Source organism: Salvelinus sp. IW2-2015, linkage group LG14 (assembly GCF_002910315.2).
Source record: "Salvelinus sp. IW2-2015 linkage group LG14, ASM291031v2, whole genome shotgun sequence".
NCBI lineage: Eukaryota > Metazoa > Chordata > Actinopteri > Salmoniformes > Salmonidae > Salvelinus > Salvelinus sp. IW2-2015.
Window position 1 is genome coordinate 32,512,244 of NC_036854.1, and position 53,587 is coordinate 32,565,830.

General features: G+C 43.2%; 2 protein-coding genes across 4 annotated transcripts; one reads left to right on the top strand and one right to left on the bottom strand.

Moving 5' to 3' along the window:
* Positions 1 to 13,092: 13,092 nt before the first annotated feature.
* armc3 (armadillo repeat containing 3) lies at positions 13,093 to 15,296 on the bottom strand. Its single transcript, XM_070446805.1, is given in 10 exon segments — positions 13,093 to 13,287; positions 13,478 to 13,578; positions 13,581 to 13,628; positions 13,631 to 13,670; positions 13,777 to 13,895; positions 13,898 to 13,939; positions 14,101 to 14,199; positions 14,358 to 14,483; positions 14,970 to 15,084; positions 15,249 to 15,296. Coding segments are annotated over 10 exon segments (933 nt in total).
* Positions 15,297 to 17,608: 2,312 nt separating this feature from the next.
* pip4k2aa (phosphatidylinositol-5-phosphate 4-kinase, type II, alpha a) lies at positions 17,609 to 52,478 on the top strand. 3 transcript variants are annotated; one of them, XM_024000604.2, is made up of 11 exons: positions 17,609 to 18,564; positions 39,745 to 39,842; positions 39,940 to 40,036; positions 40,658 to 40,810; positions 40,891 to 41,037; positions 41,122 to 41,160; positions 44,018 to 44,131; positions 46,366 to 46,479; positions 46,638 to 46,875; positions 47,300 to 47,403; positions 47,515 to 52,478. In XM_024000604.2, exons 1-11 carry the CDS (start codon positions 18,424 to 18,426, stop codon positions 47,593 to 47,595), a joined length of 1,326 nt encoding a protein of 441 aa, XP_023856372.1. In that variant the 5' UTR covers positions 17,609 to 18,423; the 3' UTR covers positions 47,596 to 52,478. The 3 variants fall into 3 exon arrangements, with proteins under 3 accessions (XP_023856372.1, XP_023856373.1, XP_023856374.1); XM_024000605.2 differs by having other exon boundaries at positions 44,018 to 44,122; XM_024000606.2 differs by lacking the exon at positions 44,018 to 44,131.
* Positions 52,479 to 53,587: the final 1,109 nt, after the last annotated feature.

Consider the following 53,587-nt stretch of genomic DNA (forward strand, 5'->3'; position numbering starts at 1 on the left):
CCAGAAGAGAGATAGAGACAGGTAAAGCAAGCACTCACTCACACTGCGTCGCCGCGCGCTTGTCCTAGTAACCTTCTGTTCGTTCCTGTCTCTACTCGTCTGGCTGTTCTTCAGTGGGCTCACTCTGCCAAGTTAGCTGGCCACCCCGGCGTTCGGGGTACGCTTGCTTCTATTCGCCAGCGGTTTTGGTGGCCTACTCAGGAGCGGGACACGCGCCGTTTCGTGGTGCTTGTTCGGACTGCGCGCAGACTAAGTCAGGTAACTCTCCTCCTGCCGGTCGTCTCAGACCGCTTCCCATTCCTTCTCGACCATGGTCTCACATCGCCTTAGACCTTTATTACCGGTCTGCCTTCGTCTGCGGGGAAGACTGTGATTCTTACGGTTATCGATAGGTTCTCTAAGGCGGCACATTTCATTCCCTCGCTAAGCTTCCTTCCGCTAAGGAGACGGCACAAATCATCATTGAGAATGTGTTCAGAATTCATGGCCTCCCGTTAGACGCCGTTTCAGACAGAGGTCCGCAATTCACGTCACAGTTTTGGAGGAGTTCTGTCGTTTGATTGGTGCTTCCGTCAGTCTCTCTTCCGGGTTTCATCCCCAGTCTAACGGTCAAGCAGAAAGGGCCAATCAGTCGATTGGTCGCATATTACGCAGCCTTTCGTTTCGAAACCCTGCGTCTTGGGCAGAACAGCTCCCTGGGCTGAGTACGCTCACAACTCGCTTCCTTCGTCTGCTACCGGGCTATCCCGTTTCAGAGTAGTCTTGGCTACCAGCCTCCTCTGTTTTCGTCCCAGCTCGCCGAGTCCAGCGTTCCCTCCGTTCAGGCTTTTGTCCAACGTTGTGAGCGCACCTGGAGGAGGGTCAGGTCTGCACTTTGCCGTTACAGGGCGCAGACTGTGAGAGCCGCCAATAAACGTAGGATTAAGAGTCCTAGTTATTGTCGCGGTCAGAGAGTGTGGCTTTCCACTCGTAACCTTCCCTTACGACAGCTTCTCGCAAGTTGACTCCGCGGTTCATTGGTCCGTTCCGTGTCTCTCAGGTCGTCAATCCTGTCGCTGTGCGACTGCTTCTTCCGCGACATCTTCGTCGCGTCCACCCTGTCTTCCATGTCTCTTGTGTCAAGCCTTTTCTTCGCGCCCCGTTCGTCTTCCCTCCCCCCCCCCCGTCCTTGTCGAGGGCGCTCCTATTTACAAGGTACGGAGGATCATGGACATGCGTTCTCGGGGACGTGGTCACCAGTACTTAGTGGATTGGGAGGGTTACGGTCCTGAGGAGAGGAGTTGTGGTCCATCTCGGGACGTGCTGGACCGTTCGTTGATTGATGATTTCCTTCGTTGCCGCCAGGGTTCCTCCTCGAGTGCGCCAGGAGGCGCTCGGTGAGTGGGGGGTACTGTCATGTTTTGTCATTGATTATCATGTCTTGTCCCTGTGCTTCCCTCTGCTGGTCTTATTAGGTTCTTTCTCTTTCTCTCTCTCTCTCCTCCTCCCTCTCTCCCTCTCCGCTCTCTCTCTCTCTATCGTTCCGTTCCTGCTCCCAGCTGTTTCTCATTCTCCTAACGACCTCATTTACCTCTTCACACCTGTCCCCTATTTTGCCCTCTGATTAGAGTCCCTATTTCTCCCTCTGTTTTCCGCTTCTGTCCTTGTCGGATTCTTGTTTGATGTTTGCTGTTCCTGTGTCCTTGTTCCGCCCTGTCGTGTTCTTTGCCTTCTTCAGATGCTGCGTGTGAGCAGGTGTCTATGTCAGCTAAGGCGACGGCCAGTGCCTTCCCGAAGCGACCTGCAGTCTGTGGTCGCGTCTCCAGTCGTTCCTCTCTATTGACGAGAGGTTTTCAGTTTCCTGTTTTGGATTTACCATTGATTATATCCAGGAGAATCATTATTTGTTTAATACTGGAATAAAGACTCTGTTACTATTACGTCGCTTTTGGGTCCTCATTCACCAGCATAACACATTTGCTGTATTGGACTTGTTAATGTGTGAAAGTTAAATATTTAAAAAATATATATTTTGAATTTCGCGCCCTGCACTTGAGCTGGCTGTTGTCATAAGTGTACCGACATCGGGCTTGCAGCCATAAGAAGTTTTAAGACTACATGAAGTTAGAAGCTAATTAATATTTTTTTAAACACTTTTGAACTCAGTTGGGGATGAAATAACAGATAAGCAGACAGCCCCAGCCTGCATAGAGGGACTGACTGGTTGATCTGGAACAGTCGCAGTCCCAACCTTACACTATGGAACCATGCCAAAGGTGAATACACAACATACACAATAATCACAGTGTCTGTCTTGGGAACAGATATTTCAACAGCGTCTGTGGTTTGTTGACAAGACATTACCCAACTTTACTAAGGTCAATCGAGTCCATGTGAAGTTGAATAATAAATGAATGACAACAGTGTCTTCTGGGTAAAACAACTTAGCACAAAGATAGAATGGGATAGCTGCACAGTCTAGTTTAGACAGTTGATAACAGCTTAGTTCAGACTGGTAAGGTATAGTCTGATATTGTATAACCTGGGGTCGTGTGGTGCGTTGGTCCTGAGCAGCCTCCCAGGGTAGTGTATGAGGTCTATGGTCTATAACAAGGACGGCAACTTTGGTGGGGGTGGGGGACACAAAAAAACGGAAGTCAGCATGAGGGGCCGGAGTGGCTCGTGGTAAATAGCTAATTAAATGCTAAATAGCTAATTAAATGGTTACCCTGTCCATCTGCACTGACCCTATGAACACTCACAAGACTATACAGTATATAACACACGCTCACTCACAACACACACACGCATACCAACACATCGAGGGGCCTCCCGAGTGGCGCAGTGGTCTTATGCACTGCAGCGCAGTGCTAGCTGTGCCACTAGAGATTCTGGGTTCGAGTCCAGGCTTTGTTGCAGCCGGCCGCGTTCCAGGAGATCCATGGGACAGTGCACAATTGGCCCAGCATCGTCCAGGTTAGGGGAGGGCTTGGCCGGCAGGGATGTCCTTGTCCAATCGCTCACTAGCGACTCCTGTGGCGTGCCGGGCGCAGTGCACACTGACATGGTGGCCAGGTGTACGGTGTTTCCTCCGACACATTAGTGCGGCTGGCTAAAGGGTTAAGTGGGCATTGTGTCAAGAAGCAGTATGGCTTGTTTGGGTTTTGTTTCGGAGGAGGCCCCTCTATACCTTCGATATAGCTTCATTCTTGTGTATTTTATTCCCTGTGTTACTATTTTTTATTTATGTTACTTTGTAAACTCTAAGCAAACGATAAAGTCTACACCTGGCATATTCGGCACATGTGACAAATACAATTTGATTTGATTTGGTTGTCTTTCTGAGGCTCCATAGCTCCTGTCCCTGACTGGGCCTCTCTCTCAGCCAGAGCAGGCCTGTTTAACATGCAGCAGCATCAGTCTTACATCCACCCCTCTCCCCTCTCCCCCAATACACTAACAAATAACAGAAGCACAGCGCTTACTGACCACTCTCTCACTACAGACAACCAGAACTCTACACACACCACATGAAAACAATAAGGTCTAGGTTACAGTAAAGCTAGAAATATTTGAATATTAAATATGAGACAAATGAATATGGATCCACACAACCTTTGGGTGAGAGGGTACTGATTAGGGTTTAATATTTTACCGGTATTTTACAAATGTTTCATCCAAAGAATAAATCATTTTTCTCCTGGGTAACCTGGTATTTCCTGCCAAAACAGGAAGTGTCATTCAAAAGCATTATAATTTTTTTGATTAAAGCTTTGATCAGCATGATGAGCCATATATTAAATACATTTTATGAGCCCTACATTAACGACATTTAATGAYCCCAAGCCCAAAAAAGGCCAAATGATTGTGCCATTATCCAATACGTACACTATATGGCCAAAAATATGTGGACACCTGCCCGTCAAATATCTAATTCCAAAATAATGGGCATTAATATGGAGTTGGTGCCCCCTTTGCTGCTATAACAGCCCCCACTCTTCCATTAGATGTTGGAACATTGCTAAGGGGACTTGCTTCCATTCGGCCACAAGAGCATAAGTGAAGTCGGCACTTATGTTGGGCGATTAGGCCTGGCTTGCAGTCGGCGTTCCAATTCACCCCAAAGGGGTTCAAAGGGGTGGAGGTCAGGGCTTTGTGCAGGCCAGTCAAGTTCTTCCATACCAATCTCGACAAACCATTTCTGTATGGACCTCGCTTCACTGGTACTAAGGGGTCTAGCCCGAACCATGAAAAACAGCCCCAGACCATTATTCCTCCTCCACCAAACTTTACAGTTGGTACTATGCATTGGGGCAGGTAGCGTTCTCCTGGCAACCGCCAATCCCAGATTTGTCCCTCGGACTGCCAGATGGTGAAGTGTGATTCATCACTCCAGAGAATGCGTTTCTAGTGCTCCAGAGTCCAATGGCGGTGAGCTTTACACCACTCCAGCCAACACTTGGCATTGCACATGTCGACCTTAGACTTGTGTGCGGATGCTCGGCCATGGAAACCCATTTCATGAAGCTCCTGACGAACAGTTCTTGTGCTGAAGTTGCTTCCAGAGGCAGTTTAGAACTTGAGTGTTGCAACCGAGGACAGACGATTTTTACACGCTACACGCTTCAGCACTCAGCAGTCTTGTTCTGTGAGCTTGTGTGGCCTACCACTTCGCGGCTGAGCCATTGTTGCTCCTAGACGTCTCCACTTCACAATAACAGCACTTACAGTTGACCGGGGCAGCTCTAGAAGGGCAGAAATTTGACAAACTGACTTGTTGGAAAGGTGGCATCCTATGAAGATGCCACGTTGAAAGTCACCGAGCTCTTCAGTAAGGCCATTCTACTACCAATTTTTGTCTATGGATATTGCATGGCTGTGTGCTCAATTTTATACTCCGGTCAGTAACTGGTGAGGCTGAAATAGCCAAAATCCATCATTTGAAGGGGTGTGAATTTACTGAATATGATATAGGCTACTGCACATTACCCACAACAGAAAAATATAAAAGGCCATAGATGTAGCTAGCTATACGCTCTCTTGGGTAAATAAATTAAACTAGCTCCAGTAGGCTAATCATTTTGAGTGTGAACTGTATTACTGTACTGTATTATACTGTATTATATGGACCGGAATTAAAAACATCGTTCAAACGATGATAAAGCAGAAGAGAACATGCAATTCTGGTGCACCACATGCTGCCTACAAAGTTACAAGTATAGACTAGCGAATTGGATTTACATTTTGAAATATAATAGGGCCTATTTGTGTAATTAGTAGGGTATAATATATCTTTCATAATATTCCCCTGTTATTAGCCTACCTCCTTTTTCTCTATTGTTGCTTCATTTTTTCCTTGCTTTCAACAGTTAAATTAAATACATTTTGTCCTTCTAATGACATCCTTGAAAAATATAGGACTGGAATTAGATGCAGAAGGCTTTCACTTCTCTTCACGAAGATTGAATGGTTATGGGTCTGAATAAATAACTGCTATAGCCTACCACCATCATGTGTTCACTCGTCTTTCAAACTACCCGTAGGTTCTATTGGCTTCTGTATTTAACGTTCAGCAAAAAAGAGCTTGCGTCCCTCTTCAAATAGTCTATTGGTATATAAAATGCAAAAAAAATTATGTCCAACAAGCTATTCTAGTCTAACTTTTCCTGCATGGGACTCCAAGCATGGGAGCGTTTTTTAAGGAGGCCAATGGAGCACAGGTTCTTGCGTATTGCGCAACAGACAGAGGCTATGTTAGAACCTTATTATGCATAAATGATCATGAATTAGTTAAATATAAGGCTAATACTGCATTGAATGTATTACCTGGTACCTAGTACATCTACATATAGGGCTATATATCAATCATAACAGGATCAGTGGCGAACGTCCAGAGCCCCACCTGTTTTCAGTCCCGCATTTTTTACAAGAAATGTATAAAAAAAAAAATACACTACCGTTCAAAAGTTTGGGGTCASTTAGAAATGTCCTTGTTTTTGAAAGAAAAGCACATTTTTGGTCCATTAAAATAACATCAAATTGATCAGAAATAGAGTGTAGACATTGTTAATGTTGTAAATGACTATTGTAGCTGGAAACGGCAGATATTTTATGGAATATCTACATAGGCGTACAGAGGCTTAATATCAGCAACTATCACTCCTGTGTTCCAATGGCACGTTGTGTTAGCAAATTCAAGTTTATCATTTTAAAAGGCTATATGATCATTCGAAAACACTTTTGCAAGTATGTTAACACAGCTGAAAACTGTTGTCCTGATTAAAGATGCAATAAAACTGGCCTTCTTTAGACTAGTTGAGTATCTGGAGCATCAGCATTTGTGGGTTCGATTACAGGCTCAAAATGGCCAGAAACAAAGAACTTTCTTCTGAAACTTGTCAGTCTATTCTTGTTCTGAGAAATGAAGGCGATTCCATGCGAGAAATTGCCAAGAAACTGTTGATCCCGTACAACGCTGTGTACTACTCCCTTCACAGAACAGCGCAAACTGGCTCTAACCAGAATAGAAAGAGAAATGGGAGGCCCCAGTGCACAACTGAGCAAGAGGACAAGTGTATTAGAGTGTCTAGTTTGAGAAACAGACGCTTCACAAGTCCTCAACTGGCAGCTTCATTAAATAGTACCCGCAAAACATCAGTCTCAACGTCAACAGTGAAAAGTCGACTCCGGGAAGCTGGCCTTCTAGGCAGAGTTACAAAGAAAAAGCCATATCTCAGACTGGCCAATAGAATAAAATATTAAGATGGGCAAAAGAACAGACACTGGACAGAGGAACTCTGCCTAGAAGGCCAGCATCCCGGAGTCGCCTCTTCACTGTTGACGTTGAGACTGGTGTTTTGCGGCTACTATTTAATGAAGCTGCCAGTTTAGGACTTGTGAGACATTTCTAAGTGACCCCAAACTTTTTGGGGGGGCTTACCTGTTTTGCATGTTATTTTGGAATTAATATGTTACATATCAGTTTATAAACAATGTAAAAATATATATATATCATTGAGTTAATAAAGCCGCATACAAACATGGTCTCTGTTTTATTTTTTTGAGTAAGGCAGCTCCAAAATGCAAGTGTTTCAGCCTAGCTCAGTGCTTTCTGTGGTGGTGGTGGGGCAAGCCAGCAGATAATACGGAGCGTTGCGCCGTGATTGGCTCAGTATTCTACCACTCATGGGGACACTACGTCACCGCCAAGTATAAGGGTAGAGATAGATAATTCTAGCCCCTTGGGTGCTGCCATAGAGTTACATTAGAAGTGCCCATCCAAGAAGGCTGAAGGTCATTGACCACAGATAAAAGGACATCAAATCACGTTATATGTAGAGTAGCTTTGATTGGCCTGATCATGTCAACATAATACTTTCAAAATCTTAGCTAGCAGTCATCATCATGAATCAAGTCGACAATCTACTGGCAAATCCTTTTTCATCCTTGGCATATGAAGATAAATAATTAATAGAAATTATAAATAAAACGTATCGGTTGGAAATCGCAAATTCAACAATGAGGTATGGAAGAAATCAGCGACAGTGGCTAACTGCAAGCATTGCAAAGCAATCACTAGCAACGTCATGACACTGCTATTCAGTGGAGTGGCTGTGTGGTCCCGAATCTGGGATTAAGGGGCTATTTTCCAAGGTAAAAATTATAAACATTCAACATTGGCCATGCTGTCAATGAAGCATGATTTGTGCCGCACACAAAACTCGGAACTGCGAAAACTTGACTTCAGTGAGTTCAAGACAACTGGGAAGTCGGGAATAAACGAGCTCCGACTGGGAAAATACGTTTTTAACGGGCATCCAACTCGGAATTGTAAATCCGACCTCTTTCTAGAGCTACAACCTGAAGATCAATGACGTCATCATGATTCAACCTTGTTTTTTCCCAGTTGTTTTGAAAGCACCATAAATCCAGAGAATGCCACTTTGATGACAAAATTTGCCCACAGCACAACAAGGTGAGTCCAAAAATGTATTGTATGCTACTGCATAAATTATGTAATATGCCAGGGAGATATGTATACTGTAGCTAAGAAAGTAATACTAAGTGTATGTTGTGTAGTAAACTGTTAGTAGCCCATTTGCCTCAAGTCTAATAATTTGGTCTATTTACCCCTCTTAATTTCGCCTACTGTTCTGACTTGGTGGTGCACATGTAGCTTATAACCTGTTTTAGAGAAATGTAATCATTGAATATTGTAAGAGCTTTCATTGTCTGCATACAGTATATGCTAGATTTATTTGTACTACGGTTCTGACTTGGTGTACAAGGAGAACACTGTAAGAACGGCCCATGTTCTGAATTATGTCGCTGTACATTTCAAAAGTGCTGAACAAATAGTTATATTGACTACGTCCGTCATAGCTCGCTCATTAATGTCTTAATTTAAATTACGGATTGCCTCTTATCCGCTTGTCGTCCTATGAACATAGTTTGTACAAATCTCAATTGTCATTAGAAACCACATTTGTTTAAGCAAGTCAGCCATATCAGCTATGTTTTTTTTAAAGGCAGTAAATGAGGCTGAATGAACTGTTTCACTGCCAGACAAGGCTCCACTGATAGCCAGGTGTAGCAGTGGTAAGGTGTTGGGACTGCTTTATGTAGGCCCTAACAGTTTGTGGGCACCGTTTGTCAAGGTTATACTGCAATTAATGTAGTATTTAGTGTGGTGTTGTGTAGTGGCTTTGCTGGCATGCATCCCACTTTTTTGTTTTTGTTTTGCCCGACCAAGATTTACATGCTAAAATCACCACTGAACAGGATTATATATTTTGGATGCAATTTGAAAGGAGTTGATGGAGAAAGAGAGAAAGACTGCAAGGGGGCTTGCGCGTGCACTGATTTAAAGCGACGATGTTCGAGTGATAGGCTGTTAGGCTGTTTTAAAACTCTGCAGCTGCAATTTAAAAAACTATTATCTTTACAGGAGAGCGACAGGAGAGGAGAAGGGCACAGTGGAAGAAAGATCAGATGGCTTTCAGAGTCAGGGCTCATAGACCAGACACACTGAGAGGAGTGCAAACAATGCTAAGGCAAATGAGAGGAGGTCCAGAGTTTGAAGAGTTTTGGAACACAGCCCTGGGCAGTGAGAGATCCAGAAAAAATAAAAGAGGGACTCTAGAAGCTACGCAGATATATCAGCCCTTAACTAAGGACTCAAACACCCGGTTAAGTCAAATACTGTACATGTCATTGGGTTGGTGTGAGCGATGATATACTCACACATCGGAGGGTTTGGCGTTAATAGCAATGACAGGCCATCGCTGGTTGACAGACAGACAGACAGACAGACAGACAGACAGACAGACAGACAGACAGACAGACAGACAGACAGACAGACAGACAGACAGACAGACAGACAGAGATATAGTAGAGCTTCAGAGAGAGAGATAGAGTCAGAGAGAGAGATATAGAGCTTCAAGAGAGAGAGATAGAGTCAGAGAGAGACTGCTATACAAATTGATGGAAAGTGGTGTTGGGGGTAAAACATACGACATCATAAAATCCATGTACACAAACAACAAGTGTGCGGTTAAAATTGGCAAAACACACACCATTTCTTCACACAGGGTCGTGGGGTGAGACAGGGATGCAGCTTAAGCCCCACCTCTTCAACATATATATAAACGAATTGGCGGCGGCACTAGAACAGTCTGCAGCACCCGGTCTCACCCTACTAGAATCCGAAGTCAAATTTCTACTGTTTGCTGATGATCTGGTGCTTCTGTCACCAACCAAGGAGGGCCTACAGCAGCACCTAGATCTTCTGCACAGATTATGTCAGACCTGGGCCCTGACAGTAATCTCAGTAAGACCAAAATAATGGTGTTCCAAAAAGGTCCGTCGCCAGGACCACAAATTCCATCTAGACACCGTTGCCTAAGAGCACCAAAAAACTTATACATACCTCGGCCTAAACATCAGCACCACAGGTAGCTTCCACAGAGCTGTGAACGATCTGAGAGACAAGGCAAGAAGGGCATTCTATGCCATCAAAAGGAACATAAATTTCAACATACCAATTAGGATCTGGCTAAAAATACTTGAATCAGTCATAGAGCCCATTGCCCTTTATGGTTGTGAGGTCTGGGGTCGGCTCACCAACCAAGATTTCACAAATGGGACAAACACCAAATTGAGACTCTGCATGCAGAATTCTGCAAAAATATCCTCCGTGTACAACGTAGAACACCAAATAATGCATGCAGAGCAGAATTAGGCGATACCACTAATTATCAAAATCCAGAAAAGAGCCGTTAAATTCTACAACACCTAAAAGGAAGCGATTCCCAAACCTTCCATAACAAAGCCATCACCTACAGAGAGATGAACCTGGAGAGAGTCCTAAGCAAGCTGGTCCTAGGGCTCTGTTCACAAACACAAACACACCCCACAGAGCCCCAGGACAACAGCACAATTAGACCCAACCAAATCATGAGAAAACAAAAAGATAATTACTTGACACATTGGAAAGAATTAACAAAAAAACAGAGCAAACTAGAATGCTATTTGGCCCTAAACAGAGAGTATACAGTGGCAGAATACCTGACCACTGTGACTGACCCAAACTTAAGGAAAGCTTTTGACTATGTACAGACTCAGTGAGAATAGCCTTGCTATTGAGAAAGGCGCCGTAGGCAGACATGGCTCTCAAGAGAAGACAGGCTATGTGCTCACTGCCCACAAAATGAGGTGGAAACTGAGCTGCACTTCCTAACCTCCTGCCAATGTATGACCATATTAGAGAGACATATTTCCTCAGATTACACAGATCCACAAAGAATTCGAAAACAAATCCAATTTTGATAAATCCCCTATCTACTGGGTGAAATTCCACAGTGTGCCATCACAGCAGCAAGATTTGACCTGTTGCACAAGAAAAGGGCAACCAGTGAAGAACAAACACCATTGTAAATACAACCCATATTTATGTTATTTTTTTTAACTTGTGTGCTTTAACCATTTGTACATTGTTACAACACTGTATATATATAATATGACATTTGTCATGTCTTTATTGTTTTGAAACTTCTGTATGTGTAATGTTTACTGTTAATTTTTATTGTTTATTTCACTTTTGTATATTATCTACCTCACTTGCTTTGGCAATGTTAACACATGTTTCCCATGCCAATAAAGCCCCTTGAATTGAAATTGAATTGAATTGACAGAGAGAGACAGAGAGAGAGAGAGAGACAGAGAGAGAGAGAGAGACAGGAGAGAGAGAGAGACAGAGACAGAGAGAGACAGACAGACAGATCCACAAAGAATTTGAAAACAAATCCAATTTTGATAAACTCCCATATCTACTGGAGAAATTCCACAGTGTGCCATCACAGCAGCAAGATTTGTGACCTGTTGCACACAAGAAAAGGGCAACCAGTGAAGAACAAACACCATTGTAAATACAACCCATATTTATGCTTATTTATTTTAACTTGTGTGCTTTAACCATTTGTACATTGTTACAACACTGTATATATATCAATATTAAATTTGTAATGTCTTTATTGTTTTGAAACTTCTGTATGTGTAATGTTTACTGTTAATTTGTATTGTTTATTTCACTTTTGTATAATATCTACCTCACTTGCTTTGGCAATGTTAACACATGTTTCCCATGCCAATAAAGCCCCTTGAATTGAATTGAATTGAATTGAATTGAGAGAGATATAGAGCTTCAGAGAGAGAGATAGAGTCAGAGAGAGAGATATAGAGCTTCAGAGAGAGAGATAGAGTCAGAGAGAGCGAGAGAATGGATGAGGTAGTGCTGAGATGTTACACACACACACAGTCCTCCCTTACTGTCCGGGGTCGTAGAAGCCGTCCATAGTGATGTCCTTGGAGGCCACACAAACAAAATAAACATTTGTGTCCTACACAACACAATACACACAGATAAACACACAACTTCAGAGCAGACACTAAATGCAACTACTACAGAGCTAAAAGAAAACAACTATTACAGAGCTATACTGCCATCTGCTGGTCCCTTAGTAAATCTCTCCTGTGGATCACCACTAAAACCCTCCTACCTCTCTGGTGATTATAATCACAAAAGCATTTCATTATGCAATCTGTCTTGAAATGTCAGAAGGGTTGGGTTAAATGCAGAAGACACATTTCAGTTGCAATCATTCCGTTGTACAACTGACTAGGTATCCATCTGTGGTATTGTATGGAAGCCAAAGCCATTTAATCATGGAAAACACTTAACCCACACACGCACAGACACACACTCTCTTGTATAACTAACCTTGTGGGGACACACAATTCAGTCCCATTCAAAATCCTATTTTCCCTAACCCCTAAGCCTTACCCTGACCCTAACCCCAAAACCTAACCTTTAACCTAATGCTAAAACCAACCCTAGATCCTAACCCTAATTCTAACCCTAACCTTAACCCTAAACCCCCTAGAAAAAGCATTTGACCTTGTGGGGACTAACAAAATGCCCCCAGTTGGTTCACTTTGTGTTAGTTTACTATTCTTGTGGGTACTTCTGGTCCCCACAAGAATAGTTAAACCTGTCCACACTCACCCCAGCTTGCATATTTCCATGGCATTGTTGGTGCACACGCTGATAGCCCAGCCCGGTGTATCTCCTGTGATTGGACCGTAGCAGTTTGACCAATAGGACAAGGCCTTCCGCATTCCTCAGCTAATCAGGAAGAGATGGAATGAGAGGAGGGAGTTTGTACTTTTGGGAATATTCCATTGGTTCCATCATACCGGGAAAACTCAAGAATTTGATGTATTTGACCCAGATTTGAAACCCGCACTACGGACAAAGACACACTCATGTCTGCTTGTTCCTCAGCATCGCAGGGGAGCGGCGAGGGCCTGCATGGCTCTGACAAGGGTGTGTGTGTCCACAGACTGCAGCAGCTCCAGGAGAGTGGCCAGGACCCCGTGGGACAGGATGCTGCCACGCAGGAATTCCTGTTCGGCCATGTTGGTGAGAATGACCGCAGCGTGAGCCACCGCACTGGGAATTATGTGATGGAGCTGCTGAACTAAGCCAATGACACTCATTTAATGAAATAAAATGAAGATTTTGAAATAAAATAATACACACACACACACACTTACTTAGCCCTTGCAGCTCTGAGCCACCCTGGAGATGGCCTTGACAACGTGTGTCTGAATGTCCAGCAGGTTGGCAGTGGTGATGAACTGCAGTAACCTCTGGAGACCTCCAGTCTCATGGATCAGCTGGAGACGGTCTCTGTCCTCCAAACAGATAGAGACCACCTGGAGAGCTGCTACATGCAGATCACTGAACAACTACAAGACACAAACACAAGGAATGAGTCCAATTCTTTAAAATACTTGAGCTTTGCTTGATTTTGTTTACCCGGTAGAATGAATTCAATAGAAAGATCAAACTACAAGTTCGATCAAGAGCACCTTAAATACTTCACAAGTACAGTACTTTCAAGTATGTGATAAATATAAATATATGACCCACACAGGCCTTGTTGCAGAGGAACTCCAGCAGCCTGTCAAAGCCCTGCTTCTCCCTGAAGGTGACCTGTGTGTTGTTATCTGTGGTTACGCTTGCCATGGTCCTCAGGCAAGCTGCTGAATGACCGGGAAATCAGATCTCAACAGCTACAGGAGAGGAGAACGCCATTTATCTCATGCACAGACATACGGCTGGGGAGGTCCTACACACATGTAAAATGGGGCTTTAGCTCAGCAGGCTAATATAGTCTCGTGACGAGCAGGAGACTTGAGTTCAAGCCCCATCGGTCACACACACAAAACACACACCAGCACCAGGTTGTAGATAGACTCAGAGTTCTTCTTGACTTCAGGGTCAGGGCTGGATAGCAGCTGTATGAGCGGCTGTAGTCCTTCCTGGTCCGAGATCTGGACCTTACAGTTGAAGCCACCAACAGGGAGGCCAGGCACAACTCACGGACCACCACATCCTCTGGCACAGGAACACACACATATAAACACACACACACACAGAGAGAAAGATACAATGAAATGTGAAATGTCACAATGATTTAATGACTGGTGGAAACATATGATTGATACTCAAGAAGATATGAGAGCCACGCCGCCACCAAACGCTCAGCCAGAGCATACTTTCAGGTGACAGCTTTCCYATGACAGAAGGAATGACATCCAGTTTCTTCAGTATTGTTTTTTACATCACATTTCAAACAGAGCAGAATCCGAAATGACCTAATGTTTCTGGCAACAATCTTGTTTTCAGCCACAATTCACCACTGTGTACAGTGCGACCGACCCTAAATAACTGATTTCGTTACTGCATTGTGTTACTAATCCTATATCAGTAGTTGTTACTATCCTACAGCAGTAGCTAGAGAAGGGTTCCTTACTGTTGGCAGCCATGACCCCCAGGACCATGAAGGAGTTGCGGTGGACCAGCTTGTCTTCGTGGGATATGAGGTGAGACAGAGGCTCCACTGTCCCCAGCCCCAGCAGAGAGCTCCTGTTTTCATCACCTACCACCATGTGGAGACAGAGAGATAGATGGTGGAGAGGGAGAGATTGAGAAAGAGCGAGAGTGAGAGGGAGATAGGTAGGTAGGTAGGTAGGTAGGTAGGTAGGTAGGTAGGTAGGTAGGTAGGTAGGTAGGTAGGTAGGTAGGTAGGTAGGTAGGTAGGTAGGTAGNAGGTAGGTAGGTAGGTAGGTAGGTAGGTAGGTAGGTAGGTAGGTAGGTAGGTAGGTAGGTAGGTAGGTAGGTAGGTAGGTCGGTCGGTCGGTCGGTCGGTCGGTCGGTCGGTCGGTCGGTCGGTCGGTCGATAGGGGCTTTATGCTGAATAGGTAAGCTGCTCCCAAGCTTTGGTCCAGGCTCAAATTAATATATCTCTTTCATTGCACAGCTTTCCACAGTCCAGTTTTTTCAGATAATGTGATTATTTCAATGAAGAAAGGATACCATATTGCTATGATGTTAGTTCTCTCAGCAACATCAAGGGTAAAAACACCTTTCCCTGCAAATTTGTGGATGGCTTAGCAAGCTTTAGCCAAAACCTCTTCAGGGGAATTGAGCATGACAACCACAGGGGCTGCCTTCTTACTCTTGATCGGCAAGGTGTCAAACTAGACAGGGGAAGAATAGAGAGACTATTCCATTTGCTTTGGCAATGTGAACATCTGTTTCCCATGCCAATAAAGCCCTTTGAATGAATTGATAGAGGCAGAGATGAAGTTGTTTGACTGCTCATTAAATTGACCCCCACCACCACATATCTTGATCTTCTTACCAGATCCTTAGATGGAGGCTCACTCTCTTTCTACAATTTCTTCCCCATCCTGAAACTACAAACAACATATTTTTCAGAAAACGTATTTACCCATTTATAACATGCTGTCAATGTTTACATGGGTGTCAACTTTGGCATGCACTGGCTGAACTTGGCTTGTTAACTAACGTGTTAACTAGGCAGCTAGCTAAGGTTGTAAGAGAGCTTTCTAACACAATTACCCTGGACATCCAAATGAGGTTGCTTTTAGGAAATTTATGATGACCTTCCTGATTACCATTTGAATAATTAACTGTTTCTTACTTGTGGTTCAAGTCCGCGGACGATCAGTACCTAGCTATCTTGCATACAGGTTTTCAGCTAGTCTGTTAGCTAGCTAGCAAATAATGTTTTGGAAAGCAAGTTTGACATTTCGTTCCAAGGCGACGAATGCCACATAGTTTTAGTCATAGAGATCCTATCTAATTCTTAATTCTATGTTTTTTTTGTGCGTGGTCCAAACTGGAAGCCAGAAGTTGGAAGATTTTCATGAAATGAAGGAAAGCCTTTGGTTTAGAATGTGCCACACTCTTTTATGTGAATAATAAAGATTTGTATTTTAATTCCTAATTATATGGATTGGAACACTAGCCAAAACATAAACAATAAAATGCATCCCATGACATTTTCACATGCAAGATGCACTTGAAGTGGTGCGCAGTGAATGACTGCCTCATGCAACAAAAACGATAGAGTAGGTAGGTCCTTTATTTGGTTGATGATGACCGTCATACAAAATCAAGATAGACTATATTTCATCAGTTAATTACTGCAAATCACATACTGTGGCTTTTTATCAACTGGTTGTTCTGGTCATTTGCCAACATCCTCAGCAAGATGTTAGCTTTGCATGCCTTGGCAACACAAAGAACAATTTACATTTCACACAGTAGATGATAATATTTGCCCTGTGGGCTTATTTTGCATGCACTGCTTGTACAGTTAACACTGCTAACACAAAATAACAATTTGCAAAGCTTACTGGCATTTTTAGTGGCTTGGAGACTAATTTTGCATTAAAATAACAACCTGAACATTTTATGAACTGTTTGGTTAGGGATTATTGGTTTACCTTTATATAGGGCAATATACATGTGTGTCATTGTGCTGTTGTGTATTTATTTTACTGTCTGCCTGTCTGAATGTCACCCACACCCACTATTCAATTCTATTCTATTCAGTAGTAATGGTGTGGCTGTGCCTTTAAGAGTTGGCCTGCCTGTCTCTCACAGCAGCACAAGAGGCTCCTGGCATGAGGAGGGTGAGTCATAAACCAAATGAGCTCCACATCATCACCAGCAGACAGAGTGGGGCTTCCTCCACCACAACGACGCCCTGACACAGCACCGCGGCTGGAAACAGCACACTCTGCACTGCTCTGCACCAAAACACCCAAACGACCTCTAAAAGCATTACAGCACCTCTGGCCCTGCGGGACACTGTCACTACATTGTCAGCGGCATGCCTGCCCTGAGTGATACAGATTAATCTCAAATAAAGGTTCAAGATTAGGGGTTGGGGGTGTGCAGATATTTTATAGCTTTTCACTAATGTATTATTAAGGTTTGCAAAGGGACATGCATACAGTAGCCTACACAGACACACACACATGCACATGGCTGATAATATTACTTTCAAATAAAAAGGACCAGCCCTTTTTCTAAAATGTGTCACATTTTGTATGAATACAGTATTTTATTTGAGAGAAGGGAATCACACTAAAGAGAGGGCGAGAGAGAGAGACCATACTTGGGAAGGTTGGACTGCAGTGTGTTGGTGCGTTCAAGAACACTGGGAACTATGGAGAAAAAAAGGGCTCATGCCGCGTTCACGTCATGTAAGTTATTTGCGTGGAGCTTCCTGTTGGTTGATTCTGATACATCCCAAGTGGGAAACTCGGGTATCATTGTGCTTTCAAGACAACTGGGAACTTGGAAAAAAAGAGGACAAATCATGACTTCAGTGATATTCAGGTCAGAATGTCGGAGCTGTAGGAAGATGCCAGTTTTTCTGAAGTCGGAGGATTCCTAGTTCCGTGTTCTGAGTTGTCTTGAACTCAACATTAGCAGAGGGACAGACGGAATAGAATGGGAACGTTCCAGGCCGCCTACATGACGCATATTATCATATCGTTAAATCATATTGCTGGGGTTTTTGCAATGATAAACATTACTTCCGTATTTTGAGATATCTGATACATATCTGTAATCTCTAAAATCTACATAAATGCAGAACTGGATTCAACAATTTTGTCAATTGCGCAAGGCGTCTGCCAATTTAGGCTACCTGGAACGCTACTATTGTCCAATCTGTCTGCACGAGGGAATGTCGCTCTGGCTGTCATCCTTCCCTCGAGCTGTCAGTTGACAGTACAACACCGAACCGAAAGTATCGTAGGAAGGAACACAGTTTTGATAAAACGTAGATTTTAGATTTCTCCTCTTTGGCACTGGAACGGTTGGGCCACTGTCACATTTCGAGGCTGACCAACAAACGCGTAGGAGGGAGAAAAACCAAAAGGACTGAATAGCTAGCTAGTTGCTAGTTAGCAAGCTAACGACCGTTAGCTTTGGCCAGTGCTGCCACTGCTCTGCTAAAGCGTTAGGTAGGAGTGTGCAGTACCAGTAGGCAGGCGAGCTGCGTTGGCATTTTAGTGTAGTTGGCTGGGGAAATTATTGCTAAGGCTGCATTAACATTTTTTATTTTATTTGATCATTGTGGTGTTAGCTTCCTAAATGTTTTGCCTGAATGCGTCCAGTCAGTTGCTTGGTTAGCCAGACAGCAATGCTAAGTGACGACGTCGACTCAGTGAGGCTGTCGTGTCGGGGGTGAGGAGTTTGAGGAAGGAAGAGGTGACTTACGATGTTGGGTTAATGAGTTAGTGGTGCGTTAGCTGACAGTGAAGGAAATAACGTTAATATTTTACAATACATTATCAACGACCGTCATTTCGTTAACCAGCTAACTAAAAGCTAATGCAAATTAGAGAGGCTAGGTAATACAGAAAATACTGTTGTTTTCGGCTTGCTCGCAAGCTAAATGCAGAGGGAGGGTGATCATTGAGTGGCTACTCTCCCAGCTCCATAAATAACTGTCACTGACTGAGTGATATCCAGCCTATTTCACATAACTAAAGATGGCTACAGCGAGCAGCATTGCCGCATCTATTGCGAGCAAGACGAAGACGAAGAAGAAACACTTCGTGGCTCAGAAAGTGAAGCTTTTCCGAGCCAGTGACCCTCTGCTCAGCGTCCTTATGTGGGGAGTCAACCATTCGGTAAGTCGGTCCATTGTCCATTGGGGTTGGTTGGTGGTGGGCAAATCGATGTTTCATGGCCCTGTAACGCTACTACTAAGTTAAACCTAAAGCTCAGCTAGCTAACAATAGTGTCATCTATGTGTCAGAATGTGGTTGACTTGCCATACTAGAGACTGGCAGGCGCAAATCAGGGATGACGGCTAGCAGTGGTTATCGTCCTGTTAATGCAAATCAGCATCTGGTCACATTAGGCTTGATTTTGAATTGAAGTTTAACGTTAGTTGGTTTTCAATAGAGCTTTGGCAGAAATGTAATACTAACTAGTTAGCTAAGTGGGCATTCTCATGGTGTTGGGCTAGATTGTCAGCCATATCATGTGTAATTTCTCCAACTCCACGTATTAAGACATACCACACTGCCTGGGGTAAATGTGAATTGCTGATAGACTAATATTATGATAACTGTTCTATTTTGCATTCTCAATGTGACACTAAGTAGCTTACCCTCTGTGTGTGTGTGTGTGTGTGTGTGTGTGTGTGTGTGTGTGTGTGTGTGTGTGTGTGTGTGTGTGTGTGTGTGTGTGTGTGTGTGTGTGATAAGCTCTCCGAGCTCCCAGGGTCCAGTGTCATGAGAGAGCAGATATTTCCATGTCAGAGAGCTTATCATCACTCTCTGTCCCTTCCTCTATGTCATTCACTGTACACAGAAGGAAGTCTGTCAGAGCCATGTAGCTTAACATTGGCTCACTGTCCCCATGTTTCATTACATAAAATACTAATTAGGATTTTTACTATAATGTTATTGTTTTGGATACAACATTGAAGTTCTGAACCTCAAATGGAGTTTGCTGAATTCTTTAGCATACCTCTGTGGAAGAGTGGCTATGCAAAGAGTGAATGATCACCATATTCTCGGTATGTCAGCATTACAGTAGATTCTCTCTGCAATGCTACACTGGCTGTTTAAAAAATTGACATTTTTACTCACCGTATGCCATGTAAACATAAACTAAGGAGTTTTAAATAGTGAGTAGAGGTTATTTAGTAGATGGACATGAAATGATTACTCCAGCCTAGCCAACAGAGTAAACCAGAGATTACATTAAACAGAAAAGAAGCCCAATAATTACCCTTGGCTGTGTTACTGTAAAGGCGTACGCATGCTTCTCAGCCGGAACAGTTTGGTAGAGTTTGTGCATATATTATGACATTTTGTGACATTTTTGTTTGTTTTGGACTTCAGTGTTTTTTTTCGACTGTTCGTACTCAAATTGTTCAGGACGCAAGCCGAGGTTTGGCGCCGAAGTCTACGCCCCTTCGTCGGTGACTGGTCAACAGTAGGGATTCTTCAATAAAGTCTTTGTTGCCATTCAACGAGAAACGATTCATCATCATGCACGTTTTTTAATTGAAAGATACTGCACCAAACATCTTAGTTAGATGTAAAATTGGGCAACTAAGATCTCTTCAGCAAAAATGTCAAAATGAATGACTGATTTATTGAGTTATATAATATTAATTCTGACTATTTTGAGGAAGTTTATACTGGCTACAGTGTCGCAAAATGGACAAACAGTACTATTGCCACTTTTTTCTCGTTTTTCAAACGGTCATTTTCTTTCATAAAAAAATGCTTTTGTTATTTCAAAAAAAAGTTTTGCCTCGTTTTCTCCCTAATTTTGTGATATCCAATTGGTAGTTAGTCTTGTCCCATCGCTGCAACTCCCATACGGACTTGGGAGAGCCGAAGGTCGAGAGCCATTCGTCCTCCAAAACACGACCTTGCCAAGCCGCACTGCTTCTTGACACACTGCTCGCTTAACCCGCAAGCCAGGCGCACTAATGTGTCAGAGGAAACACTGACAGCTGACGACCGACGTTAGCGTGCATGCACCCGGCCGCCACAAGGAATCGCTAGAGCGCGATGGGATAAGGACATCCCAGCTGCAACACAGCCCGGGATGTAACCTGGATCTGTAGTGAAGACTCTAGCACTACGATGCAGTGCCTAACACCGCTGCGCCATTCGGGAGGCCCCAAACAAAGGCCTTTTTAAGGGAAAATGCAAGCACACTCCTTCAGTTCAGCTAGCTGAGTTCGGCTAGGCGCCAGCCAAACGGAAGCATGCTGACGCCTTAACAGTGAAGTGTTGGCCAGACACAGTGGTGGTCTCGCTATCTCTCTAGTGGTCTATGTGGTGGTCCTCTACTGTTCCAGACAGATGTTGAGCCCCCCCACCCCCCTCAGTTGTTCTCCCTCATTCACGCTGCATCAGAGGCTGGTCAGCCCAGCTCAAACTTCTATAATAAAACAGTCTCTTTTGGTGCAGGGTTACTAATGTGAATGAGAAGAGGGGACACACATACTCTCTCTCATGGAAAAGAGCCTTGATTGTGCTATGCTCTCCACTGCACAGGGCCTAAGGGCAATTACATGGTAATGGAATTATGCTGAGACTCAGATTTTTCCCTTTAAAATGTATACCAAACAAAAGGTTGCTAGATCGAATCCCTGAGCTGACAAGGTAAAAATCGCATTTTACCCCTGAACAAGGCAGTTAACCCACTAGGCCGTCATTGTAAATAAGAATTTGTTCTTAACTGACTTGCCTAGTTAAATAAAATAAAAATAATATTACAAAAATACATTTGGGAACAGAATAAAACTGAGATAAAACTGAGATTTTACTGTAATTCTGTTACCTAACTTTGCATCTGTATAGTTTTTCCAGTAAATGTTTTTATTTTATTTACTGTGTAAATTGTTCAAAGTAGTCTGTGCATAGAGTTGTATGGTACGTGAAATATTTTTTGTGAAAAATCTGCGTTTCAGCATAATTCTGTTACCATGGAATTGCCCCTAACTAATGTCGGTGTTAAGCCAGGGAGGGGAACCAAGGGAGGTTACACAATAAATGTGTCACGACCACAACAGCCTAGCCTAGATGGTATTCTATCCCAGTGGTAGTTTACTGCATCAGGCTTGTGTGACGTCATGACCACACCTGTGACAGGAATACTTCTATTAGCTCCCAGAGAGTTAATGCCCTAGGCTTTAGCTCAGTGGGCTAATGTGGTCCACTTTAGTCACACAGACAGTATCTGTGTTTGATTCCCGGCCAGTGTGGCGTAGCCTGCATGTTCAAACTTCTCTTTTTGCATTGCCTGACAGGGTGACGGATAACCATGTTTTATGCTGAAGCTGCTTGCTTTACAGTTTAACTCCTCATGGTCGCAATGACTTTCTCTTTCTTGCAGACTTGCAACAAGCTCTAAATTGGTCAGTTAGTGAGGGCGATAGTTAGAAATAGAAAGCCTGCTGATTGTGTTTGAGCTGATGTCTATGCCCCAGGTTTGAGTAGGGTTCAGATGTAATGTCTGCTAGCGACGGAACACTGGAATGGAATGGGGAGAGGGGGAGGCCTGACAATGTGGTCCATCAGTAGAACTGTGCAGAGGCAAGACACACACACACACACACACACACACACACACACACACACACACACACACACACACTAAGGCAGGCAACTAAACAGAACCCTTATCTCCTCAGGGACACATGAATCAAACCCATCCACTCACTAGCACTTCCTGGAAACTCACCAGCTCACTGCATTCCTGCAGCTCTAGTATCATGGGAAACCAGTGACAGGACTAGACAATTCAACTGTTAGTCACTAGACGGCCATGGTAGAGAGGACAGAGAGAAGTCACTAGATTACCTGGCTAGAGAGCCTTTCTTGATTTGCGGCAGCACCTCTACTGTAGTTGTTTGAGCACAAATTGCATTTGTGATTTTTAAAGCGCTAGCCTTCGCTGTGCCTCGGTCCTTCCAGCTGTGTGATTGGTGGTAGTGCATGAGTGACAGCAGCTAGACATCTCTGTCTATAATCCTTAATCTCCTCGTGTGGCGAGAGAACTAACTCAGTCTGACAGCCAAAGCCTCACAGACATCCCTACTGTCTTAAGGCCTTGAGGATATAGGACTTAGCTTAGAGAGAGACACTGACTGTTGACACGCAGCTCAGCCGTACAACAGGGACCTGTAGTGCTCCATCCATGGACAGGAGCTCTCTAGAATGTCTGTACAAATCTCTGGCGAATCATCATACATACAGCGGTTGGATATAATGGGCACATTGTAGACATGTACTATTTCAGTGATAATTTGATGTGTAGTAGCATTATACATTATAAATCAGTGAAAGACTCTAGAGGAATGTAGTCAGTCAGTCAGTAACCAAGCAGACGAAGTGAGAAAATGGATGTGGAGTGCTGTAACGCTTTGAACGTTAAAAATCAAATAACATACACATATTTAGCAGATGTTATTGCGGGTGTAGCGAAACATGATCAAAGTATTCCCCCCTCTCTCTGAGCCAGTGACTGTCTGTGTGTTGCGTAAGAGGCTGTTTCTATTAATAGCCACAGGAGTGACCTGCAACGAATATGTGGTGAATATGGGTGAAGAACAGAATAGATGGGATCTCACAAAGTACCTGGAGTCCCTTGGGGACCAGACAAGCACATCCACTGTGTGTGTGTGTGTGTGTGTGTGTGTGCATGCGGTCTCTCAGACACGCTTTCGCAGCATATGACTGTAGCTTGCCATACAACAGAAGTAAATTTTATGCGTCATGTCTGAGGAGACGATGATATTGCATGACATTGATGTAAACTGAATATAGCTTAAACTGGTGATCAGCAGTTGTAACAATAACAACGCGTTCTCCCATGTTTTGGTAAGAAGCTGAGGGATGGGGCTGGAGAAATGTAACCTTTTGAACTAAGCTCATGAGGCATTTATAAGTCTTCATACATATAATTCATTTAAGTCTAAAAATGGACGTAGCAACTGCTGATTGCCACATTAAGCCACCAACAGTAGATATTGAAATGTGCCCTCGTTGCCTTGCATGGCTATCAATATGTGTACAGTAGGCCCCACGAGAAGAGAAGCGAATAGAGTGCATGTGTACGTTCCCTATCATAGCTCGGCCCTAGTGGTGTGTGCTCATTAGCCCTCTGCTGTGAAGGGGAAACGAGGGAGTAATGAGAGAGATGGAGAGAATGAGGTGAGAGGAGCCTGCTAAATTAGCAATGTTTTAATAAGAACAGCTACTGCAGGGCTGCTGACCCTGAAACCGAAAGGGTTCCTTCCTTATAGCCTCATGGGATTAGCCTAGCTAGCAGTTAGCTTAGTTTAGCTGGCAGGACCCTCATACTCCCCTAGCCAATACAGACCTTTCTCCTCACTCACATCATATCAGCCAGGAACTAATAAAACAGATGTACTCTATTGTAATATGATTTATACCTCTACTGAGTAATCTAGTTAATCATGGAGTGATAAGAGCAGGGCAGGTTCCTTGTATTCAAGTTGTTCACATTGTGATGGGGCTCCCGAGTGGCGCAGCGGTCTAAGGCACTGCATCTCAGTGCTAGAGGCGTCACTACAGAGCCTGGTTTGATTCCAGGCTGTATCACAACCGGCCGTGAATGGGAGTCCCATAGGGCGCCGCACGTCCGGGTTAGGGTTTGGCCGGAGTAGGGCGTCATTGTAAATAAGAATTTGTTCAACTTGCCTAGTTAAATAAAGGTAATAAACAGGTCATGTTGACTGGTGATTGTCTGTAGGTCCTATGCTGTCTACAGCCTGTGATGATGAATAGGCTAATGTACAGTAGAGGCTGATGAGGTAGTGGTCCCATTGTTTAAAGGCCAACCAGGTCCCCTGGTTTCTATACAGTTGTAATCTGCGACCTTTTAGAGCCTCATTATCTTGGCTACTCCCTAAACATGTCTGGTGAATTAACCATTCAAGTTTCTCTGCATGTGACATTTTAGCCACGTGTTTTTTCCCCCCCACATACTCAAAGAAATCATACCACCAACAAAGCTTTAAAGTTAGACTCAGCCATATGACATTATCATAGACTGCGAGGCCCAGGTTTTATTTAGGTGGTGGGCGTGGCAGGGAGAGTGGTTGGCACAGCTACATTTTAGAGAGAATTTGAGGCCCCCCATCTTGGTGGTGTAGACATGTTTGCATTTCAAACACTTAGGCGGCCCACCCAAGATTTCTATGCAGGGGAAAAGAGAAAAAAAAATCTAATCATTGGTGCATACCTTATTAACCTGAACCATGACAGTAGTGTCACAAAGTACAAAGTAAAAGTACAGTAGGCATGGATATATGAATAGGGAACAGACCATGAAATGGTGTTAGTGGGGTGTGTATATCTTATGTAACTGAGGGTGTAATTAGTATGATAGTGTGAAATTGGTCCTGATTTTGATTTATTGCAGTCAGTCAGAGAATTAGGCTACACCCCCATGAAAGGCTACTACTAATACAGTACAACCACACACAGGGTTAATAATTTCATATATTACATTTGTAAAATGCTTTTCATTATACAGAATAATCTCAAAGTGCATAAAATAAAATAAACTATACACGGAAACTGAACACCACTGACGCTACAAGAGACAAGGACACCAAGGAGCACAGCTATCAACAGAAAGCCTTCCTAAAGAACAAGGTCTTCAGGCCCCTTTTTTAAGGAGTCCCGAGTCTGTGGTACCTTCAGGTAGGGCTGGGCGATATGGCCTAAAAATCATATCTACATTATTTATTTATTTTCAGATTTATGGGGCGATTCAAGATATCTCGATTTTCAAACAGTCAGCAATAATCCTAATGAATTCAGGGCTTGTGAAGTTATACCTAAGTTAAACGTAAGCCTTCCACAACCATAAGACCCAGAGGGGTTGGGTTAAAATGCAGAAGACACATTTCAGTTGAATGCATTGTTGTACGACTGACTAGGTATCCCCCTTTCCTTTCCCTGTTCACTAGACAATTATTTAATCAAAATAGTTGAATCTGCTTTTTTGCAATCACTGATCTGGGTTTCAAGTCTGTTCATGAAAATGCCCTTATTTGTTACAAATGTAACCATTTAGTGGTTAATAGCGTTGGTTCAATAAACAAAAAGTTGCTGGTTCGAATCCCTGAGCCATCTAGGTAAAAAAAAAAGCTGTTGATGTGCCTTGAGCAAGGCACTTAACCCTAATTGCTCCTGTAAGTCGCTCTGGATATGAGCATCTGCTAAATAACAAATACAAAATAAAAACATTATGCACATTCAGTAATAATGACTAATTTCTTGTGACAGGCATTTGGCTATAGAAAATGAACACAGGTCTAATATAAACATTCTCAAGTATAAGCCCACGTGCTAGTGAGTAGCCAGCTAATCTGTATATGTCAAGTTTAGCCAACTTGGATCTTTTTGCTAGCTAACAAGGCAGAACAGTTGAATTGTTATGAACGCACCATGCTGTCTGTCTCCAACGGTTTGAACAGCATGTTACACCTGTCCACTTTGTTCAGATGTTGAAATAAAGTGTCCTTCCTTATTTATCAGAATGAGAACGAGTTGCCAATTCCTTATTTTGTGTTTTTATGCTTATTGCGCGTTTATAAAACACAGACTAGACATCTAGTATAACAGTCTTTGGCTAAAATGCTGCTAGCGGTACTTGGTACCACACACAACAAACTGAGCTTTCATTTTCCAGACTCAGTGTTCATTGATACTTTCGTTTTAGTAGTGTCAGTAGAAAGTTCAACTTCTCCTCTATTACAGTAAAATAATGTCTCCATGTGTTTCTTTGTCCATATGACCCATTCTGTTGGACCAAACCTCAAATGCAAATAGCGAGTTGAAACCGCATGTCAGAGATGAAGACGTAATCTCTCATCTTTGTTGTTGTTAGTGGCATGGCGAAGGGCTTGGTGTGTGTGTAAACCAGAGAAAGAGGCGACACGTGAGGTTTCACTCTGGCAAAAATCTGTCAAATAAGCCCAATGGGGTTTATTTTGGACCTAAGCTTGTCTCCTGACTTCCTGCCTTTGGGAGAAAGACTCCCATTGTTCAGGCCGGAGACATGTGCATCTCATCATTATATACAGATCTCTGGTGTAAATGGACAGGTGCACAGAAGGAGCGAAGGAGAAGAAGACAAGTGAACATAAACGCCTAAAAATATCTTGATTCTTGCGATGCAGGCATTTGGAATATTGCGCAAAAACATTAATTTGAATTAATTCTATATATCGCCCAGCCCTATCTTCAAGTGGTCCGGGAGGGCATTCTAGACGCTGGGGGTGGTTGAGCTGTAAGCCCATTTTTGCCAAGCAGCCCAGCTTGTTTCAGGGGGCGTGGAGAAGCAGGCTGTCGCTTGACTTGAGGCTGCAGGTGGGCTTATGGGGTTTAGGGAGACCAATAATTGAATTCTACACTAAACGCAGTGATGCGTGTTTCTCTTCACATGATGGTGACTGAAATGAGACTAACAGGCTGAATTGTTAACCACCACAAGGCCTGAGTTGTCTGTCTTCTTTGAGATGTTACGGTTGGGGGGTGCAGAAGACAGATTGAACAGGATTTACCCTATTGGATTCATCACATCAAACTATTTAGTTCCGAGACACACAGTGGTGGAAATACTGCTAACTAGCCTAACTGTGCATTCTGCATCCTTTCATGTGATATGCCTGATTTGTACACAATTGACCCGTGAAATGTGCTGGATCTCTATGTGCTTAATATGTCCACTAGCCTTGACAGGTGTCATCCAGGTTTAGAGCAGTATATCTCTGTTAGTGCTACTAGGAGAGATTACATATCAGGTACACTTACTAAATCTGTCCCTTTTTTATAGTCAAACAAACATCAAATCAGTCACTAAGCAGTAAGCACCAACTGCTATTGTAGGCCTATGCACTGTGACTGTACCATAGAAATGTCTAGCCTACATGCTCTGTTTGAGTATAGACTGGTTGTACTTGTTAAAATCTACCATACATGTAACAACATGTTATCTTGACTTAAGTACCAGTGATCTGTCAGCAGGTACACCAGCCAGCTGTCTGTCAGTCAGGGCGGTGTGTCTGTCAGTCAGGGCGGCGTGTCTGTCAGTCAGGGCGGCGTGTCTGTCAGTCAGGGCGGCGTGTCTGTCAGTCAGGGCGGCGTGTCTGTCAGTCAGGGCGGCGTGTCTGTCAGTCAGGGCGGCGTGTCTGTCAGTCAGGGCGGCGTGTCTGTCAGTCAGGGCGGCGTGTCTGTCTGAGAACGGCGTGTCTGTCTGAGAACGGCGTGTCTGTCTGAGAACGGRGTGTCTGTCTGAGAACGGTGTGTCTGTCTGTCTGAGAATTGTCTGTCTGTGAACGGTGTGTCTGTCTGTCTGAGAACGGTGTTATGAGAAATTAGGCTCCCTGTGCTGAGTTCCTCTCCCGCTTCCTGTCCACTGGGGCCACGGAGCACGCTCACTCTGCTCCGAGGCGGAAACCCCAGACTCCGTCACCAAGGCAACGAAGAACAGGAAGTGGAACTGTGAAAGTTGGCCAGGCTGAGAGAGAGGGACAGAGAGAGAGCGCGCTGCAGAGAGATAAGAGCCATCATCAAAGGAGAAGGAGATTAAACACAACATAAACATGAGAGCTCCACTCTGCACCACTCAGCTTCACTCCGAGGTGATAAGAACAGGCCAAGGAACACAGTGACTAGAATAATAGGCTGCATCACAAATGGCACCATATTCCCTTTATAGTGCACTACTCTTGGACCCTGGTTTAAAGTGTACTATAAAGGGAATAGGGTGCCATTTGGAAAACCTGTTGGGGTATTCAAAACCTGGATGTCCGGGAAATGCTGTTCTATGTGGTTCTCTTCATTCTGGGCTAATTCCTGCCTGCCTGACTGAACATATGAATGCACCATGATATAATTAGACAGAGAGACTAGTAATCCTGCTTCCTTCAGGGGAGATGTTTGTATTCTGTCACCGTCAACCCCCAGAATACTTTGCTGCTGCTGCCTGCCTCTGTGCTGTCCTCCTGAAGGTTGGCCCTGTGTGTGTGAGGGGGGGGACTGACTGACTACTTTCACAGATGTCATGTCTCTCATTTCCCCTCTGATGACAAGGGAGAGCATCACCTGCTTTGCATGTGTATCTGATCAGTTACTGGAATGAGAATGGAAGTGTAGGTGTGTGTGTAGGGGCATTGTCGTCTTTCCTGCCTTTGTAATGTTTGTGAAATAGAGGTTTGTGATGTGGGGACGTCTTCTTCTGATGTACACAGGATGCTGACAGTCTCTGAGTGACGTTGTTACCTGGCACCCCACATCACTGACAGTCTCTCTCTCTCCTTAACATCTATCAAGTTCCTGCCCCCTCCTGAAGTCCACTAGCTTCCTTACCTTGTCTCCTTTCCTCCTGGGCCAAGCTGCAGTCTCTGTTTCTCTTGCATGCTCTCTTCCCGGATGTTATCACACCTCATTTGGTCTAGAGGCGGAGGAGAGTCCTGCTGAGACCATATTCTACACCATCTGTTGTTTAGATCCTTCAGCATTAGGCGAGAGATGCAGGCATCAATCCCACATGACAGGGGCATATTGTCCCACCACCTATTAAAAAAGGATGATATGATAAGATGATACCGATACTTTTCGTCTATATTGGATTACAACAAATGCTTAGGTATTGCACATTTTCTTTATCAAGTTCTCACAGAAATGGCAGAATATAGTATCGACTCTGGGCAATTCCACGGCAACAGAATTGCGCTGTGTACTACTCCCTTCGCAGAACAGCGCAAACTGGCTCTAACCAGAATAGAAAGAGGAGTGGGAGGCCACAGTGCACAACTGAGCAAGAGCAAGTATATGAGCAAGTACATTAGTGTCTAGTTTGAGAAACAGATGCCTCACAAGTCCTCAACTGGCAGCTTCATTAAATAGTACCCGCAAAACACCAGTCTCAACGTCAACAGTGAAGAGGTGACTCCAGGATAATGTCCAGTGTCTGTTCTTTTGCCCATCTTAATCTTTTTTTTTTTTTTTGCCAGTCTAAGGGCTTTTTCTTTGCTACTCTGCCTAGAAGGCCAGCATCTCGGAGTCGCCTCTTCACTCCATTGCTCCAGATACTCAACTAGTCTAAAGAAGGCCAGTTTTATTGCTTCTTTAGTCAGAACAACAGTTTTCAGCTGTGTAAACATAGTTGAAAAAGGGTTTTCTAATGATCAATTAGCCATTTAAAATGATACACTTGGATTATCTAACACAACGTGCCATTGGAACACAGGAGTGATGGTTGCTGATAATGGGCCTTTGTACGTCTATGTAGATATTCCATAAAAAATCAACTGTTTCTAGCTATACTAGTCATTTACAACATTAACAATGTCTACACTGTATTTCTAATCAATTTGATGTTATTTTAGTGGACAAAAAGTGTGCTTTTCTTTTAAAAACAAGGACATTTCTAAGTGACCCCAAACTTTGGAACGGTAGTGTGTGTGTGAGATACACATACAGATAATTATTTATTTCAGCTTTTATTTCTTCACAGTCCCAGTGGGTCAGAAGTTTACATACACTCAATTAGTATTTGGTAGCATCGCCTTTAAATTGTTTAACTTGGGTCAAACGTTTCGGGTAGCCTTCCACAAGCTTCCCACAATAAGTTGGGTGAATTTTGGCCCATCCCTCCTGACAGAGCTGGTGTAACTGAGTCAGGTTTGTAGGCCTCTTTGCTCGCACACGATTTTTCAGTTCTGCCCACAAATTTTCTATGGGATTGAGGTCAGGGCTTTGTGATGGCCACTCCAATACCTTGACTTTGTTGTCCTTAAGCCATTTTGCCACAACTTTGGAAGTATGCTTGGGGTCATTGTCCATTTGGAAGACCCATTTGCGAGCAAGCTTTAACTTCCTGACTGATGTCTTGAGATGTTGCTTCAATATATCCACATAATATTCCTTCTCGTGATGCCATTTATTTTGTGAAGTGCACCAGCCCCTCCTGCAGCAAAGCACCCCTCAACATGATGCTGCCACCCACGTGCTTCACGGTTGGGATGGTGTTCTTTGGCTTGCAAGCCTCCTCCTTTTTCCTCCAAACATAACGATGGCCATTATGGCCAAACAGTTATATTTTTGTTTCATCAGACCAGAGGACATTTCTCCAAAAAGTGCGATCTTTGCCCCTTGTGCAGTTGCGAACCGTAGTCTGGCTTTTTTATGGCGGTTTTGGAGCAGTGGCTTTTTCCCTGCCGAGTGGCCTTTCAGGTTATGTCGATTATAGGACTCGTTTTACTGTGGATGTAGATACTTTTGTACCTGTTTCCTCCAGCATCTTCACAAGGCCCTTTGCTGCTGTTCTGGGATTGATTTGCACTTTTCACACCAAAGTACGTTCATCTCTAGGAGACAACGCGTCTCCTTCCTGAGCGGTATGATGGCTGCGTGGTCCCATGGTGTTTATACTTGCATACTATTGTTTGTACAGATGAACGTGGTACCTTCAGGCATTTGGAAATTTCTCCCAAGGATGAACCAGACTTGTGGAGGTCTACAATTTTTTTTCTGAGGTCTTGGCTGATTTCTTTTGATTTTCCCATGATGTCAAGCAAAGAGGCACTGAGTTTGAAGGTCGGCCTTGAAATACATCCACAGGTACACCTCCAATTGACTCAAATGATTCTACTTCTGACCCACTGGAATTGTGATACAGTGAAATAATCGGTCTGTGGCAGTGCTGTCAACACTAGCTGCAGTAACCCATGGGGAGGGGGTCACACTCGAACATTCAGAGGGGGTATATTATTGTGGCACAAAATCAAAAGTCTGACTGCATGGAGATGCTTGGGAATATGGTCAATACGGGGGACCGTGTTGTGGGTGTTTTCAGGGAGAAGGTGTACATTTGACCTCCATCTAGGATGTGACAATGGTTAATAAAATCTCTCCATTTCTGCCCTTTTTTTTGTTGCACAGTCTTGCAGGCCTTCTCATACAGCTGCAAATGTATATGCATTCGTACATGAAGACCTTTCTTGAGTAGGGCTCTGGGATGGTGCAACTGTTGAGAATGTGAGCCTATGGTTGTGTGGGGGGAAAGGGTTGAGCGTGTATGATTGTGCGTATCCCACAACTGTTGCGAAGGAGTAAAAGATGTTAGGGACAATATAGGATGATTCACAATTGTTTGCTAATATAATAATTGCTTGCAAAAATGTAATTTTGGTAATGGTGAGACTGGTGAGAGGTAAAATCCTTTGCATAAATTGCCTACATTACTACAAATATTAATAGCTAATTATGGCAATTAAGAAACAGGATTTTTAAAATGTATATATATTTTATTAGGTTTTTTGATTGCTATAGATAATACAAATCGAGGTGAGGGTGATGGAAATGCATTTGGCGGTTGATCTACTTCTGATCTGTAAATGGCACTGTGTGCTCTTTTTCGAAGGATGGATCCCAGTCTTTTCAGGGCTATGGGATACGGGGGGTCGGGGGTGGTCTGCCGGGCATTGGGATGACAACCCAACTCGGGATGAGGAGGGCTTTTAGCGGGTGGAATAGTGGGGATCAATTGGAGGTTTACTTAGTAGCAATGCAAATATCATGGTACAGCTATATAGACACTCAATCGTCATGTTACTTTTTAATGGTACGTTTATAAACATATATTTTGATAAATAGAATTGAAAGTTGTCTCATTACGGTAAGTGGTGAAATAAGTATTTTCTTATTATCATTAAAAAGTAACACTTACAACTGTAATGGCTTAGCCGATAATAAGAAAAGACGATCAGTATTTACCTGGCTAAAAGAGAAGGAATATAATATCTATTGTTTACAGGAAACTCATTCAACAATTTTAGTTGACATTTTGTGGAAAAAGGACTGCGGGGGCGAAATATATTTCTCCCATGGGCAAAGAAATTCAAAATGGGTGATGGTTTTAATTAACAGTAATTTTGATCCAAATGTGCAAATTGTCCAAAAAGATCATCAAGGTAGATATATTATTTTAAATATGTTATTGGACAATAAACAGATATGACTTATTAACCTATACTGTCCAAATAATAATGATCCAAGCTTCTTTGAAAATATATATAAGAATTTATCAACTCTACAAGCAACACTAGACTATATTATTATTATTATGGTGGGAGATTTTAATACGGTCTTAAATACCTCTATGGACCGCAAAGGAAATCACACTACAAACGATCACCCTCAGGCACTTAAGGAAATCATGAATGTCATGGATATATTGGAATTAGTGGATATATGGAGACTTAAATACCCTGACCTAGTGAGATCTACATGGCGGAGGCTTAATCAAGCTAGTCGTCTTGACTACTTTCTTATACCATTCTCTCTGGCACCAAAAGTTTAAAAAGTGTTGATAGGGGACAGAATGAGGTCGGATCATCACATAATTGGCATATATATTACTCTTACAGAATTTCCACGTGAGCGAGGATATTGAAAATTTTATCAAAGCCTACTAGATGATGAATTGTTTAGATCTAGGACAGAAGAATTTATAACTGACTTTTTCAGACATAACATAGGTACAGCAGATCCCTTTACTGTATGGGACACTTTTAAATGTGCCTTTAGAGGCCATGCAATTCAGTATTCATCTATAAAACAAAAGCAATTTAGATCAAAAGAGTCCATATTAACAAAGGAAATTTGAAGGACTAACAGCACAGCTATATAGCAATAAAAACGGTACCATAGAGGCACAGAATAAGTTAGAGGAAAAAGAACTGGAGTAACTTATTCAAGAAAGATCCAGTGTAATATATTATAAAAATAAAGCGAACTGGATGGAATATGGGGAAAAATGCACCAAATTCTTTTTCAATCTTCAATATAGAAATGCTACCAAAAAAAAATGTATTAAAACTTGTTACAAATGATGGAGTCACGCATGAATCACCGAATGATATTTTGAAAGAGGAAGTAAAGTACTTTAAGAATATGTTTTCGTTTCAGTCTCCATCTCCACTAACTGGAACTAATTGTATGGATCTTTTTCCTAATAATAGTGTAAAATTAACATCTATACAGAAAGACTCATGTGAAGGCCAGATTAAAGAGGAGGAACTTCTTGATGCAATTAAAGCCTTTAAGGCGGAGAAAACTCCAGGGCTGGATGGCATATCGGTGGAAGTATACATCACTTTCTTTTTTATATATTCAGAGGACCATTATTAGCATGTTTTAACCACTCCTATATAAATGGTAGATTATCAGACACGCAACAAGAAGGTCTGATATCATTATTACTGAAACAGGACCCAAGTGGTGTATATATAAAGATCCAGTCCATTAAAAAAATTGGAGACCTCTCACACTTCAGTGTTGTGATGCAAAAATCGTAGCAAAATGCTTGGCGCATAGAATTAAAAGTATTGTCAGATATTATTCATCCTAATCAGATAAGTTTTTTACATGGACGATACATGGAGATAATATAAGACAAGTACTGGAAACAATAGAATACTATGAAATATCGGGGACACCAGGCCTGGTTTTCATAGCTGATTTTGAAGAGGCTTTTGATAAAGTACGACTGGAGTTTATATATAAATGCCTAGAATATTTCAATTTTGGGGAATGTCTTATAAAATGGGTTAAAGTTATGTGTAGTAACCCTAGGTGTAGAATAGTAAATAATGGCTACATCTCAGAAAGTTTGAAACTATCAAGAGGAGTAAAACAAGGTTGTCCACTATCAGCATATCAATTTATTATTGCCATCGAAGTGTTAGCTGTTAAAATTAGATCAAACAATATTAAAGGATTAGAAATCCGTGGCTTAAAAACTAAGGTGTCATTGTACACTGATGATTCATGTTTTCTTTTAAAACCACAATTAGAATCTCTCCACAGCCTCATAGAGGATCTAGATACTTTTGCTATCCTCTCTGGATTAAAACCAAATTATGATAAGTATTGGATCACAAAAAAATGCTAATTTTACTTTACCGTGTAGTTTACCAATTAAACGGTCTGACAGAGATGTGGACATACTCGGTATACAAATCCCAAAAGAACAAAATTATCTCACTCCAATACATTTTTATAGAAAGTTAGCAAAAATATATAAGATCTTGCTACCATGGAAAGGAAAATACCTGTCTATTTGTGGAAAAATCACCCTGATTTAACTCTTTAGTCATATCTGTTTACCTATTTGCTTATGGTTTTGCCTACACCTAGTGACCTGCTTTTTAAGTTATATGAACAAAAGATATTCAATTTTATTTGGAATGGCAAGCCAGACAAAATTAAAAGGGCCTATTTATATAACGAATATGAATTCGGAGGGCAGAAATGATTCAATATTAAAGCATTAGACCTCTCACTAAAGGCATCAGTCATACAAAAGTTATACTTATCCAAACTGGTTCTCTAGTAAATTGGTAGGAATGTCTCATCCTATGTTCAAGAATGGCCTTTTTCCCTTTATTCAGATTACACCTGCTCACTTTCGGTTGTTTTGAAAAGGAAACAATCACCAAAATTTCGTTATTTTTTAAACAAGCCTAAAAGTTGGTTGCAATTTCAGTTTAATCCACCTGAAAAGACATAATAAATAATACAACAAATATTGTGGTTAAACTCAAATATACTAATACTTTTTTTTTAAACGTATTTTTCGAAGAAATTAAAAAAMATATATATGTAATTTTAGTGAATGATACCATAAATAGGACTGGAGTTATGTCACACATGCAGCAAACAAACATATAGAAATGTCTTCTATACCCCAAATTACAACCAACTAATTGCAGCATTACCACAAAAATGGAAGAGGCAAGTAGAAGGGGGAAAAGTATGGAACTTGTATGTCAGCCCTGTATTAAAGAACATAAATGGTTAAAGAAGTGAGATAAATAAAAACATTTTCCAATTTCATTTAAGGATCAAAAACTGACAGCTGTGCCATATAAATTGCAAAATAGTTGGAAAGAGATTTTCGATGTACCCATTCCATGGCACATGGTTTATGAATTGATACGCAAAACAACGCCGGATTCAAAACTTCAAATTTTTCAATTTAAATGACTATACAAAATTCTTGCAACCAATAGAATGTTATATATATGGGGGATACAATCTTCCCAGCTCTGCAGATTTTGCTGTGAGGAGGCCGAGTCATTAGATCATTTATTTTGGTATTGTCCATATGTAGCTCGTTTTTGGTCACAGGTCCAGGAATGGCTGAAGAATTGCAACATCTTGCTTAGAACTAACGCTGCAGATAGCAATACTGTGTTTAAAAAGCCATAGTCAATTAATAATGGATAATTATTTAGCAAAAAAATTTTTTTTTTAATTTACAGTTTGTAGAAGCTATGAGAATAGAAAGGTTGTGTACTTTTGTGAAGCATCACAGCACAGTTGGAAAATATATGGCAAATAGAATCCAAAATGGATGGTGTTGAGAGATAGATGGGAGGGGTTGAATGGAGCTGAAGGGTGGGACTAATAACAAGATAACCAATGTAAAACATACGTCGTCTGTAAATGTATATAGGTTCAGAAATTTTGTGAAATAGCACAGTTACAAATAGAAATCATACTGGATGGACATCAGAAATAGAGGAAGGACTAAAAACAAACAAAATATAACTTATGTAAAAATAGATTGTGTCTGTAAAATGTGTATAAGATGTATAAACTGAAGGTAGAAGCCTAAGTGTTATTGTTTATTAGTTAACTCCAATTGGGGGAAGGGAGGTAGGGTTGCGGGGAATAATAAAGATATATATATTTTAAAGTATGTATGTATATACACTGCTCAAAAAATAAAGGGAACACTTAAACAACACAATGTAACTCCAAGTCAATCACACTTCTGTGAAATCAAACTGTCCACTTAGGAAGCAACACTGATTGACAATACATTTCACATGCTGTTGTGCAAATGGAATAGACAAAAGGTGTAAATTATAGGCAATTAGCAAGACACCCCAATAAAGGAGTGGTTCTACAGGTGGTGACTACAGACCACTTCTCAGTTCCTATGCTTCCTGGCTGATGTTTTGGTCACTTTTGAATGCTGGCGGTGCTTTCACTCTAGTGGTAGCATGAGACGGAGTCTACAACCCACACAAGTGGCTCAGGTAGTGCAGCTCATCCAGGATGGCACATCAATGCGAGCTGTGGCAAGAAGGTTGCTGTGTCTGTCAGCGTAGTGTCCAGAGCATGGAGGCGCTACCAGGAGACAGGCCAGTACATCAGGAAGACGTGGAGGAGGCCGTAGGAGGGCAACAACCCAGCAGCAGGACCGCTACCTCCGCCTTTGTGCAAGGGAGAGCAGGAAGAGCACTGCCAGAGCCCTGCAAAATGACCTCCAGCAGGCCACAAATGTGCATGGTCAGCATATGGTCTCACAAGGGGTCTGAGGATCTCATCTCGGTACCTAATGGCAGTCAGGCTACCTCTGGCGAGCACATGGAGGGCTGTGCGCCCCACAAAGAAATGCCACCCCACACCATGACTGACCCACCGCCAAACCGGTCATGCTGGAGGATGTTGCAGGCAGCAGAACGTTCTCCACGGCGTATCAGACTCTGTCACATGTGCTCAGTGTGAACCGCTTTCATCTGTGAAGAGCACAGGGCGCCAGTGGCGAATTTGCCAATCTTGGTGTTCTCTGGCAAATGCCAAACGTCCTGCACGGTGTTGGGCTGTAATCACAACCCCCACCTGTGGACGTCGTGCCCTCATACCACCCTCATGGAGTCTGTTTCTGACCGTTTGAGCAGACACATGCACATTTGGCTGCTGGAGGTCATTTTGCAGGGCTCTGGCAGTGCTCCTCCTTGCACAAAGGCGGAGGGTAGCGTCCTGCTGCTGGGTTGTTGCCCTCCTACGCCTCCTCCACGTCTCCTGATGTACTGGCCTGTCTCCGTAGCGCCTCCATGCTCTGGACACTACGCTGACAGACCACAGCAAACCTTCTTGCCACAGCTCGCATTGATGTGCCATCCTGGATGAGCTGCACTACCTGAGCCACTTGTGTGGGTTGTAGACTCCGTCTCATGCTACCACTAGAGTGAAAAGCACCGCCAGCATTCAAAAGTGACCAAAACATCAGCCAGGAAGCATAGGAACTGAGAAGTGGTCAGTGGTCACCACCTGCAGAACCACTCCTTTATTGGTGTGTCTTGCTAATTGCTATAATTTACACCTTTTGTCTATTCCATTTGCACAACAGCATGTGAAATGTATTGTCAATCAGTGTTGCTTCCTAAGTGGACAGTTTGATTTCACAGAAGTGTGATTGACTTGGAGTTACATTGTGTTGTTTAAGTGTTCCCTTTATTTTTTTGAGCAGTGTATATTTATGTATGCATATGTATGTATGTATGTATGTATGTATGTATGTATGTATGTATGTATGTATGTATGTTATATCCAAAAAAGGATATGTTGGTATTGGAAATTATGCAGACAATTACATTGTTGCTTCCATCAATCTTTTTGCACCCCTTTAAAAAAAAAAAAAAATATCGATCTGTAAACAAATGTTGGAAAATGACTTGTGTCATGCACAAAGTAGATGTCCTAACCGACTTGCCAAACTATAGTTTGTTAACAAGAAATTTGTGGAGTGTTGAAAACTAGTTTAGACTCCAACCTAAGTGTATGTAAATGTCTGACTTCAAATGTATGTGTTGATGTGCATATGCATGCATGCTGTACCAGTCAAAAGTTTGGACACCTACTCATTCGAGGGTTTTTATTTTATTTTTTTGCTATTTTCTAAATGTAGAATAATAGTGAAGACATCAAAACTAAAATAACACATATGGAATCATGTAGTAACCAAAAAAGTGTTAAACAAATATATTTTAGATCAAAGTAGCCACCCTTTGCCTTGATGACAGCTTTGCACACTCTTGTCATTCTCTCAACCAGCTTCATGAGGTAGTCACCTGGAATGCTTTTCCAACAGTCTTGAAGGAGTTCCCACATATGCCGAGCACTTGTTGGCTGCTTTCCTTATCTCTGCGGTCCAACTCATCCCAAACCATGTCAATTGGGTTGTCGGGTGATTGTGGAGGCCAGGTCATCTGATGCAGCACTCATCACTCTCCTTCTTGGTCAATTAGCCTTTACACAGCCTCGGTGTGTTTTGGGTCATTGTCCTGTTAAAAAACAATAGTTCCACGAAGCGCAAATTAGATGGAAAGGTGTGCGCCCTATGGAGGATTCGAACTTGCACCGCAAGTGGCAATAGATGTCAGGAACTTGGCCCCATACCGCTGTGATCTAACCGTCCAGAGCCGTCGACGCTTGTAATGCACAATTATATTATCAGAGTGTGCCATTGGACTTCTGGTAGGTATGTTTTAGTGAGAAAGAGTTGATCAGAAACAACTACATTTACCCTCCCCCAAATGTATATTTATAAGCAATTCTCCGATCCCCAACTTCTCACCTGAATGCACTTTTGTTTTACATTTGAAGGGGTTGGACAAAGGCTAAGATTGGGGTTGAGAGACCCCTTTTCCATCTGTTCGACCAGAAATCAAATGTTTTGGGTGGAAATATTTATAATGCCTTAATGTCTCAAATATAGACTCTTAGCTTTCATTTGACACCAAATTTGACATGATCCTATGACGTTCACTTGTTGGTGCTCATGGGTCCTTTCACATGGAAATTACTCTCATTGGGTAATTGTAAAACCATGATGTCTCATTGGCCCTGGCCTCATTTATGTTTGTAACAGACCTATAAGGCTAGAGTGGCTGCTATAGTAAGTTCATGAAGTAGTTAATAAAACCATAGACTGTGTGGACCTGAACAGCCTCTCAGCATGACACACGCACATAGTGACACACAGAGCTGGAAACTGATTATGACAATCTGTCTCCAGCCCCATCCCTCAATCTGTGTGAGTCACATGCACTGATGCCAGCAGGCAGGCAGTTCTAAAGATCCCTGCTGTCTTGAGGCTAGCTAGACTACAACCCTGTCCCTGCCCGCCGCCGCCGTGTTGAATTCAAAAACCTTGTTTCACATTTCTTGCAGTAAAGGAAATACAGAATGTCTAGTCAACGTTGTTGTTTAGGTGTTGCTGAAACAAAAGCCTGCACAACCAGGAATGATGGTCACTGAGCTAAAGAGACAGATGAAGGGGGTGTGAGGAGTATGGAGGTTAGAGGTGCTGTATGCTCATCTTGAATAAAAGGACAAGCTTCTGGATTTGACTAACATTAGTTCAATCTGATCGGATGTTTATGTTTAGTCATTACTCTACAATAACACTATGCTTTCTCTTTCTCTCACTCTCAGATCAATGAGTTGAGCCATGTTCAGATCCCTATCATGCTGATGCCTGATGACTTCAAGGCCTACTCTAAGATTAAGGTGGACAATCACCTCTTCAACAAGTAAGTGTACAGACACACACAACACACACTAATCAAAATGCTCTGATGTTAAATGTCTATCTCAATAACAGCTTGTACTGTGTGTGTGTGTGTGTAGGGAAAACATGCCGAGCCATTTCAAGTTTAAGGAGTACTGTCCTCTGGTGTTCCGCAACCTTAGAGAACGTTTTGGCATCGACGACCAGGATTTCCAGGTACACGCACGCAGAAGCAGACTGAACTCCACTCTCTCTGTCTTCCTAATCTTGCTATATTTCTTTCATGTTTATTGCCAAGTTTCTCTCTCTTTGTCTGTACCCTGGGAATACAGTTTTACACACAGAGAGAGTGTTGGCTCTGTGTTGGAATTAGGGAAGTCAGTGTGTTCTGGTCCTCTGAAGCTGTCTTTTTGTCTCATGTTTATATCACGGTGGAGGGAGAAAGAGTGGGTGAGGGTAGGAAGAACCACACATGGAGGGGGGAAGGGCTTTTCAGAGAGGAGTGGGGTAGGGAAGTGATGTGTCTCTGGGGTTGGTCTGGAGGGCATCAGCTGTGTGCTGGGGGCAGGAGGGTGGCACACACCCAGGGGAAGGAGTGGTGTCTGTCCACACACACACACTAACACACTCAAGCGTACACACGGTGGCTGGTCTGTTGCAGGGTGTGAGCGAGGGATAGAAGGGCCTTAGAGGCCTGCCTGACTACAGCTGTCTCTGACAATCATACACTGTCTCTCTCTCTCCCACAATTTCTCGCTCACATTCTCTCTATAGATTCAAAAACAGTTTCAGATTTTTACAGAAATGTGTGATTCACTGTTCTCTCTCTGTTTGTAGAACTCCCTGACCCGTGCGGCTCCGTTAAACAGTGATTCCCAGGGTCGGAGTGGGGCTCGCTTCCACACCTCCTACGACAAACGCTACGTCATCAAAACCATCACCAGTGAGGATGTGGCTGAGATGCACAACATCCTCAAGAAGTACCACCAGGTACACACACACACACACACACCAAGAAGTACCAAAGTGAGTCTTAATCCATCTCTCCTTCAATGCTTCTATTTCTCTAGTTCATAGTGGAGTGTCATGGCAACACGCTGCTGCCTCAGTTCCTGGGGATGTACCGCCTCACAGTGGACGGAGACGAGACCTACATGATCGTCACCAGGAATGTCTTCTCCCACCGCCTCTCTGTCTACAAAAAATATGACCTCAAGGTAGGTAGGTAGGTAGGGGTGGGAGGGGATAATTGGAGACTTTCATAAGGAAAAAGGAATGTCTGACATCTTTCTGTCTATCAGGGCTCCACTGTGGCCAGGGAGGCCAGTGACAAGGAGAAGGTAACAGTAATTTACACACACACACACACACCCACACACACACACACACACACACCAAATCAACCAGACCTATACATGGTGTGTTTTAGTGTATTGATGTAGACACTAATTATGGAGTTTGATTCTGGAAGGGAAGGGACCGGAGGTACCGGGGAGGGACCGCCGACGGAGGGGGGAGGGACCGACGGGGGGGGGGGGAGGGACCGACGGAGGGGGGGGGGGAGACCGACGGAGGGGGGGGGGACCGGAGGGAGGGACGCCAGGAGGGACGGAGGGAGGAACGGAGGAACGGACGGGAGGGAGGGACCGAGGGAGGGAGCTGTGTGTTAACACCTGGTCCATTAAACCAACAGCTTCTGTCCATTACCTACCTGCCCTTCCTTATGTCATCAACTACATGGCTCCACTTCTACTGAGCTGGTTTGCTTTGGTTTTTGGGGTGGGAGTGGGGGGCTAGTTCAAACTGTTCATCTTCTTCTGTTAAGACCCCTGCCCATTATACTCACCATACTCTTGCACGCTCCGTGTGTCTTCAGTTTGCTGCTGCTACAGCAGTCCCATTGCTTCCCCTGCTTGCTGTCTGTGTGTGAGAGACAGAGATGTGTGTGCCAAATGCTTTGTTTGTCTTCTAGAGAGTGAATGTTTTTTGTGTGTATGCGTTTACATTCCTGGATTATTTGATCAGATGCTGTTTGTTGTATGCGGCAGTTTTCTGGTAATGAGAGCAGACTTTCTCTGAGAGTGAATGAGTGAATCAGCCCAGAGCTGTGTGGTCTAAATATATGGCTCTGATTCAGCCAATGGCAGTTGTACAAACAGAACACAGGCTTTGTGATTCTGCAACCTTCCCTGTTGGCAGGAATCTTCCCTGCCGTGTGGGAAAGTGTGATGTGGTGTGAACTGGCATGTGAGACTGAACTTTTCGGGCATATTTGGACGTTGTGTTTAGTGTGTGTGTGCGAGCGAGCGAGTGAGTTTGTGTGCGTGTCTGAGTAGCTAGATCATCATTTGACCCCGAAAGGCCGGCTCTTTCCTCCTAAAACTGTAGACGCTCGGCCGGGTGGAACACCAAAACCAGCGGGGCGTTGTAACTTTGGGGAACCCCTCAGTCTAAATATAGCCCTCTGAGGAAGAGAATAGGGACTTAAATGGAAGTACGGAAGCTGTTGATCACACACTGTACTACACAGTAAGCTCTCTTCTCTCAGTTTAATGTTTCACTATTACAGAATGCCAATAGTTATTTCTGACAGATCAGCGATAACGGACTAGCCAAGATGTGGAACGACTTGAATTGTTCAATTTACAACCACAACGGCTGCAGTACTACTACGACAAGTACCTGCTGCTGCTGCTTTTACCACAGTCCCAGCATTCACAGTCCCAGCATTCACAGTCCCAGCATTCACAGTCCTAGCATTCACAGTTGTACACTGTTTATTCCTAAAAGTTTGACATACAGTGTGTGTGTGTGTACACACACACACATTGTATGCTCACAGAAATCCGTGAACAGGCATGCCATGACCACCTACCATCACTGTTCAATTACATGACCTGTGAATGAATTAAAGGCCTTCTCACATTGAGTAGTCGTGTGTGTGTGTGTTCAGGCATGACTACTTGCACTATCGTGTTTCATCTCTAATGGCAGACTGGCTTTAGAAATACACATTTTCTACATTTTCAGGTTAGGTTGATTCATTGGTTAGTTGGTTAGTAAAAAGTTGTGACTGAGTGGTATCCATAGGCACTGCTGTGTATTCATGAATACAGGAGGGGTGAATGGAGGTACAGGGTAGTTGGTGTGTGTTGAGGTACATGGTAGTTGGTGTGTGTTGAGGTACATGGTAGTTAGTATGTGTTAGGTGGTGTAGTGTAATGTGCGTAACAGGTGTGTAGTGTTTCACACACAAACAACAAGCACTCTTGACTGACTGRATGCCCCCCCCCCCTCCCCATGCACGTTCTCTGCATGGTCCTACTTCTCTAGGTTTGTCTCCAACACCTCCACCAACCACTCTGTTCTGCATGCTGTAGACTCACTTGTCCTACTGTCCTCACATGGAACCTGGACTTTTATTTCACATCAACATATTCATACCTTACAGCCAGGGTGGGCAATGGGGCTGCAGTATGCACTGTGTGGGGTTTTGTTCCAGCCCAGCTCTTAACACACCTAATTCAAGTGATCTAATCACAGTCAATGTTTAGACCATGAATAGTGATGTGATTAGGAATCAGTTGTGTTAGTGTTGGGCTGGAACAAAAGCCTGCACTCCCAGCTTCCCCCTGGGTCCGGAGATTTGTCATGGTACCTGTTTACCACTATAGATCTCTGCTATCTAACGTTGTTGTTGTTTCCTCTCCCTGGGCTCCTCCTGCCAGCTGGTAGTGGTGATATTAACACTGTTAGCTACCGGCTGGCCCTCCCTACAGGCGACATGGCTTTTACCTGACATAGTCTGTCTTAGCAGCAGTCTAAAAGAACACCTGAAATGCCACCCTAGCTGTTACAGCGCTTTCTTATGCGCACAAAACCGGAGGATATGCAGATTCTGTTTACACTTAGCAGATGCTTTATCCAAAGAGATTTGCAGTACAGTGAGAGCATACAATTTAGTATGTGTATGTGATCCCTGCGGGAATTGAACCCGCAACCTTGGCTTTTCTAGCAGCACTTGCCAGGCTGTACGCTCTTTCAGAAGCTCTCTTTCCTTGCCGCGCTTTAAACTAAACTAATACAGTTTGTATATTTCTTAAACACTTGCCTTTCCTTAAAACTTCCTTCCTTCCTGTCCCCGGCTCTCTCCTCTCATCCTCCTCCCTCCATCCCTCCCTCGCTCCCCTCTTCTAGCAGCCACGCCCTCCTGAGGATGCGCCACCGCGGCCCAAATCTAACGTTCAGCAAAGGCTGCAAACGCTGCGGATCGCCACGCGCTTTTACTGCGCCATGAAACACGTAAGAGACGTAAGGAACAAGGCCAGGCATGCTCAATCTATCTACCTATCAAATCATATTATAGAACCAAGTCCAGGCATGCTCAATTTATCAGATCAATCGTATCTCATTTTATTTTCATAGCTTTTTCAGATTCATGTAATGACGGATACAGGACACCTGCAATGGACTGACATGTAGGAAACAGGCAGATGGAACTGGCTTATTCTGGAACAGTTTTTCACACTGCTGTTTTTTCCCCCTTTCCTCTGGCTATTGACTCACAACCAATCACTTTCACTTCCTGTCAATCAGAAATACACACACACAGTGTAATGATGCTGTACCTCAGGGAGTGTGTGTCTTCGTCTGAAATGGCACCCTATTCCCTATAATAGTGGACTGCTTTTGACCAGGGCCCATCAGTCCCCCTGGCTAAAAGTAGTGCGCTATACAGTGATCCCTCGCCACTTCGCGGTTCACTTATCGCGGATTCGCTATTTCGCGGATTTTCATAATGCATTTTTTTTTTTTTTTTGGTGCATTGTGCTCTGCATTCTGATTCGCTAAAAACTCACTCCCGCTTCTTGTATCAAAACATGCTACGAATTGTGCTATCATTTTGTCGTCTCGTGCAGTTATGTGTACGTACATAAAACAGCTTGGCAAATTTACATTAAGTTGGCCAAATTATCTTGTAATTTCGAACATCTCCTAAACCCATAATGTCGACGAAACGGCCTACACGTGAGTCACTGTATTTGTATACATGTAATAGTTGCTAATTGTAAAAAAAAAAAAAGTTTTCTATTTCGCGGATTTCACTTATCGCGGGTCATTTTCGGAACGTAACCCCCGCGATAAACGAGGGATTACTGTATAGGGAAAACGGGTGCTATTTCAGACACAACCTGTGTGTAGCTGACACAGATTCTCATTCGGTGTTGACGGGCAGGCAGAGAGAGACACGTGACTGGTTAGAACAGCTGTTGTCTGAGCATGCCCAGAGCACAGCACCACTGGGCTGCAGCTGCTCACCACCAGGCCTGGCCTCTCCATTCCTCTTCTGTCCTTCCTGACCAATAATCACAATCCTGCAGTACTATCATCACACCAAGCTGTTTCACTGACCGCTTTTGGTTTTATTGACCTTTTATTTACCTGAAGGTTTGACTGTATATTTGTTGATACTTCAGTTGGTGATCTGTTACAATTCTCCTGTTCTCTCTCGCCAAGCTGAGACAAATTCACTATCGAGCGACCTCACTCACATCCGATGTGCCACAAACTTCCTGTAGCGCACTGGTAATGATGATAGAGCCCAAAGAGATCCTTCATGTCATTCTATGATGATGCCGTTCAAAAAACTGCCTTCGGTCACCTGATTGAAGGCCTTGTGCAATGGCCCTCTGATCGATCTCTTCTCTACCCTGTTCTCATTGTCTCTCTCACATTCTCTCTCTCTCTCTCGGCTGTTTTCATCTCACTTCATCTATTCTGTTTATTACTGCTACTCTACCATGTCAGCCTAGTCTACCTCTGAACCACAACCATTACGTACAGCACCTGATCTACTGCTTGTATGAGCTGCTCTATACTTTCTCTGATATCTGAACTGATCATTGAGCGATTTAGAGTGGTTGATCAGGAAGATGAGTGTTTGGGGAGAGTTTGAGGATGCATAGAATGGGTGGATGGATATTTGCAATGTATATAATTTTCAGGATGATGTCTGTAGCTGGTACGAGTGTGCCTCTACCTGCTGGTTGACTCTCCACATTATTACAACGTTCACCTATTTGAGTGTGCAAGGGAGCCTCGGCCATTGCAGCATTGTTTGTGGTCTTTGTTGCTATATGTGTGTGAGTTTGTGTGGCCGCTTTTCTCGTGCTGCCGTAGAACTGCTTCTGTCAGCTCTCTGAGCAGTGCTGCTGCTGTGACCTCATTTCCTGCTCACTCCTTCCTCTGTGCCACAGAATAACGCCCCCTCCTGACACCAGCAACCCCCCACCCCCCCTGCAGACCACAGGCCACACATGGTGCTGTAGCCAGATGGCTCAATGGAAACTCACAAGCTTCCATAGAACTCCCACTGTCTTTAACTGTTGTTATGTGTCACAGATCGCTTTATTCAATGAGTCAGTTAGTTAGTTGGATCATTTTAAAGAGTGTACATTCGGACTCCTTTCTAATAATGTAATTAGTTATAGAGTCAAGGTGTGTCCTCTGCTGTCCTGACTGTGTTTGTCTGTGTGGGGCATCAGGCCAAGGAGCTGCCCACCTACAAGGACAATGACTTCATCAACGATGGACAGAAGATCTACATTGACGATGACAACAAGAAGATGTTCCTGGAGAAACTACGTAAAGACGTGGAGGTGTGTGTGTGGTTCTGTTATTTCTTCTGGTGTGAGTGAATAAATACTTGGGTTGGATTATTTATCCTGGTCTCACTCTTACCAAAAATGTAATTCTCCCCTTTTACTCTCTCCATTACTTTATTCTATGTCTCCTTCCTCCCTCTCCCTCCCTCCAGTTCCTGGCCCAGTTGAAGCTGATGGACTACAGTCTGCTGGTGGGGATCCATGACGTGGAGCGGGCTGAGCAGGAGGAAGTGGAGAGTGAGGATAACGAGGGGGATGATGAGGGGGAGAGTGACGGAGGGATTGGCACTCCCCCTGACTCCCCCAGTAACACCCTGGACAGCACCAAGCCCCTGTCCCCGGGGGAGTTTGACCCCACCATAGACGTCTATGCCATCAAGAGCAACGACAGTGAGTGGAGAGGGGCAAGGAGGGAGGAGAAGGAAAGGGATAGAAGAGGGGTACAGGAGACTAAAAAGCAAAGGGTTCACTTCAAAACAGTGGGTCAGAAATACCAAATAGATGAGCAGTATGGTTGTAGCCCTCTGGTGGCTTCATGTTATATAATTAAGCAATATAACCACGGCTAAGGGCTGTACCCAGGCACGACGCAGCACGGTGTGCCTGGGTACAGCCCTTAGCCGTGGTATATTGGCCATATACCACAAACACCTGAGGTGCTTTATAGCTATTATAAACTGGTTACCAACATAATTAGAACAGTGAAAATAAATGTTTAGTCATACCCGTGGTATACGGCTGTCAGCCAATCAGCATTCAGGGCTTGAACCACCCAGTTCATAATATAGGGATAATCCTGTGTGTCTGTGTCCAGGTGCTCCTAGGAAGGAGGTGTACTTCATGGCGGTCATTGACATTCTGCAGCATTACGATGCCAAGAAGAAGGCTGCTCATGCTGCTAAGACTGTCAAACACGGGGTGTGTGTGTGTGTGAGGTCGCATGCCTACTTCTCTGTTGGTGTGAATGTTGTGTGTTTGGGTTTCTTCCCTTGACTGACTGTCTTCCACCGTGTGTGTCTCCCCCTGCAGGCGGGAGCTGAAATCTCCACGGTAAACCCAGAGCAGTACTCCAAGAGGTTCTACGACTTCATCACCACCATTCTCTCATAGCCCCCAGGGGAAGGGGAGGGGGCACTTAGGGAGAGGAGAGAAGGGATGGGTGAGGGTGGGGGTATTGCGCTCTATCTCTCTGTCAGCAAGGGTGTCCCTCTCAGCAGCTAATACCATCATTCGTTTACATTCATCATCTTCTCCTTTGTTACTTTGATCTGTTACATTGAACAGGAGAACTGCTATTCTAGGTTCTAGTCAGTACTTTTTTATTAGTTTGTTTTGTTTACTTTGGGAATGTTTTTTTTTTTTTTACTGCCTCAACACCACGTCCTCACCCTGCATTGTTTTTGTTTGTTTGTTGTTCTGCATTCCTGTTTGGGGGGGGTTTAGAATGAGGATGAACAGGGCTGTGATTGGATAACAATAGTGCGGTCACTCGGGGGAGATAGTATAGGATGAAGTGCACCTTGAGGCTTATCCAATCGCTCGACTTCAGGAAGTATGAAGCAGTCTTCCAGTAGGCCTTCAGCCAGACCATCCAATCACCATTTAGTACAGCCCTGCCCCAGCCAAAGCTACTTTCCTGTTTGTCCCATCATCCATCACTTTCCCTTTAGACCCTCCTTCTGGCAGTGGATGTTACTCCTCCATTCTCACCTTACACTGCTATCCTCCTGTCACACACACTGCTCTCCTCTACCCCTCCCTCGATATAAAAGATAAGTTAAGATGAGCTGTGTTTAATAAGACAGGGAGCTGGTCAGTAGAGCTGTGTTTAGTAAGACGGGGAGCTGGTCAGTAGAGCTGGGTTTAGTAAGACGGGGAGCTGGTCAGTAGGGCTGTGTTTAGTAAGACGGGGAGCTGGTCAGTAAAGCTGTGTGTGATTTATGACATCACTGACTGATCTGGTTTGTCTCATTCTGGATAGTTACCAGGAAGTGACATTAGGAAGTTGGTGTGTGACTTCCTGTGGGACAGGGCAGGGTGGTGGTGTGATCCTTCATGGACCTTTGATCCTGCATTGCCATCAGCACCTTAAACAAATCATTGCACTTTTATGTTGTTAATTAAACATAGGATTTTTTGTTCTGTTACATGTGCTGCAACAAAAGCACTGTTTGAAGCTATTGAACTGTGCCCCAAGATTTCTGATGGGGGTGTAGTAGGGACGGGGGAAAGTGTCTACGCTGGAATGCACTAGGGAGTAGGAGGGACTATAGGTGGGTTTGGGACAGGGCCTGAATGTAGTGAGCAGCAGAGAGAGAGGAGGGGTGTGTTCAGGACAGACAGCCCAGTGTTTACCTCTGGCATCGTACCAGCCTGAACCAGAGTCTTACCCACATCTGTCTGTCTCGGTTCTCCAACCCCGGCCCTGAAGAGGTACTGGGTATGCAGGCTTTTACTCCAGCCCAGCACTAGCACACCTGATTCAGCTAATTGTGGTCCAGACTGAAGACCTTGATTAGTTGGTTATTTGAATCTGTACGTGTAGTTATTATGGATCCCCATTAGCTGCTGCCAAGGCACCAGCTACTCTTCCTGGAGTCCGGCAAAATTAAGGCAGTTATACAATTTTTAAAACATTACAATACATTCATAAGAGATTTAACAACACACTGTGTGCCCTCAGGCCCCTACTCCACTACCACATATCTACCAAACAAAATCCATGTGTACGATTGTGTATAGTGCGTATGCATATGTCTGCGCCTATGTTTGTGTTGCTTCAGGTGTGTTAAAGCTGGGCTGGAACAAAAGCCTGCACACCCAGTAGCTCTCCAGGACCGGAGTTGAAGAACCCTGAGACATACAAAGATCTCTACATATGGTTCAGGCCTGAATCGGACGTGTGTCTCAGGGTTTCATGAGAGAGAGAGAAGGGGAGGGTGGGGAAGAGGTGCTGGGTTGTAGAAAAATATGCTTTTGTTTAAGTGGGGATGTCATGCCAACCTGTCAGCCTCTCCTTTTAACATTGTCTGCCTGTTATTCAGACTTGTTGGTGTTTTTGAAAGGTTGTTTATCTCTGAATTTGGCAGGTTTGAATTGACTTGGTAAATTTGTATATTTTGCACAAAAAGGAACCAAATGTTATGCATACGATCCTGACTGGTTGCTGTGGTCTTAACAAGGGAAACACAATATCATTATACCTGTACCAGAACCATATACACACTGAGTGTACAAGACATTAGGAACGCCTACCTAATATTGAGTTTCACCCCCTTTTCCATCAGAACAGACTCAATTCATCGGGGCATGGACTCTACAAGGTGTCGAAAGCGTTCTACAGGGATGTTGGCCCATGTTGACTCAGGCTTCCCACAGTTATCAAGTTGGCCGGAAGTCCTTTTAGTGGGGGACCATTCTTGATACACACTGGAAACTGTTGAGCATTTAAAACCTAGCAGCGTTGCAGTTCTTGACACAAACTGGTGCACCTGGCACTTACTACCATACCCCGTTCAAAAGGCACTTCAATCTTTTGTCTTGCACATTCACCCTCCGAATGGCATACATGCACAATCCATGTATCAAGGCTTAAAAATCCTTCATTAACCTGTCTTCTCCCTTTCATCAACCCTGATTTGAAGTGGATTTAACAGGTGACATCAATAAGGGATCATAGCGTTCACCTGGATTCACCTGGTCAGTATGTTATGGAAAGAGCAGGTGCTCCTAATGTTTTGTACACTCAGTGTATACTGTTTGTCTCTCTCTCTATATATATATATATATATGGCTCTGACTTGTACCAAGTGAGAAGAGTCTGTGGTGTTTTATCTGTGATGGGTAACCAACTAAAACCAGTAACATGGTCCTCTACTATTCTATCCCAAGCAAAAAGCTTCCATATTGTTTTAGATGCATAGATTATATTCACATATATTTTTACATTGCATTTAAGTCATTAAATATAATTGTATTTTAAAGCACCACCCTTTGAGTGAATGATAGTGTTGTGTTATATGAAGAATGATACTGCTTGAATTTGTACAATGCTTGTACTTACTGTAAAAACAAAACAAATGCATGTTGCAGGAATACGGTTTCTTCCTCCTATGTCTTGGCTGTTTAGATCCATTGTAGCTCTCCTAGACTTAACCCCATCTGAGTCTCTCCTTACCATGCTTTAAACTGTGTTTGTATCATATACACTGTGTAAGAGGTGTGCCTTTATACTCCAAAATTATTTACATTTTTACCTTTTTTTTAGTATTTTTTTTTTTATAAAGTTTATTTTAATAATAGGTTGGTTACTTTGAGATGTATCCCCAGTTTTATTTTCCACCTTTTCCCCCTCCCTGTGTAGTAGGTGTTTTCAATCTATTATTGTTATGGAGTCAAATCGACAATTTTATTGACTTTCAGTTTTCAAACAAAACTAAAATGTCAGTCTCTGTTGTGGTAATTTTATGGGTAGAACTTAGTCGTTAGGCACTGATCCAGTTTACCTTCCCCAAATCCTAACCTTACCATTTTGGGGGAAACTGCAAATCTGAACATAGATCAGTGTCTGGGGACAACGTCTACCTCCTCCCTGGTGTGGAGATGGCATCTGTGCTGATGTTAACCCTTCGTTCCTCGCTGCTTCTGTCTCAGTAGAGACCTGTTTGTTTGTGTCGTGGCTGTGGTGTGTGTCTGTGACTGTCGTGATGGTGTTTGTCGTGCTTGTCCTCTGACCGCTTCCTCAAGTTTGAGTGTGTCTGAAATGGCACCATATTCCCCATAACAGTGCAATTATTTTGACAAGAGCCCACTTAGGGTTAAGGATTATGGTTAGATGGGTTCTGGTCATAGGTAGTGCACTATTTAGGGAATCGGGTGCTATTTCAGACGCAGTCTACACTCTTAGGAGTCGCTCCCCCCTGTCCACCATCTTATGTTAACGTCACTGCATTGTCACTGCTCACTAAGCCCTAACCTTTTAGGTTAAGGGGAAACGTCTACCTGTTCCACCTCCCACCCACTGGCCAGCTCTCACTTTCCTCACGAACAGGACTCAAAAAGAGGATACAGGTCTGTTTGGCCTTGTTGGCTTCCTGTAGTCAAGGTGAGCACACTTTGAGAGAAAACAGAGCGTTGTTTTTGCTCTAGGAGGATGGAGGCTGGATCCATAGAGAATATGCTGCCATGTCACAGACTTGGACAATGACACATCCTTACCCACTGAGCCCCAGTCCAGTAGGATATAGGTGGCTGGTTTTGTCCATCTTTGGCTGGTCCTTCAACCCTCACCCTCTGTAAAGGCTTCAATATCCCCCTACTAAACCTACCATTTTGCCAAAAGCAAGTTTTCCTATCTATGTGCGTTCATCGTCAAAACGACCCCACATATTAGCTTTAACATATTGTAAGGTGTAAATGTACTGGTTTGATTGAATCTGTCAATTTTTTAATGGGAGTGTGTGTGTGTTTTCACAGATGGGTGTTTAATGTTCACAGCTGTAGGGACAGACTGGTGTGAGGTTTATATGTGGAATTTTAACTGTTTTGGGAAATAAGACATGATGACTTGGGCTTGACAGAATCTGCAGGGGCAGAATTTTCTCAATTTCTCCTCAAAGGATTTGAAGTTGATAATACTCATGGAATCAACTCCAATAAAACAAAATATCGTTACAAAATAAATAAGTTGTTTGTTGGAATTAATAGGCAGACAGACTAGATGACTATAAAGGTTTTGGTGAGATCTTCCCTGCAGATTGTGTCCTGTCTGTAATGATGACCCAGAGTCCTTGCTAACTGTTGCTAAAGTGTTGTGTGTGTATTGCTGTCTGCTGGTGGTCAGTGGGAGTAAACTGTTGTGTGCTGTGAGGGAGGCTAACTCATGTTCTATGATGTTTATTGTTCAACACAATGATAATAATAATAAACTCCATTCCATAAGCATTTGCTCAAATACAATAAAGCACTTGGTCTGCTAAACTAAAGTCTTAAAATACTGTGCTTTTCCATTATTTTCACCATCTGACTGTCTTTTGGGCTTTATTAATTAATGTGTCCTGTATTTTTCAAGGTAGTGCCATTGAGAAGCGTCTTTTTTTCGGGAGAGGAAGTATTAAGGCCGCCACACACACAGGATACCACTAAAACTACATGCTACTTAAATGATATTCAAAATTGAATCACAAATGATATACAAACACTTCCAACTGGTTCACAGGCACATTCTATTACACAAGCGAGTCCCTGCATACGGTTTGCCCTGTTGTATTTGACGAAAAATATTGCATCCTTTAGACTTTAGGGTGGTGTTTAAAAGGTATATTATTTTAAATTATTACGGATATTTCTCTACATCTTCGTTTATGAAAGGTGGSCTTTTATTTAACTGAAGAGTAATCTTTTCGCGTAAGTTAAACATTCTGTCTGAAATTGGTGTTAAATTCCATCAGATGCGGCATAAATATCAGGATCAAATACACGTGCTAATGTTCACAAAAATGTTCGTTTTGATTTGTATTCAGGAATTAAGTATAATTTATTCCTTTTGTCAAAAGTTTTCTTGATTTATTTTTAAGAATTAGCCAAGGCTCATACAGTTTTGCTCGTTTGCTACTGTATATGTCTTTCCCCCAAAAGAAAAAACGAATATCTCCAGTTAGTCGTTGGTCTAGGTAGGCTGGATCTGAGAATTCATTTAATTTAGCTAATTGAATTGATTGTGATTTGTGTTGAGCCCAAATCCTGTATTACACACGTTTAATCCAGCGTCCATACGCAGGTAAACTGTCCCAGTGGTTGAGTCAACCCCAGAGCAGCGGAGGGAACCGGAGTTGAAAGTCTGATGTGAGATAAAACGCTGTGTCAATTAACACCAGTAACACCAGTAACACGCTGTTCAGATAGCCAGCAATTAGAGGTGTGTGTGTGTAATAAATAAATATATATATATATATATACTGGCTATCATACACTCTAAGAAAAAGGTTTCCAAATTGGTTATTTGGCTGTCCCCATAGGAGAACCCATTTTGGTTCCAGGTAGAACCCTTTTTGATTCCACGTAGAACCTTCTGTAAAAAAAATAATAGTAAAAAGCTTATTCA

Excerpts from the sequence above, each read along its gene's own strand:
- pip4k2aa (XM_024000604.2), top strand. The coding sequence starts at position 18,424 with ATGGCTACAGCGAGCAGCATTGCCGCATCTATTGCGAGCAAGACGAAG. Across the intron at positions 40,811-40,890 it reads TCCTCAAGAAGTACCACCAG|TTCATAGTGGAGTGTCATGG; the intron begins GTACACACACAC and ends CTATTTCTCTAG. Across the intron at positions 47,404-47,514 it reads CTAAGACTGTCAAACACGGG|GCGGGAGCTGAAATCTCCAC; the intron begins GTGTGTGTGTGT and ends CTCCCCCTGCAG.